The 72,089-nt window shown below is 43.0% G+C and overlaps 2 protein-coding genes across 5 annotated transcripts in view; both read left to right on the plus strand.

Annotated features, from left to right (window-relative positions):
* The first annotated feature begins 4,923 nt into the window (after positions 1-4,923).
* On the plus strand, positions 4,924-43,409 carry RLF (RLF zinc finger). Of its 4 annotated transcripts, XM_075603744.1 has the most exons (9): positions 4,993-5,123; positions 16,524-16,624; positions 24,220-24,374; positions 27,542-27,623; positions 28,961-29,096; positions 29,796-29,998; positions 32,581-32,717; positions 34,473-34,614; positions 36,430-43,409. In XM_075603744.1, exons 3-9 carry the CDS (start codon positions 24,247-24,249, stop codon positions 40,804-40,806), a joined length of 5,205 nt encoding a protein of 1,734 aa, XP_075459859.1. In that variant the 5' UTR covers positions 4,993-5,123; positions 16,524-16,624; positions 24,220-24,246; the 3' UTR covers positions 40,807-43,409. The 4 variants fall into 4 exon arrangements, with proteins under 4 accessions (XP_075459857.1, XP_075459859.1, XP_075459858.1 ...); XM_075603742.1 differs by lacking the exon at positions 16,524-16,624 and having other exon boundaries at positions 4,924-5,123; XM_075603743.1 differs by lacking the exons at positions 4,993-5,123; positions 16,524-16,624; positions 24,220-24,374 and adding an exon at positions 25,937-26,011.
* A 7,286-nt stretch (positions 43,410-50,695) lies between these two features.
* Positions 50,696-72,089, plus strand: part of MTFR1L (mitochondrial fission regulator 1 like) — a 25,387-nt gene continuing 3,993 nt past the window's right edge. The window contains exons 1-6 of the mRNA XM_075603746.1: positions 50,696-50,927; positions 62,454-62,558; positions 63,435-63,544; positions 64,999-65,207; positions 68,532-68,841; positions 71,186-72,089. The exon at positions 71,186-72,089 is cut by the window's right edge and continues 3,993 nt beyond it. Of these exons, the coding sequence (XP_075459861.1) occupies positions 50,787-50,927; positions 62,454-62,558; positions 63,435-63,544; positions 64,999-65,207; positions 68,532-68,841; positions 71,186-71,300 (990 nt within the window). The 5' untranslated portion in view covers positions 50,696-50,786 and the 3' untranslated portion in view covers positions 71,301-72,089. The remainder of the gene's footprint in view (positions 50,928-62,453; positions 62,559-63,434; positions 63,545-64,998; positions 65,208-68,531; positions 68,842-71,185) is intronic.

Below are 72,089 nucleotides of genomic sequence, written 5' to 3' on the forward strand. Positions count from 1 at the left end.
GGCTGGGTTTAGGTTGTGTTCAATGGGAAATAATTGTATAAGAACCAGGCTCAGCCTATGGCTATTGTCTTTCGTGTCTTTTGTGATTTTCAAGATTGCTGTATGAACTGCTAGTAACGATTTCTGACTATTTCATCATTCCCATCGTAAGTGAGTGTCCATATTTTGTCTGTTATTTGTATAATCTCGTGTGTTCACCTTTTTCAAGGAATAAATTACTTTTTATCATATCTAAGTCTCGTTCAGTTCAACCCAGTTATATTTGGTGTGTATTATTAATAGCCTGTTACAAAGCTACCGTCACAATGGGTTCCTAAAATGAGCTTGCTGGGGTTCTGTGTGTCATATTGTCATACAGCCAGAAGTCGTAGCCTTCTCTTTTGTATAAGGTCCTGCAGGCGCCAACCAGCTCCTTATCCTTGATGGTACTCAGGATCTCACACACACTTCCACTCCTCAGGGGGAGGGGAGACAGACTACTGACTTCTGGGAGAGTGCCAGTATATACCCAGGGGATGGGCTTGTAACCCTGCCCCATAAAAGGGCAGGTCTGATACTGACAGGCATCACATTAACTGCATGTGACCCAACCAGCATCCTCCCAGGATGACACTCTCTGGTTGTTACAAGGCCCGCCCATGGATACTGTAACATGCATCTAGGCTGCAATATCAAACTAGGCCTTCACGAGAGAGTTAACCCCTCACATTGCCTGTACCTAGGGTTGCCAGGTGGCTTGTCGAAAAATACTGGACACAATGGTAAAAGATGCGACCCCCCAAAATACATATAACAAATACCCCCACGCCCCCCCGAATACATATAACAAATACCCCCACACCCCCCGAATACATATAAAAAATACCCCCACACCCCCCGAATACATATAACAAATACCCCCACGCCACGATTACATATAACAAATACCCCCACACCCCCCAAATACATATAAAATACCCCCACGCCCCCAAATACATAACAAATACCCCCATGCCCCCCTAATACATATAAAAAATACCCCCACGCCCCCCGAATACATATAAAAAATACCCCCACGCCCCCGAATACATATAAAAAATACCCCCACGCCCCCCTAATATATATAAAAAATACCCCCACGCCCCCGTATACATATAAAAATATCTCCACACCCCCTAATACATATAAAAAATAACCCCACCACCCCAATACATATATAAAATATCCCCACCTCCCCAATACATATACAAAATACACCCACCTCCCCAATACATATAAAATTCAGACTTACCTTGGGGATGGTGTCAGGTCGGGCCCGGTGGCTGCAGGGGGGCGGTGGCTGCGGAGGGGGGGGCAGTGGATGCGGAGGGAGGCAGTAGATGAAGAGGGAGGGCAGTGGATGCAGAGGGAGGGCAGTGGATGCGGAGGGGGCAGTGGATGCGGAGGGGGGCGGTGGATGCGGAGGGGGGCGGTGGATGCGGAGGGGAGCAGTGGATGCGGAGGGGGAGCAGTGGATGCGGAGGGGGAGCAGTGGATGCGGAGGGGGGCAGTGGATGTGGAGGGGGCAGTGGATGCGGAGGGGGCGGTGGATGCGGAGGGGGCGGTGGATGCGGAGGGGGGCGGTGGATGCGGAGGGGGGCGGTGGATGCGGAGGAGGGCAGTGAATGCGGAGGGGGCGGTGGATGCGGAGGGGGGGTGGTGGATGCGGAGGGGGGGCGGTGGATGCGGAAGGGGGGGCAGTGGATGCGGAGGGGGGCGGTGGATGCGGAGGGGGGCGGTGGATGCGGAGGGGGCCGGTGGATGCGGAGGGGGCAGTGGATGCGGAGGGGGGGGGCAGTGGATGCGGAGGGGGGGCAGTGGATGCGGAGCAGTGGATGCGGAGGGGGGCAGTGGATGCGGAGGGGGGCAGTGGATGCGGAGGGGGCAGTGGATGCGGAGGGGGCAGTGGATGCGGAGGGGGCAGTGGATGCGGAGGGGGCAGTGGATGCGGAGGGGGCCGGTGGATGCGGAGGGGGCAGTGGATGCGGAGGGGGGGGCAGTGGATGCGGAGGGGGAGCAGTGGATGCGGAAGGGGAGCAGTGGATGCGGAGGGGGCAGTGGATGTGGAGGGGGGCAGTGGATGCGGAGGGGGCAGTGGATGCGGAGGGGGGCAGTGGATGCGGAGGGGGGCAGTGGATGCGGAGGGGGCCGGTGGATGCGGAGGGGGCAGTGGATGCGGAGGGGGGGGCAGTGGATGCGGAGGGGGAGCAGTGGATGCGGAAGGGGAGCAGTGGATGCGGAGGGGGCAGTGGATGTGGAGGGGGGCAGTGGATGCGGAGGGGGCAGTGGATGCGGAGGGGGAGCAGTGGATGCGGAGGGGGCAGTGGATGCGGAGGGGGGCAGTGGATGCGGAGGGGGGCAGTGGATGCGGAGGGGGCAGTGGATGTGGAGGGGGGCAGTGGATGCGGAGGGGGCAGTGGATGCGGAGGGGGGCAGTGGATGCGGAGGGGGAGCAGTGGATGCGGAGGGGGGCAGTGGATGCGGAGGGGGGCAGTGGATGCGGAGGGGGGCAGTGGATGCGGAGGGGGGCGGTGGCTGTGGAGGCGTGGTTGTAGATGCAGAGGGAGGGCAGTGGATGGGGGGGTGGGCGGTGGCGGCGGACGGTCAGAGCAGTTGCCGCCATGCCCAGCTCTCCCCCAGCTGCAGGCTTCTCTCCCTGTCTGTCCCACGCCGAGGTGTCTGTGCTCACGCGCGCCGGGCAGGGCCGTCTTAACGTATGGGCACGCTGGGCAGTTGCCCGGGAGCACCACAGCATAGGGGGGCCCCACGCACCCGGTACATGCCCAATGCTCTCCCCCCGCCCGGCACCCCGGCTCGCTCTTAGGGTTGCCATGTGTCCGGTATTTGGTTCCCCTGTCCGGTAAAATATGAGAGATAATACTGGACATGGGATAGAGCAGGGCTGCTGCTGCTAGGGGGCTGGGCAGCTTCCGATTGGTTGCTGCTGTGTAATTCAGCCAATCGGGAGGTGGCAGGAGCCTGGGGGGTGGGGCCAAAGACCAGAGGAAAAGCATGCAGCAGAGAGGTGAGGCTGTGTGTGTGTGTGTCTGTCTGTCTATATGTGTCCTGTCTGTATATGTGTGTGTGTGTCTCAGTGTGTCTGTCTTTCTGTCTGTGTCCTGTGTCCTGTGTCCTGCCTGTATATATGTGTACCTCAGTGTGTGTGTGTTTGAGTGAGTGTGTGAGTGAGTGAATGTCTGTGTGTGTGTGTATATCTCAGTGTGTTTGTGGGTATATGTCTCAGTGTGTGTGTGTGTATATATGTCTGTGTGTGTATCTGTGTGTAAGTGTATGAGTGTGTCTGTTTTTCTGTCTGTGTCCTGCCTTTGACAGAGTACATACAGTACTGGCAACATTGTTTAATTGCTCACTCACCCTTACTTTTCTTTTACTATACTAACAGTCTTCCCATTTTCAAGATCTATTAAAAATAACCACCCTTGTAAATTCTCAGAAAGGCTCCATAACTCAGCTCTCATCACAGCAGCATTGCAATCTCTGCAGCACCTCTTACTTACAGATCATCCCCAAGAAGGCAGAGCAGGTTACTTATTCATTGGCATGATTCAATATGCAATTTAAAGCTGGATTTTGAAGTCTAAATTTGAAAGCTACTGTACTGATAATGACAGGGAGGGGAATGGGGGAGAGGGGTGTGAGAGGATGAAGGGATGGGGGGTAACAGAGGATGAAGGGGGGGGATGAGAGAGGATGAAGGGAGGGGGTGAGAGGACAAAGGGGGTGAGAGGGTGAGAGGACAAGGGGGAAGAGAGAGCGAGAGAGAGGATGAGGAGGGGGTGCAACACTTGGAATTTGTGGGAGGAGCAGTAAGATCAGTATTGCGCGTCATGTACAGTATGGCTGCAGGTCAGTTATTTATAAATGATCTGACCATTACGTCATTTGTTCTAAATTTCACTCCACGCATGCACCAATTTGCACTATTTCATATTCTATTTCCTAAAACAATCCTCGGAAGGGCGCTCCCTCCCAAGACTCCTCCCCAGATTTTTTACGAAATAGAATATAAATTGGTGCAAATTGGTGAATACTTGGAGTGAAATTTAGAACAAATGACTTAACAGTCAGGTCATTTATAAATGACATTCTTCCCCACCAACGATTCTCGAGTGCGTCGCACCTTTCACCATTGTGTCCAGTATTTTTGACAAGCCACCTGGCAACCCTACTCACTCTCACCCCCTGCCCGGCACCCCGGCTCCGCTCGCTCTCATCCCCTGCCCGGCACCCCGGCTCCGCTCGCTCTCCCCCCTGCCCGGCACCCCGGCTCCGCTCGCTCTCATCCCCTGCCCGGCACCCCGGCTCCGCTCGCTCTCACCCCCTGCCCGGCACCCCGGCTCCGCTCGCTCTCCCCCCTGCCCGGCACCCCGGCTCCGCTCGCTCTCCCCCCTGCCCGGCACCCCGGCTCCGCTCGCTCTCCCCCCTGCCCCTCGCTCTCCCCCCTGCCCGGCACCCCGGCTCCGCTCGCTCTCCCCTCTGCCCGGCACCCCGGCTCCGCTCGCTCTCCCCCCTGCCCCCCGGCTCCGCTCGCTCTCCCCCCTGCCCGGCACCCCGGCTCCGCTCGCTCTCCCCCCTGCCCGGCACCCCGGCTCCGCTCGCTCTCCCCCCTGCCCCTCGCTCTCCCCCCTGCCCGGCACCCCGGCTCCGCTCGCTCTCCCCCCTGCCCGGCACCCCGGCTCCGCTCGCTCTCCCCCCTGCCCTGCACCCCGGCTCCGCTCCCTCTCTGCCCGCCCGGCACCTTAGGCGTGCTGAGGTTTCCCGCGCTTTTTCCCTTCCTCTGGCAGCTCGCAGGTTAAGCCCGCTCCCTCTTCCCCTTGCCCCTCCCCCTTACCCCTCCCCTCTCTCTGATTACGCCACGCGCCGCGCGCGCCGCCTCACGTGACGAGCTGGCCTACGCGCGGCAACGGCTTGAGAAGATGGCGGACGGGAAGGGAGACTCCCGACTCCGGCTGCCCAACGGCGGTAGCAGCGACATGCCGCCGCCCTTCCGCCTGGGCGACACCCTGCGCGGGCTGGAGGGCAAGCTGAGGGAGGACGAGGTGTCGGTTTCAAGCTCCGCCAGCTACTGCGGCAGCTTCTGTGAGGTAAAATGCCCGTTGCGTGTGAGGCGCGGAGACACCGCGGACCGATCCCCCCTCCCCCCCCGCTTTGTGTTGATAAACAGCGCAGCCCCCCCCACCCCCCCGGACTCCGCACCGCGGGGCTTCGTGCTGGGTTATTTCTTTCATTGACTGTTTTTTAATGTTATTGTTGTACAGTATAATGCGCTTTATGTCGGTCCCTGACAGTGATTCTGTGGAGGAGGAGGAGGGTAGGCGGGTCAGTGGGTCAGTGTGAGGAGGCCTCCCTCTCGCGCCCAACCGTCAGTTTCTGCACATAACGGCATTCTGTGGATCTTGAGCACTGAAGTTGATAACGCCGCTGAGCGGGTTGGGGGGGAGGGATAGCGACGGCCATAGCACAATGCACCGCGGCGTTGCACTCCTGCCCCCCCATCTCTGATTCGGAAGGGGTTAACTACGTCGTATATCGCCTAGTAAACAGGGGGGAGGGGAAGGTGAGGTGCTTGGTCTCGGGTGGTGGACTGCTTGGTCTCCGGTTGCTTCTTGTTTTTGCTTCAGTTTCAGCTGTTTGTTTTTAATGTTGAGGTTTGCCTACTGTGATGGGGCCTACACCAGGGATTCTCTTGTCTCTGGGCCTCTCAGATCAATGGGCATTGAAGCGGTTTCTCTGTGGTATGGAAAGAGGCCTCCCTGCCATGCACAAGCTGCGTCACTGCACACTGAATAAGAGCCATTTTTTTTCTTTTGACCCAGAAAATGCGTTGCTAACTCGCATAAGAAACCCGGGCCTTTATTTGTCATGCAGAGAAGCTTCTCATCGTGGTTAATGCTTCCTTGAATACATACTGAGTAAAGGGCCTTGTGGCTGGGCTTATCGGTGGAAACACATCTAGTAGATTACATTTTTTCCCCTCTTTCTGCATAATCGTGTGCAATGTTTTGCACTAGTATTGCCCTAGTTGTGTTGCAAGTGTTTATATGGCTAACATGATGAATCTGTGCTTTAGGTTTAGCAAAGAAGCATGTTATTACAGGTAACCATATTCATGTTTTTTGTTTTCAAAAAATATGGCGCACCGTTGGTTAAAGTGTCATTAACACAAATCTGTTCAAAATACATTCAGAGAGATTTTGTATTAATGTAACCTGTCAGACTAAGTTGGTCGCTTTGGACCTTTTTTAATTCCTGCAGAACTGTTTAAAACCTGTATTATGACTCTGGAACGCCTAAAATATTGTGACTGCTTAACCCAAGTCCACATATTCTACATTATGTTTGTTAAACTACTTTTGCTGTGGTGGGGCTTATAGGTCTTAAACAGTATACATTACAGTAGGTTAAATACAAAGTGGAAGATAATCCCCCCCCCCCCCCCCAAAAAAAATACAAAATTACGAATGTAATGAACATGTCACAAGAGTACAAAAGTTTCGTAAAGTCGATAAATCTAAAACACATGTGAATTCACAAATGAGGTTTTATAAATAAAATATTAGAATTGAGCCAAATCGAGAAGGGACAGGGTTTATATCACAAAGCAATTTCAAAAGTGCGAACTTGAATATACATGTTATGGAGTAACCTTCAAATTGAATATACATTGGCAATAAGGTCTGTTATATTAAAAAGAAATAAAAAGCGCTGTTGTAAAACTTCTGTCATTTTATTAGAAAAGCTGAAAATGATGGGTTTTCTTTTAATACATGTTCCAAGAAACACTTGCTGTCTGTGCTACACAGAAAATGGGATAACTTCAAAACTACTGTTTTAATTGATGTTTATTGCTTTTCCCTTTATGCTATCATACATCTGGGACAGAAATGTTGTATTGTTTCATCTGTGTTGCTTTTTAAACATTTTGCGCTTATTGTATAATAATTTCCTGTACTGTTTTGTAAAACTGCTGAGTACAGTGTCGGTGCTATATAAATAAAGATATTCATGCATACATGAGAAGTTTTGAATCACTATCTAGAAAGTGTTCTAAGTTACTTAATGGTTGTGTAAAGTATTTTAGAAAAAAATGACTAATGCAATGTATTTTACTGGTTTTATTATAATTCATTAATACTTGATGTAAATGAGAAACATTGAGACCATAGAAATGTATATAATTTTATTTATTTATTTTTATAAAATGTTTTACCAGGAAGTAATACATTGAGTTACCTCTCGTTTTCAGAGTGGGCAGAGTTATGATGACAAATACATGGTTACAAATACATGGTTGCATTAAGTGAGCAAGGTTATACATTCTATACAAGACATTCCATGCACAGTAAGAGATAATGTTATAGGCATTTGTAACAGTTACAGACCAGATTAAAATGTGAGACCGCTTTAGTTTGAAAGAATTTAGACTGGTGGCGGTTGTGAGAATCTCTGGTAGATTGTTCCCGTTATGAGGAGTGCTCCGTAGTGTTTTACCGGTTCCTATATTTTCCTAAAACCGGGTAACTGGTACCTGGTTACCCAGAAGGCACTTGCCTGCAGAGTGATAAGGAACGCAGCGACATCTAGGAGCAGCAGACGTCCTAATGGCGGTGGCATCAGCCGAAGTCCTTGTGCAGCAGGAACAGAGCAAAGGCTGCCTGTGGGAGCCAGGGAACCATGTGACTGGAGCTCCGGTCACATGTTTCCCCGGCTCCCACAGGCATCGGCTGTTGGCTGTTTGCTCTGTGCCGGCTGAACAAGGACTTCGGCTGCTGCCACCGCCACAAGGACGTCTGCTGCTGCTCCCAGATGGGAGGGGGGGGGGGGGTCGCCGGCTGCAGGTAAGTGTTGAACTATTTTCAGCTGCCCTGAAATTGCCCCGCGCCGGTTCCGACCTGGTGCGGGTAATTTCCGGGTTAGTGCTCAGCCAATATTTATAGTCCTTCATTTATATGATTGATGCTGGCATCATCATTGGTAAACAGAACAAAGAAAGCACATTTACTTGTAGATACTTTAATTGATACGCATCGGTAAAAAAATAAAGATTCATGGTTGTAAAAACCCTCCGACACTTGTTTATCATGCTTTCAAATATCTTATTGACACGAGTTGACATTTTGGTTGTAAGAAGGGAGTGCCCCTTAAAGATGATGCATGGGAATATAAACTTCACATTCTTGTTTGTAATACAGATAAAATATAATGAGCAAAAACATTTACTTTTAGCAATATGAAGTGACTGGTGAGAAATTGTGTGACCTTAGAATGTAATTCTTAGAATACTCCTATCTTGTCCTTCGTTGTTTCAACTCAAGATTGTGCACCCAATCCTTTTCTCAGGGCTGAGCTCCCAATTAGCCTATAAAAAAAGTGTGTAGTCTGTCTGTTTTTGTTGCACATTTTCGCAGTTGGCTTTACATTTTAAACAAAATGATGCATATTGTAGACCTGTGGTTTCCAACTTTTTTGATTAAGGAACCCTAAGTGAAATTCTGAGGACCCCCAACCAACCCTCTCTAATAGCAACTCTGATCAGATGCATTGTAAATTCTTCTGTATTTGATATCATTTTCAAGTGACCAAAAAATTGCAGGTAACACTTTAAGGAGGCCTGGGAACCCTGGTTGAAAAACAATGTTGTAGACCGTGTTTCCTATCTTTGTCATTTCAGTTCCAATGTGTGTTGCAAAATGGAAATTAATAATTCTCTGCGATATAAAGCCAAGTCTAATACCTTTCCATAGGGTTTCCACAAACATTGGTAGAAGTACGTTTTAAGTTGTCTGATTTTATGCACAAACGCAATATATAGCGTAAAATGAGTGGCAATGTTCTAGTATGGATTTAAAGACCATTATTGAAGAACACAAAATATTTTGGAGTTGGTGAATCCAATTCAAATTCCTGATTGTACATTGAGAGCTTGTATAGGTCAGTCTCCATGTGCCTCAGGTACCAAAATTAGATTATATACTGCAAAATAGACAAGTAGGAGGAGGATCCTGATAGTGTAGTATTTAATGACTGGATAGAAAAAATATAAAGTTATACTTTCGCAAACGCAATGAATTTAGGCATATACTGTAGAGCAAGATCAGGTGTAGCCGGGCATATACATGAACATCCTTCAGTGGTGTCTGCATCTGTGTCATGTCGTGGAGACATAATTTCATCAGTGAGGTCTTCATGAAATGCATAGGGACAATAAAGTGTTAATCACTTATCTGGAGAGAGACAACATTTGAGACACTCAACTGCAAGCGATGAAGGAAGACAAGGGTGCAGAGAAGTGGAAGTGCAGATGACACTGAAATAGGTTCATGTATATTCCCTGCGGCATGGAGAGATGAACTCTGATCTTGCTCTATACGCCTGAATTCACTCTGTAACGTGTATTTTATTTTTTTATTTTTTAAATTCTTATTAAATATTGGACTTGGGATACTCTTGTTTACGCTGAATTTGTCTGTCAGTGAGGCGGACACTTTAAGGAAGCGATTTATATGAACAGAAAAAATGCTCACGCTTATGTGATCAATATATGTACAAGTCTAAATAGTAACTAATATAATTAAATCAGATGTTGCCTAAACACATGCGGTCTCCCAAACCGCAACTAAACAGAACTGAGCAACAAAGTGTTAACGGCGCAAAGTGAATGAGTACAATACAGTGAATAAAGTGCAATAACCCAGTGAATAAATGGATAAAACACTAGTATCATCTGTAAACTGCAGCTCCGTGGAGCAGGATCCTCAGAAGTGGATGCTCCTGGAAAGACCTCATAAAGAAGAAAGCACTAATGCATGCGATATGGTGCATTAACATTTTACAGGTAGTCCTCGCTATCCAACGTTTCACTTTACAACGAATGGCATATCCAACGCAACCCTATTTGCTGTTTTTCGATGCCGGAATGCGTTATCCAACGCTCACCGCCACTGATTAACATGGGACTCACTTTACAACGGTTTCACTATCCAGCGCTACTTCCAGAACGGATTCCATTGAATAATTCGAGGACTCCCTGTACTCTGAGCAGACAAACACAGAGGGGAAAAAGGACAACTCACAATTTCCCTACTGGTAAAGAGCAGAGTGACTTTGGGTGCACTCCAACCCTACACCAGACTTGGCCACTCCTCGTTGTGTGCACACTCACGTGCACGGCTTTCCTGACCTGCGTCTCGCTTGCAGCGTTCTTGGATAGCCTAGCATCAACTGGTAGAGTAGTAGGATTCTACGGTGGCCACAGATGTCCAAAAAGCCCAACGCGTTTCGCCCATGTCTGCTTCTGTGGTTCTATCGTGCTTCTCTTCACAGCTTATATGTATACCCTACAATCGGGTGCGCAAACTTTTCCCCATGCGCACCCCTTGCCTGCTCCCTGGCGCCTTGCGCCGCCTCTTCCCCTTAATAGACCCCATTGTCAAATGACATGCAGGGTCATGTGATGTCACGTTGCCATGGCGATATCACGTGACACCGCGGCGTAATTTGACGCCAGATTACCAGCACGGTGTGTCGCGGGAAGGTGAATATTATAGAGGCCTCGCACGCCCCCCGGACTCTTAATTTAAATGCCTCGGGGGAGAGCACAGGATCTCTAGAACTGCCATTCCTCCCCGTCCCCAGAAAGCCTAGCGCCCCCTGGGGGGCGCACTCGCCAGTTTGGGCACCACTGCACCTACATCACTGTTTAAATCGGCTCAGCTGCTAGTTCTGTTAGTTAATTGTTATTCTAGGGCTTGCAGCTCCATACTCCTACATTAGGCTTTCAAAAAGCTAACAGTAAGCAATCCAGCATTGGATGGTGTAAATATCCTAATGCTGTCACAATGTTTTATACATTGTCAATAAAAACATTTTAAAAGTTCTAATTGAGTTGCTTATTGCACCTATTCAATATTTAAAAAAGGATTTTATTAATACTAACACAGTAAAAACTATTATATACGAGTCCCTACATAAGCCATCACTCGTACAAACAATTATAGAAGCTAAAAAACAAGCAAACAGTTTGCTCATAAGAAATAGTCTCAAATCTAAAAGATGACTGGATAATTCAATAATATTTGTACCATATTAATATAGCTGAAATCTAATAGGACAAGGGGACCATTTAAATATGCATGTATTAGAACCATTAGTTTAGATTCCATTTAAAACTATAAATAACAGGTGTATAAAATTCTATAAATTTAGACTGCTTATATATAATAAAAATTAAAAAATTAGAATAGGGACAATTTAAGGCTGTGGCACAATGATGCCAGACTTCTATATAGGAATTTCAAAAAAAATTGTATATTCAGTAGGAAAAAGTATCAGAAGTCGCATTAAGATCATTGGAATATCATGTGAGAAAGGCATATATGACTGGGGTTTTTTATGTGCCTTCCTCTGGATCAATAAGCAAGTATATAGGATAAAGTATCTGTTGTCTAAATTTAGCATAGATTGTACTTGATGGACGTACGTCTTTTTTCAACCTCAACCCAATGTAACTATGCATTAATGTCGAAGTCCACATTCAGTACCAGAGGTCTCAAAGTTTTCAGCTTATGAATCCAAAGGCTCTCTTTTTGGGAAATAGATTGTATTCTATTCCCCCTCCGCCAGTTCCTTGGAATGTGATCTATTCCAATAAACTTTAGACCCCTGATTTGTGACGGATCTTAAAATGTAATGAAACTTTGACTCTGAACCCTTTTTTTATGTTTCTCATGTTCCAAAATCCTAACTTTCAATTTGCTTGTTGCGCTGCCCACATATTGGAGGCCGCACGGACATTCGAAAAGGTACACTATAAAATCAGTGTTGCAGTTTATTAAACTTAAAATCGTAAACAGCCCCCCCCCCTGCCGTTTGAGGTGACATTTTTACTTTTGTTGATGCCAGCCATACATTCTACACATGTATATAATCCTTTAAGATTACTCTCAAACAATATTCCCCTTTTCACTTGGTCACTTGAGTTATTGGTTACTTGTTAACTTCTTAAGGCACTTGGAGCCAATTTATCCTTCAAGTTTGGGGCTTTGGTAAAAACAATTTGTGGTTTATCAGGTAAAAATCCTCTAAGCACTGTGTCTTGTTTTAAAATCGACCAGTGTTTCCCAATCTTCCTAATGTAGGGCGATTCGTTGTTATACTGTGATAAAAGGGATAAAGTTTTTCATAACCTCCACTTTAACAACTTCTTTAAAATATCTTTTCTTTCCATTCTAGTTACCTCCTTCATTAGTGTCCAATATTCTAGGATGGTATTCTTTTTCTAGAAATCTTTCTCAACATGGTTGATTGCTCCTGATAGGTCTGGTCAGAGGTACAATTCCTCCTGATCCTCCTTATCTGGCCTTTGGGAATTTTATCCAACCATTTATTATAATGGCAACTTTTTCTGTGAATATGTACGTGTTGCAGTTAACAGACTTGAAATGTTTTTCAGTTTATTCTTCCTTCATGTATAAAAAGGTTCAGATCTAAGAATTGAATCTCTTGTCCACTCATGCTATGAGTGAATTTGAGATTCATCTGAGTTTGATTTAGCTGGTTGATAATGTACATTCTGAAGCTGCAGTCTCTTCACCTCGCCGGACAAAGATGTCGTCGATATATATCTGTACCAGAGGAACAAGCCTGTCGCCAACCCACACACGTTTCGTCTTCCATAATCCCATGAGTAGGTTCGCGACACAGACCTGTAAGATATTAGTTATCATTAAACCAAAAATAATTATTGGTGAGAATGTACTCAAAGCTTTTAATGAAATTAGCTTGTTCAGTTGCCATTTCTTTCTCTTTTAGAAATTCCTCTACAGTCTATACAAGCATTAACCATATGCAGGCTCTAGAGTGCTGTGACGTCGCAAGTCACAAAGTAGTAGCCATTCTCCCAATCCATTTGGTCCAATAAATTGATCACTTGGGTAGTATCATGTAGATAGGAGGGTAGTTTGACTACATACTTTGAGTTAGAAAACTATATATTCAGATAAATTCGGGAATTTATTCCATTTCCGAGAACTTATTGGTCTCCTTGGCGGATTTAGTAGACATTTGATGTAGAGGAGGTAATGATTCCACAACTTTATTTAAGAAAAAATCCGATCGGAAGGTAAAGATTTGGGCATATTAAAGTTTGAGTTGAATCATCTTTTCAATAGATTTCCAAAGTTACCGTTTTTTTTTAAAATTATTTTTATTTCTAAAATATACAAATGTCTACTAAATCCGCCAGGGAGACCGATAAGTTCTGCGAAATAGAATCAATTTCTGAAATTATCGGAATATATAAATTTCTATCCTCAAAAGTATGTAGTCAAATTACCCTCCTATCTACTTGATACTAACCAATGATCAATTTATTGGACCAAATGGAGTGGGAGAATGACTGCTGTTACGTTGCAAGTCACAAAGCAGTACTCAATAGAAGCATTAACCATATGCAGGGTCTAGAGGCTGTAGAGGAATTAGTTAAAGAAATGGCAACTGAACAAGCTAATTTCATTTTTAAGACATTCTCACCAATAATTATTTTTGATTTAATGATAGCTACTATCTAGAGGTCTGTGGGACGGCCATGGGGATCAAGTTTGCGTCGAGATACGTGAACCTATTCATGGGATTATGGGAGGAGAGACGTGTGGCTTGGTGCAGCCTTGGTCCTCTGGTACAGATATATCGACGACGTCATCTTTGTCTGGAGAGGTGAAGTCAGCAGCTTTAGAATTTATCAATCAATTCTTAGATCTGAACCTTTTTATACATGAAGGAATAATAAACTGTAAAACACATTTCAAGTCTGTTAACTGCAACATGTACATTCACAGAAAAAGTTGCCATTATAATAAATGGTTGGATAACATTCCAAAGGCCAGATAAGGAGGAATTGTACCTCTGATCAGACCTATCAGGAGTAATTAACCATTTTGAGAGATTTCTAGAAAAAGAATACAATCCTAGAATATTGGACAATGTAATGAAGGTAACTAGAATGGAAAGAAGATCTTTTAAAGACAAAAGAAGTTGTTAAAGGGGAGGATATGAAAAACGTAATCCCTTTTATCACTCAGTATAAACACGAATCGCTCAACATTAAGAAGATTGGGACATACTGGCCTATTTTAAAACAAGACCCAGTCCTTAGATGATCTTTACCTGATAAACCGCAAATTGTTTTTACCAAAGCCCCAAACTTGAAGGATAAATTGTCTCCAAGTGCCTTAAGAAGTAAACAAGTAACCAATAACTCAAGTGACCAAGTGAAAAGGGAACATGGTTTAAGAGTAATCCTAAAGGATTCTATACATGTGTGGCTTGCAAATTTGGCATCATCAAAAGTAAAAATTTCACTTCAAACGGCAGGGGAGGTTTTTATGATTTTAAGTTTAATAAACTGCAACACTGATTTTATAGTGTACCTTTTTAGAATGTCCGTGCGGCCTTCAGTATGTGGGCAGCGCAACAAGCAAATTGAAAGTTAGGATTTTGGAACGTGAGAAACATTAAGAAAAGGGTTCAGAGTCACAAAGTTTAATTACATTTTAAGATCTGTCACAAATCAAGGTCTCTAAAGTTTATTGGAAAAGATCACATTCCAAGGAACTGGTGGAGGGGGAATAGAATACAATCTATTTCCCAAAAAGAGAGCCTTTGGATTCATTAGCTGAAAACTTTGAGACCTCTGGTACTGAATGTGGACTTCGACATTAATGCATAGTTACATTGGGTTGAGGTTGAAAAAAGACGTACGTCCATCAAGTACAATCTATGCTAAATTTAGACAACAGATACTTTATCCTATATACTTGCTTATTGATCCAGAGGAAGGCACATAAAAAACCCCAGTCATATCATCCAATGATATCTCATAAGGGGAAAAATAAATTCCTTCCTGACTCCAAATATTGGCAATCAGATTACTCCCTGGATCAACATCCTTCCCTTGTTTACTTATTTGGTATATCCCTGTATACCTTTCCTTTCTAAAAAGATGTCCAACTTATTTTTTCAACAAATCTATTGTATCTGCCATCACAGTCTCCATGGGTAATGAATTCCACATTGTAACTGCCCTTACTGTAAAGAACCCTTTCCTTTGTTGCTGGTGAAATCTCCTTTCCTCCAACCTTAAGGGACGGCCCGAGTCCTTTGTACTGCCCGTGGGATGAATAGTTCTTGTATTGTCCCCGAATATATTTGTATATAGTTATCATATCCCCGCTAAGGCCCCGCTGCCTCAGACCACGCGCCCGCACTGCAGACAGACGGCGCGTGGAGAGGCACTTGACCGCTATCTGCGGTCTGTAGGGAGCTGGAGCGTGGCCAAAACGGGTCGGGTGGGTGCGGCAATGATGTCGGTGGCGGGGCCATCAGGGGGTTGCCTCCCCGCTCCCCGAAGCCTTCCTGAAGAGTCTGTGGGAGGGAGCAGGGGGGCTCCCTTGGTGCTGCAGCTGCTTTCCCCGCTTCCCGAAGCCCTCCTCTCCGAAGCCCTCCTCTCCGAAGCGCTCCCCATCTCCTCTCCTCATTGGCTCACAGCCACACCACGTGACGCGTCGCCGCTTGGGATTACAATTCTCTTGCATCCCCTGGCGGCTGACGCGTCACAGCGTGTAGTGAGCCGTGCAGGGAGGCGGGACTTGGACCTGCTCGGGAGGACACCATCACATGGTGAGTAGCGCGCGCCGCCGGACGCAGCGGGACCAAAGCCTTAGACGCCTCTTTTCTAATGCAAATAAATCTAATTTAGCTAACCTCTCCTCAGAAGTTAGATTTTCCATCACCTTTATTAATATTAATTTGGTGGCTCTTCTCTGCACTCTCTCTAGTTCCATAATGTATTTTCTTAGGATTGGTGCCCAAAATTGGACTCCATATTCAAGGTGTGGTCTTACTAATGCTTTGTAAAGGGGCATAATTATGTTTACTTCCCTTCTATCCATTGCCCGTTTGATGCAAGATAAGCTCGTGTTTGCCTTTGCAGCTACTGCATGACATTGGACACTATTGCTAAGCATGCTGTCTACAAGCACTCCTAAATCCTTCTCCATCAAGGATTCCCCCAATTTATCCCCATTTAATTTGTAAGTCGCCTGTTTATTCTTGCATCCCAAATGCATAACTTTACATTTATCTGTATTAAACCTCATTTGCCATTTACATGCCCACGTTACAGTCTCTCCAGAAGGACTTGAAGAGAAATTACATCCTGCTCTGATTCTATTACCTTACACAATTTAGTATCATCAGCAAAGATGGAGACTTTGCTCTTGATCCCAACCTCAAGGTAATTAATAAACAAGTTAAAAAGCAGGGGTCCCAGTACCGATCCCTGGGGTACTCCACTCACGACTTAAGCCCAACCTGAAAAAGTTCAATTTATGACAACCCTCTGTTGTCTGTCCTTTAACCAGTTTTCAATCCAGGTGCACATATTATTACTGAGTCCAATTTTCTTTATTTTGTACACCAACCTCTAGTGTGAAACCGTATCAAAAGCCTTTGCAAAATCTAAGTAGACCACATCAACAGCATTACCCTGGTCTAAATTCCTACTTACCTCCTCAAAGAAACAAATAAGGTTAGTTTGGCGTGATCTATCCTTCATAAATCCATGCTGACTATTACTAATAATTTATGTTTTCCATTAGGTATTCCTGAATATTATCTCGTATTAAACCTTCAAGTAGTTTCCCCACTGCCTTTCTCACATGATATTTCAATGGTCTTAATGCGACCTCTGATACTTTTTCATACTGAATATACACTTTTTTTGGAATTCGTAGATAGAAGTCTGGCATCATTGTGCCATATTGCCTTAAATTGTCCCTATTCTTAGTCTTTTTAATTTGTTGTTATATATAAGCAGTCTAAATTTAATTAGAGAATTTTATACACATCTTATTTATAGCTTTAAGTGGAATCTAAACTAATGGTTCTAATACATGCATATTTAAATGGTCCCCTTGTCCTATTAGATTTCGTCTATATTAATATGGTTCAAATATTATCATTGAATTATCCAGTCATCTTTTAGATTTGAGACTATATTTCTTATAATGAGCAAACTGTTTTCGCTTGTTTAGCTTCTATAATTGTTTGTATGAGTGATGGTTTATGTAGGGACTCGTGTTTATATAATAGTTTTTACTGTTAGTATTGATAAAAAAACTTTTTAAAATATTGAATAGGTGCAATAAGTAACTAAATTATAACTTTTAATGTTTTTATTGACAATATATAAAACTGTGACTGCATTAGGATATTTACACCAGCGGTGCGCAGGCGGGCGGCTGAACAAGCTCCGTGCTGGCTGCTCTCTGCTCTGATTGTTGTGGGGTCGGGGCCTTGCTGGCTCTCCTGCTCGTTGCGGGGCCTTCCCTGCACACAGCCCCATCTCCTGTCTGTTTCCCCGCCTCAGTTTGCAGCAGCACACAGGGGACAAGGGGACTGGAGCATGCTTAGTACTACCCCCTCCCCCCCAGGTGAAAGTGTGTCTCTTATGATTGAGTGTGTCTGTGTTGATTGTGATTGAGTATTGTGTGTGGGTGTTGTGATTTGTGTTGTCTGTTGGTTGTGATTGAGTCTGTGGGACTGTGTGTTGTCTGTGTTGGTTGTGATTGTGTGGGTGTTGTGATTGAATGCAGCGGTGCGCAACCGGGGGGGGTGTGTGCAGGCGGCATGTGCGCGGGTCGGCAGACGCTGTGCGCGGGTGGGCAGCCGAAAAGGATAGTGCAGGTGGCGGCCATGTGAGGGTGTGTTAGCGCGCACGGGGGCTTCGGAGGTACGGGGGAGGAGCACGCCCCTCCTTATGGTGCCTGCCCTGCAATAGCGCTGTTTTCCTGCTCTCCTTTGCTGCGATCCTCTGCAAGTGTAAGGGTAGGCTGCCACTATATAAATCAAAAATGCAAAAAAAGGGGGAGGTGGAGCGCAGAGAAAAAGAGAAATGCCAAGGTAAGATAAGGTCAATTTATTAAAACAACACTGCACAGTATTACTTACAATTAGATAAAACCGCATGCACGTAGAGGCTCCCCCAAAAGTCTGTACACAGCGTTGGTCAAAATCCCCCTGCCCCGACCGCGATCCACTGCTGCAGATTCTCACAAAGTCCCTGACCCGGAACCGGAAGTGCAACAACACAAGAGTGGTAGGCGGGCTCTCATCAGCTAGGTCAAAAGCTATGGCAATAGCTGCAAACACTAGCGAGATGACGGGGGAAATAACAACGGCTACTGTGAGGGGAGAATCAAACGTGCTAAAACTGCACTCCTACCCAGGAGTGCAACTCAAGAGTAATGAGCATAACCCTCACTGCGTTTCGCGCATTACAGCGCTTCGTCAGAAGGTATTAGGGTATTACAGGAGGTGGTCTTATATAGGTCATCACCACCAAGATTGCCCAACACAATGAACATGTGTAAAACATGCTGCAAATTACTTCCTAATGGTAAATGTGACTATTGATATACAAACATACATATATAGACACAAAACATACACATATTACCTAAAAATAAAATAAATATATATTAATAACTGATGCTATATCTAATACATGTCTACATACACTTACAAAAATGATTCAAATATATAGCTGCCCAAATAAAGCTCCTAATGTTAAGAATACTCATATTATATATTATTAAAAGTATATATATATATATATATATATATATATATATATATATATATATATTTTTTTTTTTTTATCTTCCCTTACAAAGTGATCAAATTCATAGGGAGTCCAATGAATTTGATCACTTTGTAAGGGAAGATATATATATATATATATATATATATACATACATATATATACTTTTAATAATATATAATATGAGTATTCTTAACATTAGGAGCTTTATTTGGGCGGCTATATATTTCAATAATTTTTGTAAGTGTATGTAGACATGTATTAGATATAGCATCAGTTATTAATATATATTCCGGTTCCGGGTCAGGGACTTTGTGAGAATCTGCAGCAGTGGATCGCGGTCGGGGCAGGGGGATTTTGACCAACGCTGTGTACAGACTTTTGGGGGAGCCTCTACGTGCATGCGGTTTTATCTAATTGTAAGTAATACTGTGCAGTGTTTTAATAAATTGACCTTATCTTACCTTGGCATTTCTCTTTTTCTCTGCGCTCCACCTCCCCCTTTTTTTTGCATTTTGGATTGACTGTGGCCGGCTGAAGAGAGAAGAGAAGAGGCCTTTTCTGAAGATTTCCCGTGAAGATTACGGACGAGCGCCGTCTCCATATCTAGGAACTGCACTATATAAATCATACTATGAATGTACAGAAAAAAAAGTGAAAACACAACATTGAAAATGGAAAAAAATAAATTAATAAAATACGTAATACTGTAGGTAGGAGTGTGGATGACACTGGGGACAGCAAGCCAAAGAGCAGGGAGAATAAAAAGACAAATGGGAGAAGGGAAAAAAGGAGGGGGAGGGAAAAAGGGAGGGAGGGAAGGGAGGTAGCAAAGAGGTGGATGAATGCCCCCCCAAAAGGATTGCCTTTGTGCACGTACGCTCTCCCAAGCTTGGCGCTTGGGGAGACAAACAAAATTGACTCGGCAGCAGTCAATGCACACAGCCACACACACCCACAGCCACACACACCCACAGCCACAGCCACCCACAGCCACACAAACACACTGAAATGGCCCCGATCCTTGCCCCCTCATCCCCTGCTCATGCTTGCAAAATTATGCAGGACACCCTGTGCTCATGCTTGGAGAGTTGGTGATGTCACCGCTCTCAGCGGCAGCGTGGACGCAGCCTAAGGCTGCGTCCATAGAAGGACAAGCAGCGCTGAGCCGTGCGGACGCTCCGCGCTGAGCCCCGGCATCCTCTATGAGGATGTCTTTAGAGGGGGCTCACGCGAGCGCCCGCAGACGTGCTGAGGAACTGGATTTTTCAGCTGTCGGCTGAAAACATCCAATCAGTGCGAAGCCGCGTCAACGTCAAGGCGCCATGACGTTGATGTCAGTGTGTCGCGGGCTATTGGCCCAGCGACGTCACTGCCCCGCCTCCCGATCGCGCCCGCTGGCTCGCCTGCATGTGCATGAAATCGCACAGGCTTCAGCGCTGTTCAGCACTGCTCCCCCCTCTATGGACGCAGCCTAATTTTGCCAGCGCGAGCTGTTGAAATATGTAAGTATTTAGACACATTTGTATTTACATTGTATACCGTTTAATAAAGGTTTTTTTTTTTTTTTCCCATGTGATTTTGATTACATCAGGCAGGGGGGGCACGAGAAATGTCATGAATTTAAAGGGGGGCTCGGCATAAAAAGTTTGCTTACCCCTGATTTACACCATCCAATGCTGGATTGCTTATTGCTAGCTTTTTAAAAGCCTAAGGCTAAGGCCCCGCTCCCAGAGTCAGCGCACCCGCACTGCTGACAGGCGGTGCGCTGAGATACACAGACCGCGATATGCGGTCTGTAGGGAGCGGGAGGTGGGCGGGAGTGGGAGGTTTGACAGGGAGGGGGGGCGTGGCTTGAGCGGAGGGACCCGCTACTCTCCCCCCCCCCCCCCCTCCCTCCACGGGCTGCAGGAGGGACCCGCTACTCTCCCCCCCCCCTCCCTCCACGGGCTGCAGGAGGGAGATGCTACTCACCCCCCCCCCTCCCTCCACGGGCTGCAGGAGGGACCCGCTACTCTCCCCCCCTCCCTCCACGGGCTGCAGGAGGGACCCGCTACTCTCCCCCCCTCCCTCCACGGGCTGCAGGAGGGAGCTGCTACTCACCCCCCCTCCCTCCACGGGCTGCAGGAGGGACCCGCTACTCTCCCCCCCCCTCCCTCCACGGACTCGGGCTGGAGCTGCTACACACACACACACACACACACACACACACACGCAGGCACTCATACATATACACATACGCACACACACACACAGGCACTCACGCACTCATACACACACACAGACAGAGGCAGGCACTCAGGCACACACATACACATTCACATACAGACACAGACAGGCACGCACGCACTCAGACACACACACAGACAGGCACTCACCTGCTTTCCTTCCACACTCCTCCCCGCTCCCCGAAGCCTCTCCTCCTCCCGAAGCCTCCCCTCCCCATTGGCTCACGGCCACACCACGTGACGCGTCAACGCTAGGAAACACCATTCTCTTGTGTCTCCTAGCGGCTGACGCGCCACAGCGTGTAGTCAGCTGTGCCGCCAGGGGGGACCGGGACCGGCTCGCGAGGATTCCCCTGCTGGTGGGGAACTCGCGACATGGCCGCCCGCGCCAACGAGCGCAGCGGGACCGAGGCCTAATGTAGGAGTATGGAGCTGCAAGCACTAGAATAACATTAACTGACAGAACTAGCAGCTGAGCTGATTTAAACTGTGATGTAGGGTATAAATATAAGCTGTGAAGAGAAGCACAAAAGAACCCCAGAAGAAGCTGACACGGGCGAAACGCGTTGGGCTTTTTGGACTTCTGTGGCCACCATAGTATCCTAGTACTCTAACAGTTGATGCTAGGTGACCCGAGAACGCTGCTAGTGAGAGATGCAAGCAAGGGAAGACGTGCACGTGAGGTGTGTGCACAACGAGGAGCGGCTGAGTCTGGAGTTCGGTTGGAGTGCGCTCGAAGTCACTCTGCTCTTTAACAGTGGGGAAATTGTGAGTTGACCTTTTCCCTCTCTGTCTGCTCAGAGTACAGGGAGTCCTTGATTATTCAACGGAATCCGTTCTGGAAGTAGCGCTGGATAGTGACACCGTTGTAAAGTGAGTCCCATGTTAATCAGTGACGGTGAGCGTTGGATAACGCATTCCGGCATCGAAAAACAGCCCATAGGGTTGCGTTGGATATGCCATTTGTTATAAAGTGAAACGTTGTACAGCGAGGACTACCTGTAAAATGTTAATGCACCATATCGCATGCATTTGTGCTTCTTTATATGAGGTCTTTCCAGGAGCATCCACTTCTGAGGATCCTGTTCCACGAAGCTGCAGTTTACAGGTGATACTAGTTTTTAATCCATATAGTCACTGGGTTATTGCACTTTATTCACTGCATTGTACTCTTATTCACTTTCAGTTTGCGCCGTTAACACTTTGTAGTCCTGCTGCTTCCTTAAAGTGAACTGAGCAACAATCTGAAGACTTTCTTGTGTGTAGTGTAAGCTGGAATTTGCTATACCTGGCCCAAGTTTCTTTTTTTTTTAAATATATTTTTGTTTGCACAGCTTGAACTGCAGCTTTAAGCGCACAATGTGTGCATCAATACAATCTGCACACTGACAGGTGATTAGCTAAATTGTCGATCAATCAGTTCTCCTGTAATCGATAGCTGAAGATTCAGCTCTGGGTTCTTTATATCGCTGTTAGGGCTGCAGAAGAATGCCCAAGATGCAAAGTTCTGTGTGGAAGATCATGTGACCATGTAGGCACTAGATACAATTGGTGCACTGCTAGAGAGAGGGCAGGGCTCAAGAGCCAGAATCTGTCTCAGAAGAGGAAGGGGGTATGACTTTGTAAATGGTTGCTATACAAACATGCTTGTTACATTAGAATACATCAATGTCTAATTTTTTTTATTTTAAACTAGCTGATATACCCGGCGTTGCCCGGAGGCAGGGAGGGGGGGTGTGAAAGGCATGGGGGGGAGCGTGAAAGGCATGGGGGGGAGCGTGAAAGGCAGGGGGGGGGGCGTGAAAGGCAGGGGGGGGGCGTGAAAGGCAGGGGGGGGGGCGTGAAAGGCAGGGCGGGGGGGCGTGAAAGGGAGGGGGGGGCGTGAAAGGGAGGGGGGGCGTGAAAGGCAGGGGGGGCGTGAAAGGCAGGGGGGGCGTGAAAGGCGGGTGGGGGCGTGAAAGGCAGGGGGGGCGTGAAGGGCAGGGGGGGTGCGGGGGCGTTAAAGGCAGGGGGCGGGGGCGTGAAAGGCAGGGGGGCGTGAAAGGCAGGGGGTGGGGCAACACACACACAGTGTCCCCCACACAGTGTCCCATACACACAGACATACACACACACACACACACACACACGTCACGTAGAGCGACACATACGCGACACCTACCTCTACTTCCAGGCGGCGCCGTGAGGGAGGAAGGGGGTCCTTCCGGCCGCTGCCATCTTAGGCGCCGCGAGGCAGCTGCAGCCTGCCTGGCCACTGCCTGTTCCCCCGCCGGGGAGGGAGATTAGTGGAGCGCCGGGAGGGAGAGATTAGTGGAGCGCCGGGAGGGAGAGGTGAGTGGAGCGCCGGGAGGAAGAGGTGAGTGGAGCGCCGGGAGGGAGAGGTGAGTGGAGCGCCGGGAGGGAGAGGTGATCGGAGCGCCGGGAGGGAGAGATGAGCGCCGGGAGGTGTGTGTGTGTGTGTCTCGCCGAGGGGGAAGAGAGTGGCAGTTGGGTGACGTCAGACCCACCAATCTGATTGGCCAGAGGCTGAGGACCAATCAAATTCACCGCAGATAGCACTAACTATTCCATTTTATATACTGTATATAGATGCTACAAGTATTTTTTTTATAATACACAACGGATTTATTTATTAAAAAAACACATGTAGGATATTGCTTGAACTGCAGCTTTAAGACTTGCTTTGTAACAAAATTACATTGTTGCTCTATGGATTCATTGTGTTGGCAAATTTATATGTAAAGCACTGTGTACATTATCAGCACTGAAAAAACAAATAGTCAAGGTAGTAAAGAATGAGGACTATAACATGAAGGTGATTTTAAGAATGTCATGGTAATTTAATGCTAGCGCAAAATCTTTAAATCTTGTTCATTTCATTAAATAACGGTGTGAATAATGTTCTGATGTCATCTGAACTGTCTGTGGAAATTTCCCACACAAAAACTCTTGCTATGTTACTGCTAGCCCCTTCCGCTCAAAGCTGTGTTCTCACTGTCCCATGTGTCTGTACTGCTGTGTCCTAACACAATTCTTTCTTTCTGCCCCCTACTTCTAAAACTCTTGCACCCCTCCCACACCCCCTATCAGTAAAGATCCCCTCCTCACCATTTTCAGGACCCGCCTGCCTGTGTACTTCCATGGAAACGTAAAAAAAAAAAATCTACATTGTCTCCCAGTACACCAATTAAATTGAAAGCTCTTTGGGAACTACTTATCCCCAATGTTAACTTTAATGTATCATTCACTGTGAATAACCACCGCTAACTGATATTTTTCTTTCTTACATTTTAGATATTACTGCAGCACACTGAAGACCATATGGCATCAGAAAATATTGTCATTTGTACAGAGATATATGGAACTGCTCTCAAAAGCTTTGCAAATGCACGGCCATACCTCACAGCAGAATGCGAAGATGTTTTATTGTTACTTGGGAGGCTTGTTTTGTAAGTTAGATATTCAGCTTGTTTTGTATGTGAGATGTGTTTTAAATGTGAAAATAACGGAGTCACTTTTAAGCATGAACATCAATAACTACACTTATTTGACTTGGTCCACAGAATCAAAATAGGACATTTTTCATGTATTAATTTTATTTTCTTAAATTCAGTCCTTTGTCTTGGTTCCCGAGATTTGTCATGTTACCATCATTACTTAGGCCGCACGTATAGTGACCGGCGACGGGACGGGTGACATCACCCATTGCTGCTAGCAAAAGTTATATTTCGCTTTGCGGCGGCGCGGGCGTTCTGGTATTTGATTTGTTCAGGGGCTGTCACATGAGTCGACAGCCCTTGAAAAATCAAATATTTCCAGCTTCCAAAGTTGGCGACACGACGTCGCATTGTCGCCGTCGCACTTACTATAAGCGGCGGCGGCGGCATTGTATGTATTTTTGGGCGACATCCCTGTCGCGGGCACTATACGCACGGTCATAGGCTGCGCTTATAGTGCCGGCGACGCAACGTCGCCCGATGACAAATGTATTGCCGCCATCGTGTGCGCTTATAGTAAGCGCGACAGCGACGTGAAGTTTGGAAGCAGGTCAAATTTTATTTTGCCACGTGACAGCCTCTGAACCAATCAATGACCTGGTCGGCCGTGACGTCGCGGCAAAGCTAGTTACAACTTTCGCTAGCGGCGATGAGTGACGTCACGCATCGCCGTCGCGCGCACTATAAGCACCACCTTACTGACTTTTTTACAGACACTTTAAATGGCTGTCAGATAGGAAGCTGCATCCAATAATATTGCAGCTTTCAATTGCTGTCTGCCATTTAGTTTCCCTGTGAGGGAAACTTAAACCCGTAAGTAACTCTGGGGCTGAAAATAGCACAGTTCAGCTCCAAGTTGCATTTATGACTTTTTGTGACTCAAAAGTTTTTATTATCTACAGAGCCTTCCTTGCTGTCCTCACTGTTTTGTTGCACTGGATGTATTTAGGTTCTCATATGCAACGTTGTGATTTTTTTATTCTGTCCCATGGTTTCTGTTTTTCAGATGGTATGTTTTTGCTTTCAATTATTGGCCAATCCTAAAGATGACCAATTTCTCAACCCCATGGTGTCAAGTCTAGTGTATCATGCAAAATAGCATTCTTCCTTCAAGCCTTTGTGCTTTTAAAACAAATAAATGATTGAAACGCCATCTGCCTTTTTATGGAAGTAACCGTGGCCTGAGTGAATAGGGATAGTTATACCTGCCATCTGACCCCGCCCCCCTTTGTTCCTTACAAATGGTTCTTTACTTCCAATAGCAATAATCAGGTTTGGGATGTGATTTTATTAGTAGGCTCTTTTGGTATAATAAACTAAAGCAGATTATAAATGAATACCCTTTCTCCATGTAACCATAGATTACTTGTTCATATAATTTTTAAACTGACCTATTTTGCTTGTTTGCAATGGGAATTAAAATAAATGCTAAAGCCCTCAGAAAATATTATTTTAATATTGTTTTTCTCCTTTTTCCTGTTTAGCGATTTTGCTAATTTTCTTTTGATATACTTTTGTAATCTAAATCCCAGGCTCATCTTTCACCTGTGTGGTTATGTTTACTTCTACTATACCACTGTTACCCTAAGGTACAGTTATTTACAATACATTTTGCTAATACATTTTGATATTTTCCTTCTGTATATTTTTCTGACATTTTATATAGAGCTTCTTTGCCTGTAAATAGTTCCTATGTAGCTTTGCCTTTCTGAAATTGAGCATTTTGAACCCAAATAACACTCTTCATTGAACAAATTGGAGTACGGCCGCATTGTGATCACTATTTCTAAAATGTCCTTGACTTAAAGTGTTTGAAACTGCTACATAATTGATTAGATCCAGTATTGCACCCTCTCTACCACAACGTTTTAGGTCATACATATTTTCGCATGTCAACTGCAAATTGTGCTGCTCCATTCAATGTCGTGTGGTAGGTAAGAAAAAAAAGAAAAGAAAATTGAATAAAACCTAGACTGCTGTGGCTGCCCTTTCCTGTATGTTAATTCAAAGGGTTAGCTAACATGTTATTATGTATTTAACTTTGTGCAGCAAAAGGATTGATCTCAAAATTGTCAGTTGTGATCTCTGGGAGTCGTTTAAGAATCTGAAAATAGTTCATTAAGTCTTTGTTGCACAGCAAAACAACAAATCAACCAAACAGGACTGGGGTATCTTCATTTTTCCAGAAAACATTGAGACATGACTAAAAATGTTTATTCATTCGCTCGCCCCTGCAATAAATATATTACAGTTGAGCCAATTGAGTCGATACACTTGTTTTTTTATATACTCATGCAAATGGGGAAACTAGGTCAGTGAATATGACTGTATTGCGATGACTGGTTCCCCTTCCTCCCTTCCCCCATATGCATGTGAGGGTGCATGGTCAATCAAGATGTCTACTTTTAATCTAGACTGACCTAGTTTCTTCCATAAATATGGGGGTTCTGGGTCGGGGAGGTGCTTTTGCCTTTGCAGACTGATTTGGTTTCCCATAAGGCCGTGCCTATAGTGATGGCGACACGACGGGTGACGTCGCCGAAAGTTATATTTCGCCGGGCGGCAGGGTTGCGTGTTTATGGCCATTTGATTGGTTCAAGGGCCGTCACGTGAGACAGCCCTTGAAAAATCAAATGTTGCCGGCTACCAGTTTTCGCGACGTCGCATTGTCGCCGTAGCGCTTACTATAAGCGCACGCGGCGGTAAGGCATTTGCTTTCGGGGACGTCGCCGGCACTATAAGCGCGGCCTAAGAATGTTTTCTGAGAGGTCGGAACTCTCACTGACCGTGTGCCCTGAATTCATATAGGATGGGAAAAAAGATCAAATAGCTTATGGCATTTCTATCTCAAATTGACTTGCTCCTTTCTGATATTAAACAAAATGAGGGTGATAGTTTCCTGAAGTGTTTTAAATTATTTGTAAAGCAATAGGTTGCTTTGTGCAGTAAAGGTGAATAGCCCATGTTAAAATTACTAGTATGTATATGTTCTGTGGTTATTAAATTATTTCTCTTTTGAAACTGAACAAATTCTTATCGGATTAATACGGTTTCAGACACGCTGCTTTAAAAATAAATAAAAGTTTAATAATACATTCTTTCATGTGCTTTTCTTGTAGGAGTTGTTTTGAAGTGCTACTTTCAATGGCCGAAGACGATCTTACTTGTGACCTCGGGTTACGATTGAACAAGTCTATTATGGTGAGTCCATAACATTAAAGTTATAAACTGACCTGAGCCATATACATATTTGCATTTTAAACCATTTTCTAAAATAAAAAAACTGACCACCATATGCCAAAAATAATACAAATCGTGGGTTCCGCGGTTATTGGTATATTATAAATTTGAGATTTGTTTTCAACTTGAACCCTGAAAAAAAGCACTTGTGATATCTGCTTTATTGGCTCCATCCTGGAAGTTTTTTTTTTAAGTATGTGGCTTTTCTCTGATCTCCGTTCCTCTGTAGGGGGAGTCAATTATGAGGTACTTGCTGTCTGCATACCAATGTTTGAAATGTTCTGTTAGAACGTCTAGGCTGTGTTCAACAAAATGAACCATCAGTGATATGTTTAATTTATTTTAAAACTTATTCTGGATTGTGGCAGTCCTGAAGTCTGAACAGTTTCCATTCTCTGGTTACTCCTTGGTTCCTGTCTAACAAAACAATCGCTTATTTTAATTTAACTGTAAAGTATTGCGATGCCTTAAGTGGAGGCATGTTTTTACTCAAAATAAATGATACTTCCCTTTGTAGAATGTCACTGAAATGTAGTAGGACGTGAGCATAACTCTTCCGCATATCCTCCTTGTTTATCTAGCAAATTGACCAGCTCTGATCTCATCAGAGAGGAGACAACCACATTAAATGAAATGCAGATAACATTATACACTAGAATTGAGAGGTCAGGCATTCGCCAGATTAAAAGGTGGTGGTATGAGGATAGTGGCCGCCACAAACTAGACCAGGGGCGGCCAACTCCAGTCTTCAAGGGCCACCAACAGATCAGGTTTTAAGGATATTCCTGCTTCAGCATAGGTGGCTCCATCAACGACTAAGCCACTGATTGAACCACCTGTGCTGATGCAGGGATACCCTGAAAACCTGATCTGTTGGTGGCCCTTGAAGACTGGAGTTAAACACCGCTGTACTAGACCATCAAACAGGATGTTTTAAATTGATTAAAGGAAGACATTGATTAGTATCAAATTTCAATCTAATGTTGGGATTTTAGTCTGCGGATTTGACTTGTCTCACCGTTTTACCTTATTTGTAGTTTGACTCTTTTGAAACAAAACGTGGGGTTTCTGTCAGGTGAAACCATTATTGTATTAGTTTTGTTTTGAATCGACAGTCATTTCTTTTTCAGGATGAAATATTGAACAACATTAAATGTAAGTTTCAACAAAATTAAACAGATGCACAGCTTAAATAGGAATCCCCTCCTAGGACCAAACAAACTGATTCCATTTTGATCATCTGATTTTAAGTAAAGACTAAGTTTTATCAAAGTAATATTTGTTTATTGTTTATACAGGATTCCCATGACATATTGCTGGAATTTGGGAATAATAATTTGCAATTGCTGGTTGATGTCATACAGAATGGCGGAGCATGGAAAAATCCAGTAGTTGTTAAAATATTGTCTCAGCAACCTGTAGAGCCACAAGAAGGTAAGGATTTTGTAAATGTACGTATATTTCCACTACCTCATTGATTCCAACAGCATCAACATTTCTAGTGCATTGTCAAAGGTTCCATTATGCAAACATAAAGGTGGCCAGGATGCCAAGTAATTAAAAATATTCTTTTGCCGAGCATGAAATGATTTTCGTTCAATAGCCAAATTTAGTTTTGTCTCCTATGCTCTTAATATTGTACATGTTTCTCATAGTTTACACTATTCAGTTAATCAATTTACTTTTTGAAGTAGATAAAAATAATAATGAGATGGTTAAGTTATTTTTGTATTGGTATCTTCCCAAACATTTTGGTATCGCCCAATACACATCACTTTGCCCTTCTAAGAATTGCAGGAGTAGTGCGCAGGTGGAGCTGGAACGAAAACCACACCCCATCCCCAAACATAGCTGAAGTTAGCCTGAAAGAGACTAAATGGATAGCTATTTTGCTCCCTGCTCTTAGACAATGAATTAATTACACGGTAGCAGAGTCCTACTAAAAATAATTTTCCTCCAATATTAGAAGCCACAATTCTTTTCAATAGTATTAATGTTTGCAGCTGTAACTATCATTTTGTTGCAGCATCTTAAAGTCCTAATGTGAGCCTATAAACCTATATGCCAATGTCTGTTTTGTACAACAGTGAATAACAAGTCAATTTTGTTTTTTTTCCCCCTCCCCAATACTAGTTTGGAGATGGATTTCACAAGAGGGGTCATGCTTTCTACAGATGCGGATAAAGCATTTGATGAAGTCAAACTGCATACAGCAAGCTATGCTCCTGTCAAAGCTCTGCGCTGAATCCATAGACGTTTCAACTGATTTCTTTTTTCGTCAGTCATTCATCACGTGTTTGTGTACTATGTTACCTAATGAAGACGCTTTTAAGGAGGTATGTATTGTAGCTGTTGGAAGCCCATAATTTGTTCAAATAGTAGAAAGAATCTGAATGAATACACGATTTTAAACAAAGGCTTAGGTCTCACACTTAAGATACAGTGAAAACCGCTTGACAACTGAAGCTCCCCTATTATATATTCTCTTGTGCATGGCACGTGTCTACTCCACAGGGCCGTACAGTGTGCCGCTTAGGGCCAGAGAACAAAACCTAAGATACATGCCTCGTAATACAGAAAACATATATAGTGTAGGACATTTTTGTGAAACGTTGGGGCAGCTGCATTCTTTCCGTACAGTTTTAGCCAGCTTTATTGCTTGCTTTACTGAGATTGTGCAGAATATGTTATATTCTGCAAGAACACTGCCACTGACTAGGAACAGTGATGCTGGCTCTGTCTCTATGTTTAAGTCCCTAACAGGATCTATATTGTACATGCCATGGCATTTATTGGCCATTTTGTAGTTGGGGCCTACATTTACGAACCTGTAAACATCTATGACCTTGTGTAATGGGCTTTAATAATTTCTCTGAATGTTTCTACTTTTTTTGCAATACCCATGTTTATGTGCAACCTCACCTTGAATGCCAAATCAGGCCCTGTGAACCATTTTCTATTTACAATTGGACAGTCTTGGCAAGCAGTCTTGGCTAGCTTTTGCTAATCACTTTTCCTTTTTGAAGGTGCTTACAGGTGTGGTTTTACAGAGGGGGAGATTACTGTATAAAAACATGGGCTTGCCTCCTTGTACTACAGTTTAACGGTGTTCCATATAAAGGAAAGAATACATTAATTAATAACAATGCTTTTTTGACTGTGCTAATTCATCCCCTGAATTAATCTCCCATTTAAAACCCATAAACATGATGGCATCTGCTGGTACAGTAGTTTATGCCCGTTTCTGAGCGCTGGATTTATTGAATCCATTCTAGCTACTATTTTTTCCAGCGATATATAAAGTCAGGGCCCAATATATCATGTCATCCCTGTGAGTCCCCCTATTCTGCTGGGAGTTGTGTGGTTGCTCCGCAGCAGTCTATCTGGGGCATGTCTTTTCCGTGGCTTGGCAGTGGTTGGCAGATAAACGCTACCAATCGTGACTACGGGCATTTGAGGTGCACCACAAAATTAATTGTGGCCCTGCTACACTCTACTCCAGGCTCTGTGACCACACCTCTCCAATAACTTAGCAGATGTTTAGAAACTTGCCCAGTGGTTGGATTCCAAGATAAGTCCCATTAGCTTAGTTAGGTGCCCAACTATTTGGCAAGTCCTGTTGATTTCAGTAAACTGGGGTTACCTGCAGGCCTTCTGACCTGTACAATTTGTCACTTACCATAGTGTGAACCGTATTTCTCAATGATCTGTGAGCACTTACAATTAGATTGTAATCTCTTTGGGGCAGAGACTCCTTTTCCTAAATGTTTTTTTTGTCTGAAGCACTTCTCTCCATTGTGTTATTTGTATTTGTTATTTGATTGTCATGTGTATTACCGCTGGGAAGCGACATACACGCACACACGCAGAGGCAGGATTCAAGATTTGTAATTTAGTGATCAGGTTTTGGGAGAAGTGCTGTAGGTTTTCCTGTCACATCTATAACAAACGAATGTAAGTGTTCAACTGGCAGCTTTGACACTTGCTGGTCTGAATATGAAATAACATCGAGCTGTGCAGTGTGTACACCTCAAGACTGATCGGGAAGCTCCAAAATAAGTTATTGTATATTCGCCTGTTTTCTACTATGATGAGGTATCTATGGTATGTTGACAGCTAATAGGAATATAATGATCATCTTTCCTTATGTAGACCAGATCGATATCGTCTTTCCAAATTTCTACATGAACCATTTATGGGTCATTTGCGAGTTCCTTCAGTAGTTGTATGTTTTTATGGTCCATTTTCTGTGTGTATATCTATCATAGTGTGAATCCATTGGGAGGATTACATTACTAATGTGTAGTGTACAGCAAATAAAAATACCACTTGTGAGCACATTCACGTCTCCGTCAGGTCCACAAACCTGCCTTTCCCCATTATTTCTTGGCATACAATGCTTCATCTGCAACCTGTGATTCTGGGTATTGACATGCAAATGAGCAGTGTCACTTTTTTGCTGCTTACCCATTTTAATATGGAATAAGGTTATGCCTCCCGTATGATACAGCTTTTCAGCACAGCGTGGGTTTAAAGAAGTACATAGCCATTAAACCTATTCACAGACGGCTGTTTCGATCTTTTGAGTCATCCGTATGAGGATTGTTAAAGTTGTGTGCAGACAGACTGCAGTAACGTGCTACACTCGTTCATCCAATGTGCATACAAATATAAGGCACATCTTAACCTTCCACCTGTTAGCTGGGATATACATTTGTAAGTTTGTTTTAAACTTTGAACCTAACAAATGTATTTTTCAGTTCATCGTATTTGGTCAATTTTAAATTTTCATTTTGGTAACATTGAGCGTGCAGAATACAAGGCACAGACGACGTGCGGTTTTGGGTGGAGATTGTGGCAGTCTTTGAAATTATGAATCTACTTATGGTTTAATTTTTTTTTTTTTTTTTTTTTTAAGATTTCAAAGATGGATGGAAAGGAGATTTTAGATACTATATGTAACCTGGAATCTGAGGGACACGATAACACTGCATTTATTCTCTGCACTACATATCTTACTCAGCAGCTGCAAAATGAAATTACATCTTGTTCTTGGTAAGTGCGTTTTAGGGTTATTACGTTGACACCATTGCTTTTACATCCCAGTTAATGTAGACTTTTAAATGAATGTTTCATGTAATGTCATGGTTTAAAATATTGTGAAAGGATCAAATATCAATAAAATAATCAAACCAAATGATCCCAAGTAATGGTTTCCATCTGTGCTGCCATGTTCAGTATTAATCTCTGCTGTCACGCTCACCTCCTTTGTCATTTATAACACTGCCTATGACGGGTAGAGTTTGGCAACCGCAGGAAGGGGTGTTAAAGAATAATTCTAATGTATATTGGGATTCTGTTATTCTATCTTGTTTTATGGTGTTTGGTTTTCTGTTCTCATTTTAAAGAATCAGTGTTGAGATTTGAATTTGGTATTTATCGGTGCACTTTGTGTGTTCCTTAGTCCTTGTTGCTTTTGTCTCCTACTTGTGGCTGGGTGGCTGCAAGAGGTGGGACTTAAACTGCAAATAAAGAATCCTTTCCTGTTATCCATATTAACCACAAGTGCAAGATGAGTCAGTGGTTTTGGTTGGTTAAAACCTAAAACTGAAATCCCTAAATATAAAGCTTTTATTTTATCCTCATTTATTTATTTTTTCCCCGTGATGTCATCAGTGTTGGATGCATCTGTTGCCAAGTAATTTAGTTGCACTAGGCCAGGTGTGGCCACCAACAGGTCAGGTTTGCAGAGTATCCCTGCGTCCGCACAGGTGGCTCAGACTGAGCCACCTGTGCTGAAGCAGGGATACCCTGCAAACCTGACCTGGTGGTGGCCCTTGAGGACTGGAGTTGGCCATCCCTGACCTAGATCTTCATCTACGAAGAGGTGAAATTACATAGTCTGTGATACCTGTACCGTAAATGACATCACCAAAGTAGCAGCATGACTACTTTTTCTTTTAAAAGTCGCAATCACCCCAATCTAATCTCAACCCTCCCCCTGCCCCCCATTTTTTTCCCCTTTCTTTTACAGGATTGGAACGAGGGGGGCTATCCGGAGTGGAACCGCTTACTATCTGGTGCTCCTGGGTAACTCCAGTTCCCCAGACTTACTGGTGAAGTTACGGACATGACTTCTTGTTTTTAATGGGGATTTAAATGGTTGTCCAATATGAAGCCGCAACCAGTGCATTTGTGGCTTCCTATTGGACTGAAATCTGGCAGCCATTTTGTTTCCCTGGGCTGGGAGCAAGAGTGAAACCCAGTAACTTCACTGGTAAGTTTGTTTGGGACGGAGTCGTACAGCTCCGGTGGGCCTGCTCATTTCTATTCTACAAAAACAACTAAGCAAACAAGTAAATAAAAAAAGAGATAAAGGACTGTTACTTTAAAGTTACGATCTTTTGATATGATTAAAAATATATATTTGAAAAATAAAAAAATGAGGAACCAAAAGAGTACTTGAAAGGTCTACGTTGTAGCCTGCCTTTTGAACAAAAAAAAAAACAGAACCAGTTATTTGGTGGTAATGTCATTTAGGCCCAAAAACTTTTATCACCTGCTCGGTCGCTTTTTAAAAGGGCTGCACAAAATAAAAAACTAAACAGCCTTTGCTGGACCAATAGCTTACTTCTACTATGCAAGTTATCTTCTGCTAGTTTATTGGGCATAAAGGTTTTACCTTTTTTAGGTTTTAAGTCTTCCAATGTCTTGAAATGGTTACGATGTTCATTTAATATATGTATTCTGTTTCTGATTAATTCTGAATGTGGTTTGTAACCGAATGGATTTGCTTTTTATTCATTGTAGGGAGCTGACTCTGTTTTGGAGCAAGTTGCAACGGAGAATCGATCCATCCTTAAATACCTTCCTTGAAAGATGCAGGCAGTTTGGTGAAATTGCGAAAACACGTCAACACCTTTTCTTCCTAATTAAGGTTGTGCATACAGAGGTAAGCAATGCAATTCCACAAGCCGTATATAATATACTTGTGATACATGTGTTGCACACATTTCCCTTTTGTGATGTATACATATTAATTTGTTGGCTCTTTATGAAACAGGGCAATTACATTAAAGCCAAATCTGTGGGGTCTTTTTTTCCCCCCAGTCTTCAAAGCAAGCATTCATTCCCCCCAAAGGAAATGAGTTTGTCATATTTATGTAAGACCGCAAATTAATTAATAAGTCTTTCTAATAGCAGCTTAAATGTATGTATTTTTCACATATTAGAGCTAAATAATGTTCCTATAACAGAATCAATGGAAAAACATATTACTTTTTTTTATGTTGACTTTTTTTTTTAAATAAAAGAAACTTTTTTTTTTTTTTTTACCAGCTTGCATAAAATGACATAATTTTCCTTTTTGGTGTTTGATTAAAAAAACAAAAAAAAACAGCACTGCTACGTTTGTGTAATACTTGACCCAGCACTGCGAAACGAAGATGCAATCAATCACTTATTGAAGAGGCTATACATGACTTCCCCCCCCCCTTTTTATTTTGTATATATATATATGTGTATAAAATATGTGCTCATTTGCATGTCATTTCCCAGAATCCCATGCTGCAGTGGAAGTGCTGTGTGCTGGGTGATAATGGTGAAAGGTGGGGTTGCAGACCTGCCTGAGACATGCAGATGAGCATACAGTTATATTTACATTTGCATATTTGCTTTGCTGTGGAGGGTTTTTGTCACTTTTTTTACTCCCCATAACTTAACTCAGTACATATATATACATATATATACATATATATACACATACATACATTTGAAGCTGGGGGGTCTCGATAGCTGAACCCCATTAAATTCAGCTCTAGGGACACCCTGTTTCCAGAGATACTTGCCTCAAGTAGGTGCAGGTAGCCGCTCCTGCTGGCATCCAGGGCTCACATGGCGGATTTTTAATGCGCCCGTGGGCCAATAGGAAGCTGTGCCGTCACCCAATGCGGCTTCCTATTGGCCCATGTGCCGCAGGGTCGTTAAACTGCAGAGATATCGGCACCCCCTTCGGAGGCAGGTATCTCTGGAACCAAGAGGTTCTAGGAGCTGAAATTCAGCTCCGGAGACGATCTGCTTCAAACCTGTATAAAAAAAATGAAAGAAAAAAACTTCTTGGATTGCTCCTTTTTTAAGTTCTGTCAAATTTTCCAGAAAGTGTTTGCTGGCCTTTTAAATACAAGTGCCTTGAAGTGGTTTGTGTAATTTGGCTTATTTTCAATTGTTGATTACCTATTTTGTTAGATTAAGGCAGCGACATTATATTCATAGTTTGTTCTTTGCAATTTATGAAGATGCATAACTAATCCCACAATTAAAATACTAATTGCAAAAGTAGAGCATTAATTATTAAAGATGTTCTTAATAGAACTTTGTCACTAGATATCTCATTGCTTCAGTTTGTTTCTTTCAGTCAGTGAGATTTTTGGAGTTTGGTAAAAAGCAATTTTTGCCTGGTGAAGAATATAATTTGGCATTTTTGTAAATCAAGAGCACATCAAACACTTAATGTTATTTTATGGCTGGTGTAGCATCCATTGAAGCCAAAAAGCACATTCTTACAATTTCATCAGTATATAAGCATATGTGGATCTTTGCATGCATGTGCAAATGTGTGCAGCTATAAATGGCAGACTTGGGCTTGCAATATATTTGCCCCGTCTAACTCCTTTAAGTAATTTTTAGAAATGTAACAAAGTAGAAATCTGTTTTGCTTTAAATTTGTTTCAGAAATGGCATTTACAAAATATATATATATTTCTTTCAGGCAGAGGAGGCTGGCTTTCCTGTTTCAATCATGTTATGCATAAGAGCTCTTCAAATCCAGTCAAATGAAACGGATACAACAAAGACTTCAGTTTGCAAAACAATAGCTTGTCTATTACCACAAGACCTGGAGGTGAGACGAGGCTGCCAGCTGACAGAATTTTTGTTTGAACCAACTTTTGATGGATTGAATATATTGGAAGAGCTTTTTCTGCAACCGGATCAAAAAAGTGATGAAGAATCTACTGTAATTTCAAACTCTCTTCGCTGTGAACTCCTGCTAGCTTTGAAAGGTCACTGGATGTTTGATCCAGAGTTCTGGGACTGGAAAACGTTAAAGCGACACTGTCTTAAACTTCTTGGGAAAGAACCTTCAGATGCAGAGGAAGAGAACGATGTTGAACCGTTGCCTAATGAGCCTGATATTTTAGATGCATCTTTGGGCATCTACGAGGACCATAACGAGCACCCAGAAGCAACTCCGGAATATATAAACAATGAGTTTGAGAGTGCAAAAGTCAGGAAACCTGTTGGATCTTCTGAAAGGTATAAAAGGTGGCTTCAGTATAAATTTTATTGTGTCATCTGCAAAAGAGAGGTAATTGAGGCCAGAATACTTCACCATGCAAAAATGCACCTGGAAGATGGCATTTATACGTGTCCCGTGTGTACCAAAAAATGCAAGAAGAAAGAACTTTTTGTCACTCATGTAATGGAGCATATGAAAATGCCCACACGACATCGACCTAAAAAGAAACCTAGGGAATTCAAATCAGAAAGGATTTCTGTAGGGAATTTTTCTGCACGGCAGCATAAGTTTGTTTTGCAAGAGGAGGATGACGACGAAAGTGACTCGAATGGGTATATCACCTTCGGAAAGCTCCAAGAGCTAAACCTGCAAGACAGAGATGTTTATCCGTGCCCGGGCACCAGCTGCTCCAGGGTTTTCAAACAGTTTAAATATTTAAGTATACATCTGAAAGCTGAACACAATAACAATGATGAAAATTCAAAGCACTATCTGGACATGAAGAACATGAGAGAGAAGTGTGCGTTTTGTCGTCGACATTTCATTACTACCTTTCATTTAAAGCAGCACATGAGAATTCATTTTGGGGATCTGCCTTATATGTGTGTGTCCATAGATTGCAATGAACAGTTTTACTCTGTTAATGAGCTACTTAGTCACAAACAATTACACAACGACCTTCAGTATAAGTGTGAGTTGGATGGCTGCAACTTGGTTTTTAGTGATTTGGGTCTTCTTTATCACCACGAAGCTCAACATTTTAGAGATGCGTCATACGTATGCAGTTTTCCCGGTTGCAAAAAGTTCTATTATTGCAAATCTGATCTTCAGGCTCACCTTGGCACACATGGGTCGGATTTCGAAAGAGGCCACGATTATGGAGCAGGTGTATTTGCAGAACAAATTAAAAAAGAGACAGAAAGCCAGCAGTCTCCATTTAATGATCAAGTACACTCTCTTGCCAATAGGGATTTAATTTGTGGTAACAGTCCCACGCTTCTACAGAGAAATGTAGCGCCTAACGAGCAAACACCATCTGTAACTGGAGGGATGGATTGCAAGAATTCAAATGTAAGCATTCCAGGTTATAATGAAAGGGAACAGTCACACGATTCACAAACCTGTTGCTCAAGTCATGAGATGAGCTTAGAAAGCAAAGAACACGTGTTTGACTGTGCTTGCAAAAATGCTAATGACGCACAAATCGGCCTGGAGAAACTTCATACACCTCAGTTTCAACAGAATAAGATTAAGATTGAAGCAGTGGATGTTCTCAACACTTTCACTGTCGGTAATGACGCAGAGAATATAAACACAGATATTGGATCTGAGAATGAAACGTCAGCCTGTGTTACACGTCCAATCAGAATAAGTGACATTAAGGAGGAGTGTCATGAAACTCCAGTTTCTGCTGGCTTTAATGTGTCTACTTCTGAGGATAACTTATGTGAACTTCTTACCGGCTTGAAGCATTTGAACTTGAAAAACTCAAAATCATGCATTGCAAACGCCTCACCTAGGGTCCGTAAAGCCACGGCCAGCTCCTCAAAGAAGTGTACTGTTCCGAAAAAAGTTTTAAGTCAGTATCTTATTCGATTAGCATTGAAACCGTATTTTTGTGAACTTCCAGGTTGCAAACGCGCATTTGTTACAAAAGACGCCCTCTTATTGCATTATATAAAAAAGCATCACTATTCAAAAGAAAAGGCCCTTAAGTTAAACATGTTTCAGACTAAATTTGCCCCATTCGAGTGCCATATTTGCCTAAGAGCATTTACAAGGAGGACGCACCTTCGTATTCATTACAAGAAAAAGCACCACATAGGCAAAGAAAAAGTAACCTGCAAAGCACCCGGTAGAAAACTTGGGAACAAGAAACGTACAAGTCGTATTATAAATGAGCGACATACCAACTGCTTGAAAAATTTCCAGACAAATGAAACTGCTAATAGACAAACACATGAGAGGCGTTCACCTGTCCAGGAAGGCTTTCATTCGGAAACGTATGTGGATTCATTATCTGATGAAACAGATGCTGGTACAGGAGTCCACACGCCTGAAAGCCATATGGATGACTTGGAATCCAGAGAGGGGAGAGGGACCAGGCGTACGGTTGCTAAAGGGAAATTGTGTTATATATTAAATAAATATCACAAACCATTTCACTGTGTCCATAAAACGTGCAACTCTTCATTTACAAGTCAAACCGGCCTAATCCGCCATTACCGTCTTGTACATCATTACAACCGGGAACAGTTATGCTTGGAGAAGGACAAGGCGAAAACTAAAAGAGAATATGGAAAATGTAGAAGAATATTCACCTGCAAGTATAAGGAATGTAGGAAGAGTTTCATTTGTTCTAAAGCCCTTTCCAAACATTACATTGACTTTCATAATCTTGAGAATGAAGACCGAGAACTTGATATTTTCTATACTGTAAACCACTTGAAACCTCAAATGGAAGATCCCAAATATAGTGACGAAACACAAAGTAGTGATTCTGAATATTGCTGTGACGTAGACACCTGCAGTGCAGTTTTCACAGATCACACAAGCTACACACAACATATTTTGTCCGTGCACCGTAAATACAATCTTTGTGAGAGTCGAACGAAACGTAAAAGAGAGACAGATGAGCTAGAAGATGTGCGAGAAAGCTACATTAATAAACCAAGGCGCAACACTCGTTTGCTACATAATAGGAAAAAAATCAACGCAAAGAAAAAGCTTTTGAATAAAGAGTTGATTGAATTTAAAACCCGAGAAGAAGCATTGCAAATGTGTGCTCAGAATGTTCAGATCACACAATTTCCTTGCATGGTTCATGGCTGCTCATCTGTAGTAAAGCTAGAAAGTAGTATTGTGCGGCATTATAAGCTAACACACCTGCTGAACCCCAGCTACATAAGCAATCGCAGTCCTACATTAATACACTGTGTTAAAAATTTTCCACAAATTAAAAAAGTATCCAATTCAGAGGAAGAACTTGGTCCAAAAAAGCGTGATTGTACTCAAGAAAAAAAGATACCCAAACTCCATCTGCACAGAGAGATACGGAGCACTTTGGATAGAAGGGATGACGAACGGGAGAGCCCAAAGAGCAATTCAACAGGAAATCTCTCTGAAAGAGACGCCTTAAATAGCAGCACTGCAAATAATAAAAGCGTACGCATTGGTTTTGGGGAATCTGTTATCCGGCCTCCTGTATTTAAAAATGTGGACGATGTTCCTAAAAGCAGCGAAAAGGAAAATGTAGCATCTGTCACCAGTTTTCAGCCACCTTGCAAACTCGAAAGCGACCAGGGTAATCTGCAGCCACATCCAAGGCATTCCAATGCTCTGTGTTCCACAAAAGAGAACAATCAAAAACGGACAATACCGAAGCCGTTGGATTTAAAGACATTTAAGCCAATGGGATTTGAATCTTCCTTTTTAAAGTTTATAGAGGAAAGTAGGGAAACTGATGACGAGTTTGAAGTAGAGCCACCAAAGCAATGCAAAACACACAATTCCTTCCAAATGGAAGGGCTACCATTTAAAGACACTGATCAAAAGCTGTCAAGTGACCATGAAGCATGTTTACCCCAACACAAAACTTTACATGACGACAACCTTGGAGGATTCCAACCCTTACTTTGCAGTAGTGTGCAATCTGCAGTGCCCATGCCGACGCTACAGAATTTAAGAACAATATTGGACAAGGCACTTACTGACTGTGGAGACCTCGCTTTAAAACAACTTCATTATCAACGGCCTGTTGTTGTGCTCGAAAGATCCAAGTTTGCTGCACCTCTGATAGACTTGTTTTCAAGTAAAAAGACTGATGAACTTTGTGTGGCAATTTCCTGAGAACTGTTCAATGAATGTGCCAGTATTAATTTGAAGAACTCTTTGAAAGACGCAGAAGGATTATCTGTAAAAAAAAGACTTGTACCATGTAGAAATTTTGTGCAATTATGTGTATCATTTCATGAATGTATTTTATCTGTGTTCACAATTGTCCACTTTGGTTTATCTTCCCAGTTGAAAAAGACATGCTGAATTTTAGTTGGTGCTAAGACATCAATATATTGGGGCTTCCTTTGGAAATAAATGTGCATGATTGTCCTGGGGTCAGGTGGTAAAGTTTTCTTACTTGAAATGAATGTGCACTCATTGGTGCTCTGTGTAATATAGTGTACACTACAGCCTCTTATATTTTTTTGAGTTATGTTTCAATAAATTACAAACTTTCACCTGTTTTTGATGGTGCATTCCAACTTTTTAAAATAGATTTTATTGTAACATATGGCTTTAAATATTTTTTCGGAACTGTGCATAATTTCAAATATTGCAGACACTTTGTGTCTTGAGAACCACATTTCAACTAACTCATTAAGGTGCTATTAACGTAGCCCACATTTTATGCACTGAGTGTAGGTTTAGTATGTCATTTGGTTTTAATAATCCTATTTTTATATCCTGTATTAAGTATAAAACAGTTTGATTTAGTCAAGTGAAATACTTGTTATGTACTGCAGCCTGAGTTTAATAAATTTATTTTCAACAAACTGGGCTTTAAAATATGAAAAGCTCAATATGCATGTTAAAAAAAAAAAAATACCAGTTCTATTTTGTTTGGGTTTTTAATTCAGAAACTAGTAAAAATGTGGGAAATCCTTAATGTTTCAATCAATAATAAATGTGATATTTACTGTTAAAGCAGCAATCTTCACCAGAAGAGTTTAACTTTAATAAAAGCTCCCTTTTTTTTTCCTCCCCACACTAACTGTGGTTTTCCAAATTGCTAGCTTTTGTGGTTACGATGGTAACCTTTAGACTGTGCTGGACCCTTGGGAGAGCTCCAGTTTGACCTTCTGGACACTTAATATTTGAAACGCTTATCTCCTGAACAGAGAATCACATTTTTCAAGATAAAAACCGCATTACAATAGGTAGGGCAAGAAGAGATGTCTATAAACGAAAGATGAAAAATGGCGAGCATATTGCTGCTTTAACAAAAACCTATTTGGGATATGTATATATTTTGTATAATCTTAGTAGCAGGTGGCTCTCGTAACACAGTCACCTGGCCCGGGTGATTATGCAAAGATGGAATGTAAACCAGTAGGTTGGGTGGGCACTCAAAGGAACTTGATGAGAAAAGTGATTAAATTATAGACCGCATCATTTCAGTCCTCCTTTGGGACCTTTCTCAACGGCAGAGGGGAAAAAAGACCCACCCCCCAGCCCTCCATGAGCAGTGATCTCTTATCTGGGTGCTCTAAATTGGGTGCAGATGCAATATATTAGTATAGGCCAGGAGTGACCAACTCCAGTCCTCAAGGGCCACCAACAGGTCAGGTATTCGGGATATTCCTGCTTCAGCACAGGTGGCTCAATCAGAATGTCTGAGCCACCTGTCATGAAGCCGGGATATATTGAAAACCTGCCCTGTGGGTGGCCCTTGAAGTTTGGAGTTGGCCACCCCTAGTATAGGCACTCACAGCACTTTGAAAATAAAGAAATCGTTCATTCAAAGGCTCGATGTTTAGTTTTGTACGCGAGTCTTAAGAATCAGTTCTTGTAAGAGCCGAAACATGAATCCTTTGAATAAACGGTTCCTTTATTGTCAAAGTCCTGTGAAGGCCTCTTCTAATATACATGTACACCTACGGACAAAAATAACATGTACATCGAGCTTCAGGGGACTCCATTGTACAGAAAGCCCTGTGAAGGCCTATTCTAATATACATGTACACCTACGGACAAAAATAACATGTACATCGAGCTTCAGGGGACTCCATTGTACAGAAAGCCCTGTGAAGGCCTATTCTAATATACATGTACACCTACGGACAAAAATAACATGTACATCGAGCTTCAGGGGACTCCATAGTACAGAAAGTGTATTAAAAAAAAAGAAATAAATAAACGGTTTTATGTTGATTACTCATTTTAGAGCGGAGAACTGTAGAAGGAAAAAATGTTTGAGATTTACTTGGTATACCTTTTTTATTAGGATAAACGCTCAAAGTATCTGGATATTAACCAATTGGGCCTTTTTTTTTATTCTTTGCAACAGGATAGTGTGGTAACAATATAAATTTGCCCAAGCATGAACTGTTTGAAGCTATTAGGATCTGTTACAGGTAACAGGATGGCAGCAGGAAGTCAAAAGTATTTCTCTGCCCACTTCTAGAGCTTGAGCCAGTCGTGATTTGGGGAATAATTGAATATTTAACAAGCACACATGCATGCACTTATCTGTCAATGTTTGATTGGTTATGCCAAATCCATGGACTTGCTGTGGCAGAGGAACCATGTCTTAACATGCCAAATAATGCGCTGTAAGTTAGTGAAACCCCTTCAAATGTGACTGAGTAACCCCAGCCTACTTATCCTATGTATGTACAATTACTATTGCTGTGGTGGTGCTCAGAAATCTTTAAATAAATGTGGACTGCATTCTATTATTATATATAGTTATTACTTGTATTAAAGTTTTTTTTTTTTTTTTTTTTCGTTTAATTAAAAATATGGCCAGATAAAATAATTGGGTCTTTTTAAGAGTAAAATATCCACAATTGCCACCTTTCCCCCAGGTAACCTCCCCAAGCACTCCACGGTTCCACACAACGACGATTGAATTTGAGCACTTTGGTGCCAATTAGTGGAAAACGTTTTGATGGCACCAGCGCAATTAAGCAAACAAACATTTATTATTATTTACAGGGGGTGAGTAACAAATGTATGTTTGCTTTACGTGGTTGAGGTACTGCCTTCAAATTAGTTTTTCCTCTGTATTTTGTATTGGGATTTTGGTATATCCCATGTAGCTCTAGCACCTACTTAAATATAATATATATTTTAATGTGATTACATACACCATTGCCCCTTTTGAGCACAACCCCTTCCTTGTGGTGCCAATAGCATGAGCAATTTGCTTTTGTAATCGGCATGCAAAATACAACAGTGACAATGCAGTAGAAATGTGAGTATATAATGAACACTTAATCTGTATTTCAGCTCTGTAAAACAGCCTGTAGGAAAGTTGACAGAAAAATCAACTACATATACATGTGCAAAGTGGTAGGTTTTGGGCCATCTATATTCAATCAATAACTGTCCAGTGTGCACTATTTTTCATATCTACATGGACACATTCATAGATACATAAACTTAAGCAAAAAATCCAGTGCACATGAGGCGATGTTACAGTAAAAAAAGGAATTTTTAGGTCATAACCAAGAAAATGTCAATGTTTTGGTCCAAGAGGACCATCAGGGATAAGAATGAATGATTTAGTATCCTGATGGAGAACTGAAGCAATATTTGTTCTGTTTATTGTGATTATTAGTTAGAAAGTGACTGTGTTCTGTACAAGGTGAGTGAAAGACAAAATCAAGCAGATGAACATCAATGTATCCTGGATAACAATAGCTCAGGATGTTTCTGCTACTACGCTTACAATCTAAAACTAGTGCTTTCTGAGCAGGGACACAGGTCAAACAGTTAATGCAGCAGACCAAGCAATATCCTACATGGAGGTTTTTTTTCCTGTTCTGTACTGAGAAAATACTTGTAGCATTTAAAAAAAAAAAAAAAAACACTGAGATTAGATTTTTAATGTATTATAATGTAACAAGCATTTTTGTTTCTCTGGCAACCATTTACAAAGTCACATCCCCTTCTAAAACAGGCCCAGGCACACCCCTTTTGGAGCCCTGCCCTCTTTGTAGAAGTGCACCAATTGTATCTAGTGACTGATCACATGATCTTCCCCACAGAACTCTGCATATTTAGTCCTCTGCTGTTGCACTGATGGCTATTTAGTGAACCCTGAGCTGAATCTTCGCCGATCGGCAACTTAGCTAATTACTTGCCATTATGTGGATTGTATTGATGCACATATTAAAGGGGAGGTACGGGAAACCTGCAGCTTGGACTGGTGTTAACAGATGGCCTGGTTTGTGAAGGTCTGTGATGAAGCATTAATGATATCTGGTATAAGTACCAAAACTCTGTTTTCATTTACCCCTTGGGTGCCTTATGTCATAACATCTACAGGACTGGTATTTCACGGGCCCTATGACGTAGCTACTATACGTCATGCTATTTACACTTTTTTGGGAGATAGCTGTATGTGATCTGGCTGAGGAATGGATAATGAGGACCCCCCTCTTCCTTTCCATCAGCAATGTGTGATCACATGATCGCAAAGTCCTGGAAGGGTTAGATTAGTGGGTTTTCAACATGTTCCCTGCAAGTTTCAGGTTATTTGAAAATGGTACGAAAGACAGGGGAATTTACAATGCATTTGATCGCAGATGCTAATTTGGAACCACAGGGTCACATGCAGGATATGAATGAGGCCAGATAGCTGAACTCGTCCCCTTTTGAAAGCACACGAAGTCCTTTTTAATATTTTCTTAACTTTATTGGGGAAGTCACAGAAATAAAAGCTGCTTGTAGATGGTATTGTGTGGTGAGAGTGCTTCTCTAGGTGAAGGTGCTTTGGTATGGGGGGAAGGTCAAAACGGATCGCCTTGCAAGAGAGTGGAGGGAAGAAAGGTGTACTCACTCGGGCTGCAAGTAGAGAAAGGAAGTGTGGTATTCCTGTGAGACAGGAACAGTCTCAGTACCAAACTAACTGAGCAAAGACTGGAGTTGGGTTGACCCAACCTCAGCTAGGAGGATTGGGAGGTTGTCAGGGCAACCAACTACTGGCTGTGTGGAGAGGGTAATGTGTCAATGTAGCAGTTTCTACCTGCACTGTGTTAGAGCAGGGAAAACAAGCAACTAAAATTAAGGAGAACTGGCAGTCAGAGAGCTGCCAGGGAGAACAGAAAAATAAACGATCCTGTTCCAGGACACTCCCTGCCTGGTATCTGGAGATAGCACTATATTTCTAAATTATGTGGAACATATGTAAATACAGAACAATGCGATACCAGCCGGTACCACTGGCTCCAAGATCCCCTTTTGCAAGGGATGCCAAGTGGGTGCATGGTTCAGACTAGCTGAGTGCTCCACAATGTTCTTTGTCAAAGTCTTTGAAACAGTTTCTTTTTGGACGTGTGAGAGAACAGTCTCTGCCACTTTAGTTTTGTCTACAGTGCGCAACCTTTCGCAGATGCGCCAGCTGGCTACTTTGCCATCAAGCATTTGGCGGAGAGGAATGACTGCGTCTTAGATGTGCCATTGCTCGCAGGGGGATTGCACGATTATGTTTCTTCTTTTGGACGATCTTTTTGTCAATCACCTTCAGGAGGTTGTTTTCTTCCTTTAGCGAAGTTGACTTATCCTTTGTCGTTTGGAATACTGAGCATCCTAGGCCATTATCACATTCCCCTGATGTAAATATGTTTTTGTTGTTCTCAGGGGTATGACCTGGTCTCTTCTCCTTGCTAGGCCTTCCTGTCACTTGGATATAACCAATACATGGTTTGGAGAGGGATGTGTGTCCACATTCTGTTATGACTGTTCTGCAGGCGTCAATATAGTCTGGTTTGTGCCCTTTGCCAATGCATACGTTGCCTACTGTCACCCATCCCAGTCAAGTCTTTGGGAAAATGGGGCGTTGTGGGTTCCGTTCTGCTGTTCGCTGACTTTGTGCACCCTCAGGATGTCCCCACCGAGCAGCAGCAAGATCTTGGCGCTTTGCTCTATCGCCGGGATGCAGTCAGCTATTCCTCTGAGGTGTGGGTGATGGTGTGCCACGTCTGGTGTGGGAATCTCATTCCTGTTTGCTGCCGTGTGCTTACACTGTGTAGGGAGAGCCATTTTTCCTCTGTTGTCCACTGAACATATGGTGTAGCCATTTTGTTCCCTGTGGTCTGTTAGTCCTGCGCAGGTTCTGAGTGTGTAGGGTGAGGCGTTGTCTTGTGTTGAACAAGCTGAAGAATTCTGATTTCGCTAATGATCTGTTGCTTTGATCGATGATTGCGTACATCATAGCCCTCTCAGGTTGCCCCTGGGGGTGTACTGTGATAAGGCATATTTTGGAGCAGGACCTTTTGTCACATCCTTCTCCGCAAACCTCGGTACACTGGGAAGGTGACAGATTTTTGGCTCTTCTCCTTCCTCCCCGCCATGCTTTGCCATGGAGGAAGGGTTGTTGAGTTGGGTAAGTGTCAGCGCCTCTGGATGTGGAGATGTTACGTGCTTGTCACTGTTGCACACTACACATTTAATGGCTTCTTTACAGTCTTTGGCTAAATGGGTTGTGGAAGCGCAGCACTTGAAGCAAACTCTGAGTAAGTTCTTGCATGCCTCTATGGACATGATCCTGAACCCGTTACACTTAAGTGAGCATGGCTTCTTATGTATGGGTCATTCCTTGTTTGGATCCCCAGTTTCCCTGCATGGAGCGGCAGAATGATTGGATCGTCTAGATGTTTCAGGGGACACGTCTGTCCTGTGGACCGAGATAGGTGTTCTGGCGCTGCCGTATCTTGTCACCGGTCCTTCATTCTTTAGGTTGCTCGCACTGGGTGCAGTTGGTGTACATAGGATGAAGCTGAGATCATTTCTTCTTGCTGCTTCGTGAATGAAGCTCAAGAAGAATGAGAAGGGGGGTAGGCGACTTGCTTCTCCCTTTTGTATTTTGAGCCTTGCGAAGTCCATTTTTTTTGGGAGGTTGTAGGGTAGCTTCTCCAAGGTGGGTCTCACTCTGCGAGCGGAGTCTAAGATGTTGAGACCTGTTAGGGATTGGTCTGTCCTCAGACTCTAGCTCCTGCAGCAGATCCCCGAGTTATCGCAACTTCGAGTAGTCTTTGGCTGTGATTCTGGGAAAGTTGTCGACTCTCGAAGAGTGCGTCTACAACTGCTTCGGGTCTACCATAGCACTCTAGCCTTTCCTATACGAATTAAAGACCTACTTGGGGGTGGTTCACATTTGCTGCCCTGAGCCGCATGCTCTTTGCGTGCGTGCATGCTCTTTGCGTGCGTGCATGCTCTTTGCGTGCGTGCATGCTCTTTGCGTGCGCGCATGCTCTTTGCGTGCGCGCATGCTCTTTGCGTGCGCGCATGCTCTTTGCGTGCGCGCATGCTCTTTGCGTGCGCGCATGCTCTTTGCGTGCGCGCATGCTCTTTGCGTGCGCGCATGCTCTTTGCGTGCGCGCATGCTCTTTGCGTGCGCGCATGCTCTTTGCGTGCGCTCATGCTCTTTGCGTGCGTGCTCTTTGCGTGCGTGCTCTCTGCGTGCGTGCTCTCGGCGTGCGTGCTCTCGGCGTGCGTGCTCTCGGCGTGCGTGCTCTCGGCGTGCGTGCTCTCGGCGTGCGTGCTCTCGGCGTGCGTGCTCTCGGCGTGCATGCTCTCGGCGTGCATGCTCTACGGATTCTTTCCCCAGCCATTTGGTTAGTAGGCTGAGTTCTTCCCTTGCAGAGAAGCCCAGGCTCTTGATTGCGTCTTTGAATGTGAACTTCCATATTCAGTAGTTCTCAGGATGGTCGTCAAAGTTGGTAAGTCTTGGCTGTACCATGTCACGCCGGATCATGTACTTGCCCATGTCTGTCAGGCCTGATGCATCGGTGTGTTGGTCGCGTTCTGATATGGTTGCTGGGAGGGGCCGTGCGGTTGCCTCTTCCTTGGAGTGGACGTGTGATGACTGCTGGTTAGGATGAGGAGCTGTGTTTCTCTGTGTGGGCATACCTGGATTGCGAGCCTGTTGTAGTGCGGGCGTATGTGTATGCGCTTGTGGATCACTGGTGCGGCTGTGGCTAACCCTTGGTTACGTGTACCCTTAGATAAACGGCGGCTTCTACACGTGGACCTTGCAAGTCTTCGGCATCTGTGATATCCTCATTGTGTTCAGATGGTGTGTTGGATCTTCTGAAGCTATCCGGGTGTACGTTTGCTCCCCACCATCCTGTTGCGCGGCTGCTTCTAGGATTTCGGCTTGGGCTGCGTCGTCCTCTTCTGTGCTTAAGGCTTCTAAGTCTGTGTTCCCTTCGGCCTTCCTACGAGTAGGTGCTGCGGCTGTCTGTTTCTCCTCCGCGCGCGCTCTGCCCTTATGGCTGCATCTTTACGACCATATTCGGCCCTAGCACGTGCGGCCTCTGCGGTGGCTCGCGCCTTGCTAGTGTTTGCGCTGAACACAATAGATTGCGCTGATTTAGCTATCCTTGATGAATGCCTGGATGTGCTGTGATGTGGTCCCCAGTGCCAGGTCCTTTCTCCTACTCTTAGCTTCTGCAATAGCGGTCCGTGTGTGGCTGTCGCGTGTCAGGTCAATATTACGCTAAGTTTCTTTCTTGCAGGCTTTCCCTGGTATTAGGAACAGTCTCGGGACCAAACTAACTGTGAGCAAAGACAGGGGAGTTGGGTTGACACAACCTCAGTTATGAGCATTGGGAGGTTGCTGGAGCAACCAAATACTGGCTGTGTGGAGAGGGGAATGTGTCAATGTAGCAGTTTCCACCTGCACTGGGAGTTACCGAGCTGGGAAACCATGCAACTAAAATTAAGGTGAACTAGCAGTCAGAGAGCTGCAAGGGGGAACAGAAAAATTCCCTGCAAGTTTCAGGTTATTTGAAAATGGTACCAAAGACAGGAATTTACAGTGCATCTAGTTGTAGATGCGCTATTAGAGGGGATTGGTGTTCCTTACAATGCATCTGATCTCTGATGCGCTATTAGAAAGTATTGGGGTTCTGTAAAATTTTACTATATCATAAGGTTACTTTATGGATATCTATCTTTTATATAGTGCCATTAATGTACATAGTGCTTAACAGCAGTAATACACACAGCAATAATATAAATAACACAATTGGAAGAAGTACTTCAAACATAAGGGATAGGGAGTGACGCAGTGAGTAAAAGACACTGAGTTTGAAGCAGGGGAGCTTGGTTCAATTCCCAGTGTCTGTTCCTTGTGACCTTGCGCAAGTCACTTTATCTCCCTGTGCCTCAGGCACCAAAATCATAGATTGCAAGCTTGACGGAGCAGGGACCTGTGCCTGCAAAATGTCTCTGTAAAGCGCCATGTAAAACTAGCAGCGCTACACAAGAACATGCTATTATAAGTGACATTTAGGAAAAGGATGGTAGGAAGAATGTACAGAGACAGTAGGGAGGTGTTGTGGTAAGTGCATTGGTAAGGGGCCAAGGTTTATGTATGGGGTGTAAAGTATCAGCCACAGAGCTCCTCGTATGCTTTATTAACAAAAAGAAAACTTAGAAGAAACACTGGGTTAGATCATTGCAGATTACATTTTTAGGGCCGCTCCATACTTCCAAATAAGAAACCTGGCGGCCTTAGGCTTGATCAACAGCAGCCCTGCCCCTAGTGAATAACTCATGTACACATTGATAATTTGTATGCAGTTAAGGTATTGCTGCAGAGCAAATAATACTAGTCCTGTTATTACTATATTATTTGGCCCACACGAAACAATATAGCTGCAATGCTTATACATGGGCTCTTTAGTATTGTAGTAAATTATAACACCCCTTTATCGCCGATCACCCTGGCATAGCTGTACTATGTAGGAGCTTAACCTAGAGCTTACCTGTTACAGCTTTATTTATATTATTAACCCATCACTGCAACTATGAATGCGAATAATGAACATCCATGCATATGCCGCTCTCTCTCACTGGGAGCAGCTGTACATGGTTAGGGAAGCCATCGCCAAACCTTGTCACTGCGCACGCGCACAATCGCTTGGGCCTCAGTTGATGGCGCAGGGTCAAGAGAGGGCCGTGCACGCGCTGCTCAGCCCCACCCACCACGTTCCGCGCGCAGGGGGGGCGGGGCGAACGAGGCGCGCGCCGCTTGTTTGCGTGGTAGGGAAGGTCGCTCGCGCCAGAGGTTTCCTCGGTCGCCGTTACAAGGGGTTTGGATGCTGGCCGAGCCGCCGTGCCCGGTGGCCGCCTTCATCGCCCGTATGGCTTCGTCAGAAAGCGGAGCTGCGTCAGCGGAGAGGCGCCCGCCGCCGGGGAATGAGAGAGCCGGGACCGAGGCAGGAGCCACGCAGAGCGGGGTAATAACGGAGTGCCCCGGGGGGAGGGGGTTACAAAGCCGGGGGTAAAGGCTCGGGCCTACAACAAAGACAGGGTGACGTGCCCTGAGGGTTGTGTCACTAGAGTATAATGTAATAATGATAGTGTTATTCGCAGGCACAATTTGTTTCTGCCCCAAAGAGCTTACGTTCTAATTTTGGTACCTGAGACGCATGGTGATAAAGTGTTTTATATTTTTTTAATTAAATATAAATCTGTAAGACTAAGGCCCCAGTGTGTGCGCCGGGGTGCCTGGCGGCGCTCGTTCCCTACAGCTGCGCGACTTGGTGGACTTGCGGCCGTGACGTTACGCGGCTGCTTCGCCCTCATTGGCCGAACCGCCGCCGTGATGTGGCCAGCGCTCCGTCGCCACCAGAAAAGACAAAATCCTTTCCTTGACAAAATGTGGTCGTGCATCACACATTGTGCAGGCAGTTAGTAGGGACGGCCCCAGTGAGGGCCGTACCTGGTGTGCGCCGCTGCCGCCGTCACATCTGTGCCACTGGGGACTTAGGCTGAGTCCCCGCTGGCGCTGAGCGCGCTCATGCTTGGAGAACGCTCCATGCATGAGCGCCGGGTGTCCTGCATGTCCTGGGGGAGGGGGGGGCATTGCAGGTACTTAAGTGCGCGGTAAAGTTTCATTTTTTTGTTTACCTGAGCGCACACAGCGTGAGCGGGGACTTGCATATATCTATAAATGTAAGTAAGCGCCGCGCGCTCAGCACTAGCGGGGACGCAGCCTCGGGCTGCGACCAGGGTGATGCTGTGTGCCCTGGTGCTCATTTTGCTTGGGGGATTTGTGGCTAGCCAAATGTGTGTTTGGTGGGGGTGCAGCCATGACGTCACTGAGCTGGTTCACTCTCATTGGCCGAATTGTTCACGTGATGCGCCAGTGAGTGGCATAAACAAATTTACATGTCTCTGCAAGCAGCCTAGCGCCGTCCGCTCACGTGCACGCTCATGCTGGACAAACACAATGTAGCATTGTTTTTGATTGAACTGAGCGCCCGCTCGGCATCACCCTGGACGCAGCCTAAGGCCTCGTCCAGGGTGACGCTGAGCAGGCTCGCGCTGGCCACGATGAAACACATTGTTGCAATGTGTGTTGTGAGCGCCTCTGCATACACGGCGCTTAGTCGCTTGCAGAGACAAGCAAATTTGATTATGCCGCTTGCTGTCACGTCACGTGAGCGGTTCGCCCAATGAGGGCGAACCAGCTCTGTGACGTCATGGTCGCGCCCCCTTCACGCTGGCCCAGCCGAGCACGTGACTTCAGCGCGCCCCTGGCTGCAGCCTATGACTCCGGAAGCGACCGACTGAGGAAAAACTTTCACTCGAGTTCTCGTGTGATCGCAGCTTCAGTGCTGGGAGGATCGGACCTAATGTAACTTGCCCAAGGTCATAATTTAGAACAGACACTGGCATTTGTATCAGGGTTCATGCCCCCACCCCCCCTTGAAGGTTATATTCTTATCACTAGACCTGGCCGCCTTGGTTGGCGCGGATAAGAAATATGTTGCTGTCCAAGTTTTAAAGGGTTCCATACATCATCTGATTTGGGCATTTAAGGGAAAATCTGACGGGGATTTGTCTTGATTTTGATACATGACACTAAGAATATGATTTGTAATGCATGTTATAGGAATCCCTCATCTCTGTAGCAGTGGGGTTTTTGTTGTCCGAGATACCAGTTATTTATATACAATCCAGCTAATCTCTTAGTGTATTTATTTTATAGTGGTGACCGTGCACACTAAGCTGCACATAGAATTTTGCAAGCACAATCAGTCCCTGTTCCAAAGAGCTTACAATCTAATTGTATGCCCCAGGCACAGGGAGTTAGTGTCTTGCCCAGGGTCACAGTAACAGCGGACACTGGGATTCGGGTTTCACACTCTTTCTAAGCAATGTTCACTCAATTGTAGCACCAAAGTGATATTGTGCGGCGCTCTCACACATAATACTGTACAAGTTAATAAGAGTGGATCAGTGAAAGAATATATATGGGTGAGTTGCTCAAAACCTCTGGTGAGGGCTTGTTTCCGATAGTCCTCTTCAATCACCATTCCTCCAAAGTCCAGAGGCAACAGGGTCACCCAAAAAAAGAGAAAAGATAATATAGTGTACACAGTTGTAGTGGGTGATGTATAGCTAGAATCTTGGCTCCTATGTCGGCCCACTTACAGAAAGATGAAAATAATATAGCCTTCTCCAAACAGTGGCTTGTCTGCTTCCTTCGTATGGAGATGTGTGGCTATTCCCTTGGTAAAAAAAGAGAGAAGAAACATAGTGCAATCCAATAAAAACACTTTACTGATTATAACATAAGCTTCAGCTTACTCTCACTCTTTGTACAAACATTTCAGACATGAAATGAGGAGGATACTGTGCTTTGGTCACAGATGCCGGGTTCCTGAGCACCGCACTCTCGTCTGGTCCCAGTACTTAGGTGTTCTAGATGGTATACATGTATCCCTTCTGAAGCCGCTTTCACTGGCTCCCTCGGCGTCTGTCGTAACCGCCAGTCTCCGCTCGCGTCGCGTCAATGTGTAATCAGAACTCCTGAGGAAGCAGCTTTGTGCTGTGAAACGCGTTGAGACTGAGGAGAGAGGACAGAGGCTGAGATTTGGATCACAGAGGGCTGAAGTCGTTCCGGAAGTGACGTCCGAGACGCGGGTGACGACAGACACCGAGAGAGCCTGTGAGAGGTAATGGCAGCAGGACATAAGTTTATTTTTTTCCGGCTCCAGGAAGCCCCTGCTCCTTGAGATACTTACCTCTGAAGTGGGTGCCGGTAACTTGTGGTGTAGAACTGCTGCATCTCACAGCTTTGTGACCCTCAAATGATTTATTGTAGCGCCACCACGTTGGTCAGTATGCTGATCATTTCTGAATAGCAGCCCAACATTTGGTTGTCATTTTTTTGAAGTTGTAACCACACTTTGTCATCAAAGCAACTGCCAGTAGTAATATCAAGTAATCCATTTCACCTAAAATGTTACCCCCTAAGACTCTTATTGGTTTCGTCAACCAACTCTGAAATTTGGTTTACTAACAGGTCTTGGCATAGCCCCTTCACATTATTGCTGTGCAATATGTTAAAGGCCCCCTGGAGTTGAAGGATTACCTTCTAGTAAATCAAACTCCAGAGAGTCCTGTTAGGTGCGTGTGTGTGCGCGTGTGTGTGTGTGTGTGTGTGTGTTCCTTTTCTCAATTTATTCAGACAATAGAACACATCTTTTACAGTATAATTTCACTCTGTTACATCATTCAGGCATATAGACGTTAGTTAATAAATGATTCTGAATTCTATAAATCCAAATACAATCTTTATACATTTTCCTCAAGCAGTCTTTACATAGCAATCACTTGTTTTTCTTAGTGTCAGTCCAAAATGTTCTTAGTTAATCATCAACATTAGAACACTGTTTCTTCATTTAGCAATATTTACTTTGATTTAGAAGACCCTTTGTTCTTTCACCAAGTAACTAGTTAATTCTATATTCCTAATCTTTTAAGACCTATCTCTATTGTATTGTCTTTTACTACTGACTAACTATTTAATTAACCTTTGATTCCACACCCTGATCATATACTATTCAACTCGGCAGACATTAAACATACCAAGTTTCATACAAAATGGAAATTAATCAAACGATAGATTCGCAAGTCACATAAAACATTTCTACGTCTGCCTATCTTCAGACAGACTTATCTTATCTTTGCAGAGGCAGCTAATCATTTTCCAATATAATTGCTAACTTAATTCTAAATTACTTATTGTAACTAGTTACATGCTGAATATATATGTATATTGACCCGATAAAATCTTTATTATTTAGGCGTGAATTCGCCCTATCTTCAATATATCTTTATATCCAGTCAACACTTTCAGAGCTTGATGGCAGATGAAAATGATTTGTCCATTTACTCTACGTAACACCATACATCCGACTTGTTCCCTGGCTTTTGTTTCCTGCAATAATTTCACTGAACGTCCTTCACCGAGAGGTGGTTCATCCAGTCCTGTTGTGGCAAATATTCACATTTCCATACTGCTTCAGTGTAGTCACTAACCTTCGATACATGTATGTATTTGCATGAGATTACTTGATCTCCCTGTGATCCCATGTTGCCTACCATTAACTTGAATGGAAGACAATGTAGGATTGCAGTACCGTAACCCTGCATGTGCTTCCGGAGCAAAATGTTTGTCTAATACCATTTCGTATGAAAGGTGCTGAGTGCAAGAGCCACATTAAAATCCTAAACGAGGAGCTGCCAGTTGAAGAGCCTGGTTATACACTTGTGTGTCTGCTTCTTGCTTATGTCCTGAATTGGACATGTTCCCAAATCTGTCAGTATGTTCTGTAGTTATTTTGCACAGAATAATTCCTATAATTAGAAGTAACATTGTTTAAACCGATTCTGAAGAATACAGTTTTCTTCAGTAAGCGGTATCAGACGTTTATTTTGCTTTAAAAGATTTGCCAGACTTGCTGGGAACTGACAGCAATTTTCATCAAATATCCTAGATCAATAGCACTGCATGTAGAATAATCTAATAAATACATTTAAAAAAAAAGCGGAATACCAGTGCTATACATGAGCTAAATTGCAATGAGACTGTATAAGCAACTGCCAAATTAAAAAAAAAAAAAGATTTATTTTAAATCAAATTTGAGTAGGTATCTTTAGTACTTGGACCTTATGACTTGTGGTGTAGATGAGTCACTTGGATACAGTGTAGATAATCAAAACAAACATTGCTCAGAATGTGTTTGGGGAATAAACCCTCTATCCCCAAAGAAAAGTAGCTTCCACATTATACCTTAAAAATGTGTCTGAAACAGTAACACTAGTAGGGGTGGACAAAAAACGGCTCTGTGCCAGTGTCTGTATAATGTCCCCATGTCAGAAGTCGGAATAGAGAGCAGGGGACAGTCCTGAAGTATATAATATTTCCAAGTGTCTGTCACGCTCTCCTTTAATTATTCTGATACCCAGTCATGTTGTAGATCGATGGAAAGCTTCTAGGAAAATTATCACCTTGTACATTTTCACTTTGACTGTTACATTTTGCCCAACCATTTTAGCCTCTCTTCTCCCATCACCGTGCTTGGTTTATGCCATTGCCACAATTACAGTCATGTTTATTTTTTAGGAACGGTGCAATCTCACATGGCCAGTCATAAACCAACCCTTTGTAAAAGGTTGAACGGCCTAATTGGGTTCCTTAAACAATCAAACTGCTAAAAGCAAAGATTTGTCTTTTGTTCTGGATATATATATTACAGTTACATTTCTTAGGGGGCTGAGAAATGTACATCAGGAGGGCTGGCATGAGGTCTTTATGGTCTACAGCAGGAGTAGCCAACTCCAGTCCTCAAGGGCCACCAATAGGCCACGTTTTCAGGATAGTCCTGCTTCAGCACAGATGGCTGTCAACTGAGCCACTGATTGAGCCACCTGTGCTGAAGTTGGGATATCCTTAAAACTCGGCTTGCTCGTAGCCCTTGAGGACTGGAGTTGCCCCTTCTCATGCCCCCAGCTCCCCCCCCCCCCCCCCCACACACACACACACCCCAGTATACAGCGTACATTAGGTCATTAATGCTCGTTTTCTAGGAGTAGATAGAATTCCCCATCGCAATAGAAATAAGAGCTATCCCCCAATCGTGTGCTTGCATTCTCGAAAGACTGGTGGCATGTTGGGAGCCATTGGTCTTCCTGCAGCAGAATAATTAACTGGGCTTTCAAATCTACATCAGTTAATGAGGGACAAAGCTCCAATACCCTTTTACCATTTTTGAATGTTGGTGAATCTTGGCCTAAGTTCCCTGGGGTAATAATAAATTATTGGCAGCAGTATTATCTCATCAGGAACTTCTCTCATTCTGCTTGTTTTATCACCTTTTCAGGATTTTTCTGACGTGTTGCTTTTACATAATTTCAAAAGACTCCCTATTTTGCCGTTCGAATCCTTTCCTTATTATAATGCTATTTCTGAAATTGTCCTGTGCTGAACTTTTTCTGTTGTCTAGCAAACCTTTCCCGATCTGCATTCCATCACCTGTAGAACACAGTTTTAGGTTACAAATCCTTTTTAGGGCTTTTAAAACGGTATGTTGGCTTCTTTAAACCGATCTAATCAACTGAAATGTCACACATAAGCCCCTATCTAATATGCTGTCGAGCTGCTTTCCGTGCCAAAGGAAAGTTAAGCTACTTTCAAATAAACGGGGACTAAAATTTCTCCAGAATGGGGAAGACAGTTTTACGGTATATAGAGTATAAGGGCCATAGTTTTATGAAAGACCAAGTGAGGCTTTCCATATTTTATTGCTTGGTCACTGTCCCTCGATATGTCCTTTTAGGCCAAGGCCCCGCTGCATCCGACAGCGCGCCCGCACTGCTATCTGCGGTCCGTAGGGAGCATTTTTTTTAAGACGCATGGGGGCACGGCAATTGAGCCCGGGGAGAGGGGTGGAGGAGGTTGTGGGTGTGAGAGAGGAGGTGGAGATACACTGGGGCTGTGCGATACACACATACATCTCACACACACTTCTCTTGCATCCCATGCTGGCTGACGCGTTGCATTGCGTAGTGAGCCTGGCAATGAGGACGGACTGGGGCCGACTTGGGAGGAAGTCATGAGCAGGTGAGTGACCGGCACGGGACCGCAGCCTTAGGCTGAGTCCATGGTGACTACAGCCGTGCGGAGGAGCGCTGAGGCTTAGGGAAAGCGGGTGCTTTCCCTGGCCTTAGTTCGCGCGCCGTCGGGGGGCGGGCCAGTGACGTCACTGAGCTGGTTCGCCCTCATTGGGCGAACCGCTCACGTGACCGGCCCTGCGCTCCCGTGAGCGCCAAAACTGAAATTGGACTGTCGGCTACGCTTCCGCACGCCTGCGGAAGCGTGCGCGAGCCCCTGCTAAAGCCGCTCTCATTGCGGCTGCAGGGGCTCACTGCCGAGTGTCAGCACGGGTAAGCGCCTAAGCGCTGACCATGCCCGCGGCCTTACTCTGTCAGAAGCAAGCCGAAGGGAGGGATATAGTTCAGACAGGTACTGCTTAACAAAGGAATGTCATATAAAGAGCTCCTCTGAATGCCCCATAAGCAACAACTGTTATTTATTAGTGTCCTTCACACACAGTTATCTGTCTTACACCTTTCCCCTTTTCCGTTTCCAAGTGTAATATTTTCCATGGTGAACCAGTTCGGTCATGCCAACCTGGTTACCTGAGGCTAACCAAAGCCACAATATAAATTCTTATCTGACAAATTACTGGCTCAGCGCCCTTAAGTAAATAAACAAACGTGCGCTTCCACCCCGTGTAAATAGTCTTTAAATTATTGTTAGTATAGTTGTGCTAACCTTTGCATTAAGCAGAGAATGGTTTACTCAATCATGCTAGTTGCCTAATATTACAAAGCTTAAGATTCCTAAACAATTTCTATATTAAACTGTAGTCCTATGCATTTGCATATGACCACTTGGTCACTTGTCTTAAGCAGTTAGTGAATTATTGATGATTTACCTTGCTGAAATAGCATTACCCATTCTCATTTAAATTACAGTATCTTCTGTTCATCCTATATTTTTATAGCTTTAAATGTGTTCCTTTAAAAATTTTTATAACTGTTGGCTTTACATGTGTGAAGCGCTTAGTCCCTTTTGGAGAAATGAGATTTTATATATATATATATAGATATATATATATCTATATATATATATCTATATGTGACAGAATTATAGACAGCGCCCCTTACCAAATACACCAAAACTGCTGCAACGCTGATACATGTGGTAGGTGTTTGCACCAGGTGGATAAATTTAGTTCAAACAGATAAATATCAATATAAAAAATGGCAGGGGCCGTATATATGCCCAATTAAAATTATTATAAAAAAATATATAAAAAATATTAAAAAGAAAAAGTGTGCATAAAAATCAAAAAGAAAAAGAGAAAAATATGAACAAAAATTGAATCAAATTCTATCAAAAAGAAAGGACAAAAGAATGACTGTGCAATTAACATAAATAACTATAAATATGCAAGGTCCAACCTAACCTAAATTGTGAATTAAATTAAAGTCATAACAAATAGTGGACCAAAAAATCAATAATATTCAAGAATGAAAAAATGATTGATAAAGCAATTATAAATAATCACAAAAAATACTTAAGTCCTCAAATTGTCCATGATAAATGAATCACAAAAGTACAGGCTGCTTCTTCTTGGGCTCACCGAACTCCCACAGCACCTATTTAGAAAAAAGAGAAAAGAAGCGCCCGATCCTTGTGTAAAATCAGATATGAATTTTAATACATCACGGACAAGACAAATGCATACAGTACTTACAATTTGTCTGATAAAATCAGGCATATTATGGGACCAGCCCATGCACCAACTCCACGATCACCTCTGTGTAAACTGAAGTCCTTTAGAATGCTGGATCTTGTGTCTGTATCAGCCGTTGTCCCAGAGAGTAAGGGAATCTGTACTTTCCTTTGCGACTGCTTAGTTGTAGCGTGCGGCCGCCATTCACCTCTCTCGTGGAGCACTGGGACCCGGAAGGGACTTCACACACGTCTCTGCGTCTTCACGTTGGTTGCTGGGAGCTGCTCGACCACCGTAGGTTCACTGCCACATCAGTTGGTGCATGGGCTGGTCCCATAATATGCCTGATTTTATCAGACAAATTGTAAGTGTGCATTTGTCTTGTCCGTGATATATTAAAATTCATATCTGATTTTACACAAGGATCGGGCGCTTCTTTTCTCTTTTTTCTATATATCTATATATATCTATCTATACACAGTGGTTGACAAATAACCAAAAAATCTACTCGCCACACAAAAAAATCTACTCGCCACCTAGTACCAAACGTGTGCTGCTTGGGCCAATATTTACTCGCCCGGGGGTTAAATCCACTCGCCCGGGGCGAGCAAATGTATAGGTTTGTCGAACACTGTGTGTGTGTGTGTGTGTGTGTGTGTGTGTGTGTGTGTGTGTGTGTGTGTGTGTATATATATATATATATATATATATATATATATATATATATATATATATATATTCAATAATCAAAAAATAAATAGATGATACCGTTCTGTGGCTAACGAAATGCTTTTATTTGTGCGAGCTTTCGAGATACACTGATCTCTTCCGGCGATGTTACAATGAATGAAGCAAAAGGTATACATAAAAACAGTGTCTCTTGGAATGTTATCTGTGCTTGTCCTTCCCCCGGTGTGGATGTGTTATATGGCTAGAGGTGTCAAAAGGTAACTGAAAGCAAGGTATCCTGGATATAGCTGGGTGTGTTCCTGACAAGTGGTTTTAGAATGCCCTCCACCCACAATGCAATTGGCCCCCTCCCAACAGGAACACTACTAGCAACCATGTACCTCATCATGAGTGTACCTCATCATGTGCATGAAATGCCCAGGCGGCTGCTACTACATGGGTGAGACAGGGCAGGGGCTAAACAAGAGAATGAACCTGCATCGCCACAGCATCACACGCGGTACAAGAGACAGTCCTGTTGGCGAACATTTCTCTGACTCTGGCCATAAGATGAACGATCTGAGGGTGGCCATACTCAAAGGTAATCTTAAAACCCCGAAAGAGAGACGGTTGCATGAATACAAATTTATGCAACTGTTCGGGACACTTAGCAGTGGCCTAAACAGAGATCGAAATTTTATGAGTCATTACTGACACTAGTGAACTCTCGTCCCATGAGCGCTAAAGGCCATGTCTGTACATACTGTGCTATATGTATGCACACACAGCTGTCTCTCACACATACTAATACTCCTTGTTTTTCCATCCCTATACACCAATAGGGACCACTTCGTATCCACACACACTTTTAGTTGTGCTACAAACTCTCACATTTCCACACCCACCCACACCATTTATATCCAGTCCCACTCCACACACACCTTGTGTAAAGCACTGTATATACTGTGGGCTCTCCATTAATTTTTATTCACACTGACACACATACACACTCTTTCTTCACTTGCTTTCAGTTACCTTTTGACACCTCTAGCCATATAACACATCCACACCGGGGGAAGGAGCAGCACAGATAACATTCCAAGAGACACTGTTTTTAAGTATACCTTTTGCTTCATTCATTGTAACATCGCTGGAAGAAGAGATCAGTGTATCTCGAAAGCTCGCACAAATAAAAGCATTTCGTTAGCCACAGAACGGTATCATGTATTTATTTTTTGATTATTGAAGCTCAGCTAACACGGTACTGATACCTCTACATATATATATTCACAAAGACAAGTGTGATTATCAAACTGTCAGGGCTAGTGTTTTATGTCCGGGAAAGGCTATTAAGGTGAGAGGTGATAGTCGTCACAAAGTGCCAAATACTAGCAGAAGCTGTTAGGTCTACAAAAGCACGCTCCAAGTCCAGTGTTTAGTAAATAATATGACATTTAAGTATTGTGAAAAGCACAAGGTGGAGTGGTGTATGCTTATATGTAAAATTAAGAGATGCTATTTGTGAAGGGTTTAGACACGGCAGCAATGCGATTTCAAATGTGTAATGGGCGCAAAAATAATAGCGAACTGAATGATAAGAATTTGATATTAAAGCAGCAAAACATGTAGCACTGCGTAGGTGCTGCCTGTATCTGTCTTCAGTTTAAAGCCATTGGCCCGCAGGATACATTTAAGCTGCCATTATGTTAGGCACACCTTGGCTGCAGAGATATCGGCACCCCTACGGAGGTAAGTATCTCTGGAAGCAGATGGTCCCCGGAACTGAAATGAACACAATTCAGCTCCAGAGACCCCCTGCTTCAATCCTGTAATTAAACCAATCATGTCGTGCTACGTTTTGCCAAACAGTACAACCAAGGAAGCCGATGTTGTTAATGCAAATGGAAGGCAGCCACACTTTGCAGGAATTTAGGGATGGGGGGGATTTCCCCTACCCTGACACTGATTGATTGAAATAGGGAAGTTGGCAGGAGGAGCTAAAGCATCCACGGGTCACGATATCCAAAATAAAGTGGGATTAAGGAGCCCACCAGAAAGGACCTATTCATGACATTGTAGTGTATAAATTTACGCAAATACCAAAGTTATTGAACGTTTGGGGAATAGCGACTGAAATGTGATCGCATTCAAATAGAGAAATTAAACACCATTATTTGGGGCAAACAACACACTCACATTTTGGAAAGGCAGACATTATACAATGGCAAAGGATATGGGCGAGACCAACTTGGGAATTGAGGAGCACCCTTAGAAAGCGAACAAGGGTCACCAGGGTGCCTGCAGCGTTTGTGATCAGTGAACATCAGGACACCCCGACAGTTAAGAGTCGTTGATGTGATGTTTCAAAGACCAGCTGCTGTGCAATACATTTCTTACTCTCCTGTGTTGTTTTTCCCATTTGTGAACTCAAAGCAAACGCTTTCAGTATCCTGTCATTGTTTCAGTAGTGTTCAGCTATAAGTGTTTTTATTTCAGACTGTTCCAGTTTGGGAGAACAAGCCATGTGGTTCCTCGCGCAGTCTTGTAAGGATAATTGGATCACATCTCCCTTTAAAGCCTTGTGCCAGAGCTTGCTTTGAGGTAATTACGTTTTCGGAGGATTGCTGCTAATGTTATCCTTTGACACCTTTTTATTATTAAACCCTTCAATCATTCTTACTTTGTCATGAACAAAACATATTTTCATGCCAAAACGAAACATGTGCAATTAAGACAGCTTCTTCCATAGTGTCTTCCCATTAAGGATAAGTAAACTTTAGATTTACTTGTCAAGTTGCTGCATAATTATGTAAATAAATGTTTATTAAACTTGAGGCTGCAGACAGGAAGTGGATCTTAGGGCAGCATCTGAAGTAGGCCATTCAGGTCTATTTTAACCCATTGATTGGCAAAAATGATAGTGGTAAGAAGTGCCATATACCCATCACATGGCCATTAATCCTCTCCCAACTCCCCTGCAGAAATATTGCATGCTGCTGACACGAGGGGGGGGGGGGGGGGGGGGGGGGCAGTTTTTGTGCTGTTTTTGTAACGGCAAAGGGAGCAGAAAATAAGTTAAGACATTACAAATACAGTAATGTGAGCTAGACATTTTGTCCAAAAGCATTTTATTGAGGTTGTACACATGCAAAGGCTGTCTTGCCCTTATCACTGCATGGTTACATGAAGACATTAAAAAAAAACATTCCAGTAGGGCAGCACTATTCACTGTTGATTTAAAAAATAATTAATAAAAACAGATATTACTGTATTTAAATTGGCGACTCTTCCAGACCTGAACCATGCTATTTTTATTATTATTATTTTTATTATTAAGCTCTGAAGACTTTGTGGTTACTTGGTTAGTTTACAATGTGATATATAATTAAACGTTTGGCCAATTTGTAGCTGTAGAGCTCTTGTGCATTCGTAATGTGTGAATTTGTATAATCCTGATTTAACGTATTTTTTTTCCAGGCTCTTCCAAGTGCTTCTAATTTCTATTTAACTGATGCACCAATGGTACCCACACTGGCTGATATTAAATGGATCGCTGCAGATGAAGATGAAACCTATGCAAGAGTCAGGTATTCATTCATTTGTTGTCTGTTGTAACATCCAGTTTTATAGTTGTAATCATAATACGGTTGCTTAAGAATAATCTATTAAATATAATAGTATGTCATTTTATAATATAAGTCAATTACAAATATGTAAAAATTACAATTTGGAATGGTTTGCATTTTTCCCTCGAGGACAAATGTAACGTGACCTGAAACATTTAAGTGCATTTTACTTATTTGCTTTCGAGCACTGTTTGAATGGTATTGAATGCCTCCCATTCCTAAAACATGGGGCGAGAAAAAATGTAGATATTTTGACCTATAAATAGGATTTTGTCGCTGTGCTTAAATTCAGGGGCAGTTCCACTCAGCGGGCACATAAACGTAACACACCAATGTATGCAGCTTCCTTTAAAAGATTGGAATAAACTTAGAGAATCGCACTTCTCTCTGCACTGTAAGGATTTCAGTGTTTTGTGTGAGCGCAGTTGTTTCTGTCTTATCCATCTCTTCTTGTTCTCCAGTTTGGTTTATGACCGTGTCTCTCACACCTCTCAACTCATCCATGACATGTTTTAGGGATATCCAACTAACCCTGCATCCATGTACGGTATAAGTACAATCGTTCATGCTTGGTGTCCACAGGGGAAAGTTCAAAAGCACTGGTCTGTGATAACACGCATGCATTAAATGCAGAAGCTAACCCAAATATCACCCATGTAGTGCAGCATATTGTACCTGAAAATGAACAGTCCTTTTAAAGCAGCAAACCATATAGTCTCTAACTCCATAACTACTCGCACCCTTTCAGTCAGTGTTGCAAACACCTAGGTACTCAGGGGGCCGAAATTATGTCTACTAGGTAACTATATAACTCTTGGGAAAGTTGGTGTGGGCAACTGGTTTTCCTGTATTTTTCCCCAGTGGGCTCCTAAGAATTGGAATCTTGTCCTCCAAGTCTGCTGCCTGCTAGCAAACAGGCCCAACCGCACTATTAGTTTGTACCCGTAGTATCTATATTCACAGTTACTAGCCCTTAACGTCCATCTTTCAAGCTTTCCATCCGAATACGTATAGAAAAACCCACATGGGGGTAATGCTTTTGGTTGTCACTGTGGTCTTTTTCCAGTAATCTGTGGTGGTTAATACATCAAATCTGCTTGGCTAACCTAGAACAGGTCTCTGTGCTGAGGTTGCCATGAGCTTTATATACTATGTTGTTTTAGCAGGTTAACAGGCATCCATTATTAGAATACAGTGCCATAGGTTCATTTTTACATTGAATGCAGCATTGTTTCTTGGGTGTTGGATTAATGGTAGTACACACACTGTCTGGTTGTGATAAGGCTTGGAATAATGGACTGCTGTGGCTGGTACTGTACTCTGCTATTCTGCAGCGTATAGCTGTCTCACATGGCAGAATCCCTTTACATATGTATAAAATGTGTTTTATTTCCTTACGGAATATTCTGCATTAGGAGCGACACAAGACCGCTGAAGCATAAGTGGAGACCGAGCCCTCTTCTGGTTATGCAGAGAAATTCATCAGTCCCCAATCTGAAAATGAAAGAAGAAAAAATGTATTGCTTAAAGAAGACGGGCTTGTCTTTAAACCGATCTGCGGACTTACAGGATGAGCTGAGTCTTCTGCGCAGTCAGATCGCTCGAATCGTTGCTACAGACACCGGTATGAATGCTACTGTAAGACAGCTGAGATCAGAATAAAATCGGTTTAAAGCCCCATAATACAATCGCTCTCCTTTTTTATGCTGCACAGTCAGTTTGCTGCTGTTTTTAGCAATCCTGCCCTGCTTTACATTCTGGAGATGATCAGTTTGCTGGAAATTTGCTAGAGGTATATTTAAGAACATCCACAAAGGTCTAAGTACTTGATCCCACATTTGCACCTGTGAGCTACCCGTGTCAATCAGCACTAATAATCAAAATTGGGTCCAAAAAGGATATTATTTTTATCTCCATGACTGCGGCGAAATGACTGTTTCCTCCCTTTCAAAGAAAGCGATGGAAACTGTTTACAGAAAGTATCAGTACGATCCTAGCAATGGGCGATACGCAGAAGACAAACATTAGGCAGGAATAGAACTCACTGCATTTAATCATGAAGGACTTGGTTGTTATCTTGGCGCATGTTGTATTCTTCTTTTGTTTGATTTTCTTTCCATCCATATAAATGTATTTCACACCTTCCCAATTCAGCAACCTTTGACACCCAGTTAATTTGTGCTAATCCTCTCACCCTTCCACTTGAAGACCCCCTGCAGAGTTTTTCTACTCCTACTTTATCACCTTCCGGTCCATGTTTAATTCTAACTCTGCTGCCACAGCACATTTGAAGAAACCTTTGCGGTTTGGAAAGCTCCGTACACTGTATGTTCATGTAGGAAGATGTCTAATGTTGGTCCCCTAAAAGGTGTCACTATCTACACTATCTACTATCACCATCTACAGAATTATCCATCAATATAAATAGAAGAATCTCACTTGGTACAAGTATGTATCTCTTTATCTATATAGCGCCATCCAGATACAAAGCGCTTCCGAGCAGTAAAACGCGCGACATAATATTATAACACGCAGTCGGAATAAGAATCCCTGACCCTAAGAGCTTACAATCTGTGGGACGTAGGGAGAATTTACAGAGACAGTAAGAGGTGTTCTAGTAAGTGCGTCTGCAAGGGGTCACGGTCGGTGCATATGAGATGTATAGTATCGGCCATCGGGGCTACCCAAATTCTTCGTTAAAGAGGTGTGTTTTGAGAAAGGTGCTAAAGGTGTAGAGAGAGGGTGCCAGTCGGACAAATGGTGTGTGCTCTTTATCTTTTGGAGACGTTGCACATCAGATAAATTAAATATATATTTCTCCCTAATTTTTTATGTTTAAATCTAGTTTGAAGTTTTTATTTTATACAATTTAAAGATACTTTATTTTTCTACTTATACTATTGGGCATTTAAGTGTGCAGCACTAAAAGATCTACTTTCGCCTCTATTTGTACATGTTTATACTTCTTAGATCTTGGTTGGCACTGCCTTAAACTAAAATCTACATCATTTTAGTTGAGCAGGGCTATCCATCCCTATATACAAAAGGGACAGAAGACATCCTTGAGCAGAACGCAAGAGCCGGGCAGGTGTATAGCGAGAAATTAGGGGTGAGCTGTAAGTAGGGGCAGAAGGTGTATATAGCCTTAAAAGTGAGGAGAATTTTGTAAGTGATGAGGCCTTTAATAGGAAGCCAGGAGAGGGATTTCAGCAGGAGAGATGCTGAGACAGATTTAGGAGAGCGTAAAGTGATTCTAGCAGCAGCATTTAGGATAGATTGTAGGGGAGACAGGTGAGAGGCAGGAAGGCCGGACTGTAGAAGGTTACAATAGTCGAGATGAGAGAGAATGAGGCCCTGTGGTCGTTTTTGCAGTAGAGGAACATCGGAAGGGGCGTATCTTTGCAATGTTACAGTGGTAAAAATAACAGGTTTTAGCTATATTGTGAATGTAAGGGAGGAGTTAAATGTGGCCCCTAGGCAGCGTGCTTGAGATACATGAAGCTCATTAGTTATTTTGGTGAGGGCTGTTTCAGTGGAGTGAGCAGTGCGGAATCCAGATTGTAGAGGATCTAGGAGCAAGTAGGATGTAAGAAATGGAGGAAGCGAGAGAATATGAAGCGTCCAAGGAGTTTATAGAGGCAAGAGAGAGAGTGATTAGAGAGAGAGGTCGGGAAAGGTAGTGGAGTAGAAGTAGTTGAAAATATGTGGGGTTTACAGTAGGTGCAAGAGGTTTTGAGCAGATGGGAGGGAATGGGGTCAACGGTGGCAAGTGGTAGAGGGAGAAGAGATCAGCAGCGGGACGTCCTCTTCTGTGACGTAGGAAGGCAGGAGGAGAGTTAGGAATAGGTATAGCATTTGAGGAGGATACAGAGGGGATGTCCTGATTAATGGAATCCAACTTTGTCTTGAAATAGTCAGCAAAGGCCTGAGGTGACATGGAGAAAGAACAGCAGGTAACAAACGGTGGTCTGAGAAGGGAGTCAGACAGAGAAGAGGCGGCATGAGTTATACTTGTGAGTTGTTGATTAGTGACGAAAAGTAGGTTTGTTTAGCCTGGGAGAGGGTAGAGTTGAACTAGGATAAATGTGTAGTGAAGGAATACAGCGACAGCATACACGCATATCCACATACATACGCACGCAAGAATTACATGCACTTTTTTTCTTTGCTTTTGGTTACAGTGGGGTCATACTTGGGTGAAAATGTAATGGTGCTACAGGGTGCATAAGCCTTCATTTTATTTTTTATAAAAACCTATATTCGCTTTTTTTTTTATTTAGAAACCTAAAAGTACATTTCCCTCGTAGGAATAAAGTGTATTAGTACCAGTGACACATTTAGGAGGCTACATCTGGGTGATTGCCACCTTTTTGTGCTAAAATCTGACAGCCATGGGTACTTTTACATTGCTTTATGAAGTTAGTTTTTAAACTAACTAAAATTAGCTGCGACTTGGGAGGGGTTCAATTTCCTCTGGCCCTTTGTCTAATGTTTGTCTAGTGTGATCAACAGGAGTTTTCACAGGCAAGAGTCTTTATTTCCCTTCCCCTCTTATCTCCGATAAGGACAAGGTGCGGTATGGGTAAAGGAAATGCTTGATTGACATACACATTTAGAGCATGCAATTTGTAATTATTAAAGAAATAAAAGCAGGTTAGTCTTTGATTTTAGCACTGTTAGAATCATTTAAAGAAGACCATTAGACTGTTAAATTCTTTATAAAGGGTTTTTAACTTAAAAAAAAAATATTTAAAAATACTTCTTGGTGCCAGATTTTGGTAAGAAAGACACCAATCACCCAGCTGTAACCCCTTAATGGTACATTTGGCTTTTTAGTGCACATTGTTCCTAGGTAGGATTGTCCCTTTTAACATATTAAAATATGCATGCAAATCCTACTACTACTACCACAAATGTTAAAACAAATGCTTGTACGTTTGTCTTTCAGGTTCTACATCTTTGACATCTGATTCTGTCCCTGGAAACGTAGATATGGATGCCTCCCTACCTGACTTTGGGCCATCCTTCCAGTCGAACACATCATTTGTAATTAGTGACATTACAGAAGAGGACGAGTTAGATGTTTCCGAGTACTCATCCGCTTCCCTGGTTGATTCTTCCATCAGTCACCAGCGGCAAATCGAGGCGAACATGTCTGATGATGACGATGACTCTCTCTGTCTTTCTAAGTCCAATAGTTTTGCCGACATGATGGGAATTTTAAAAGATATTCACAGGATGAAGCAGAACAGAGATTGGTATTTAATTCTGTCTATCACTTTGTAACTTTAAAGTCCAGTTTCTAGCTATAGTACTACAGTAGCAGGTAGCGCGATAGACCTGCACACTATAACGTCTATTCCAACGTGGGCCATGTTTTGTTGCTGATTTCTGATGCAATATATATGTGCTCTTTTGGACCCCATTTTTAGTGCAGCTAAAAGTTGCAATGCAGTTCAATCTTTAACAATGCTCCCACTTAGCCAGAACCACATTGATCAGGGCTGAGAGTAAATAAAGTTGTGCGTAAAAAAATAAAGATGGTGAGACTTTTACAGAGCTTTAGAAACCTCACAGGTCTCCTCTATAAAGTATTGCAGGCCACTCTGGTTACAAGGGGGTTAAAGAGCAGCTTAGGTGCGAAGTCGGATCAATTACCAATACCTCTGTATATGTTCTTTAAATAATTATTTCTCATGTTAAAGAGCAGAAAACACGTGTACATTGAGAATTAGTTTGTCCTACTGAATAAAATTAAGTGGATCAACCCTTCTCCAGGACCAAAACCGTTACTAGAATATTGATCATTCTAATTAATCCTCACATGATCCTTAAAGAAGAAACCTATAACGTTTTGAAAGCTCTCTACACTATTTTTATTTCAGGGTAAAAAAAAAAAGTTGGTTCTGTCAAATATATTGCATCTACAATAAATGCATGTTGGGGGTTTTTCACAACCAATAAAACTTTGAACTAATTCTAATCAAATACTATATTCCTAAGAAATATTCATGTAAAAATTGTAAATATTCTATTTAAAAAAAGAAAGAAAAGAAAGCCTGGCATATGCCGACAATACTGCAAGTGTTACAGCTGTAATCTTACCTTGTGTAGTTGTGATCATTTGCTGTCACACGTGCGGGCAACAAAATGCATTGCTGGCAGCAAAGGGTTTCATTAGTCATATACAAAAGCACTGTGGCCTGTATGTACTAAGCAATCTGCGGCTGCTAGAACAGACCTTTTGGCACAGGAAGGCACCATATAGATCATTGGCTTCAGTGCGCTGGGAGAAGTTTTATGGCAGAACTCTGCTTAGTGATTTATTTTTTGGGTGGAATCAAAATGTTATACATTTTGTAATGTTAAATAGCTTTTATGGTGTACAATACCTGAGTGCCTGCGGAGTAGGATTTGGGCTTTGGCTTCTATTAGTTCAGTATCATGTGAAACAACGTTTAGTGCTATTCTAATAAATGGGACTAAAATCTTCTCCAGCGCTGGGAAAAGGCTTCACAGCATATTGAACATAGGCTTTTATGTCCCCAACTTTGGCCTCTATTTAATATGCTATGACGTAGTCTTCCTTGCGTCAGTGAAGTTCTGTGCGCCTCATTTGAAGGGAGCTCCAAGCTTCACCGACACGGAAGATGGCTTTACAGACTTACATAAGGGTCTTTCAGTGACATGTTTAGCTAATACTTGACCAACACGAAGACCTGAGAAGTTGTTTATAAAAGCATCAGCGTAAAATGAATAGCTAAATTCAATCCGCTTTATTTTATCTTGTGTATTTAAGCTATTCGGGGAAATGTTTGAATTTCCCGCAAGTCAAGTTTTTATTCAAAAACCAAAAACCGTTTCAGCGGAAATCAAATTATATGCAAGATCAGAGGAAAGGACACACAGGCATTATACTTGTCTATTTGCAAGCAACATCGATGATGAATAATCATTATTTTAAGTAGTGTTGTCGCTGGCCATTTTATTTGTCTGTTGGAGAAGCGAGATTGATTGGCCACAGACCAATAACTCTGCATTTCCAAACTTTGATCACGTTTGAAGACCTATAACAGTCTTTTGCATAATGGGTTAGAGATGTGCCCCTAGCAAACAATTTCGACAGAAAACATTACATTATACATCAACCACTGAATGTCTTGTTTGGGTTTTCTAACACATTTGATCAAAAGATGAAATTGAAAGAGAAGATATAACAATGGAATAGTCACAAATATTTAATAAAATTGCCCCACCATGTTAACACACCAGGTACTGTACTGTACTGTACAATAGAAATGGGGAATGTTGTACATTTGAATAGATACTATTTATGAAGAAATATTTATACATCATAGATATCATATCATTTATATATGATGTTATACATTTGAAAGTAATTGGAAAAATAGGATGTTTAGAAACTAACAAACCCCTTTCTAACGAGCAGAGCATACTGTGTATATATAATTGGTTTTAAGGCATGTTAAACAAAATAACGTGCAGTGTAAGGGACATAGAATTATTTAGATTTAATTAAATTATATATTGCGATTTCATAATCTGTAAAATCTCTAAAATATGTTTTTGTTTCCTTTCTAGGTCCAACAGAAACCAGTGTTTACTCAAAGAGGAGGACCCTATCAACCGTATATCAGAGGTTTTAAGGCAAAAGTTTGCACTTTGCGATCATGAGGATATTAAAAAGAACATTTAACTGGTCTATCTGAAGAAAAAAGAACAATTAACTGAATTCATTCAATTATATGTTTCATCTAGCAGACTTCAGTGTAGGTCATTTATTTAGTTAAAAAAAATACCTCAACAACAAAAAAAGAAATATATTTTAAAGATATTTTTCTGGGTTGTTGTAATACTTATACTCAAGTTCATTATTCTGATTGTAAAGCAGATGGCAATTCCCCTCTCTTTCTGTTGTAGTACATACGTGTGGGTTTAACTGCTCCTGTTGTCCCAAAGGCTGCCAGTTCAATGGGTGCTTTCTGTATTTCAACATTTGTGTCCTATATATAGGATGCGTTTTTATGCATAGCTGTGTTTATTGTAGGATCGTGTGGAAATAGACTGCAGATTCAGAGCGCCCGTGTGTTTTTGTACATACACATACACAAAACAGTGCTGTCAGTCACCGCTCTGCTCCCCGCCCCATAAATACCCGGCTAAGTACTATGCAATGCATTGTGGGGTGCGATATTGAGAAGCAGAGCGGTAATTGATGGCTCTGCTTCTGAAGGTATTCTGCATCCGTGGGTATTCCTGCACTGGCCACTGGACGAGTGGAGGTAGGTGACATTTCTCCAACCGCGCGTGTGGTGTATATAAATACACACCCATATATGTCTGTGTGTGTATTTATGTATAAACCACTAGAACAGAAAAATAATCCCTATTTGTGGCACAGAATCTCCTACAGTAATGTGAGGTATGAATACGTATTAATAAATACAGCTCAACCCCGTTATAACGCGATCCGTTACAATGCGAA

This window comes from Ascaphus truei, chromosome 6, assembly GCF_040206685.1.
Source record: "Ascaphus truei isolate aAscTru1 chromosome 6, aAscTru1.hap1, whole genome shotgun sequence".
Classification (NCBI taxonomy): Eukaryota; Metazoa; Chordata; class Amphibia; order Anura; family Ascaphidae; genus Ascaphus; species Ascaphus truei.

Bases quoted from the DNA above. Each gene is read 5' to 3' on its own strand.
- RLF (XM_075603742.1), top strand. From the start codon at position 4,956: ATGGCGGACGGGAAGGGAGACTCCCGACTCCGGCTGCCCAACGGCGGT. The intron at 24,375-27,541 runs GTAAGTTAGATA...CTTTTCTTGTAG, and splicing joins TTACTTGGGAGGCTTGTTTT to GAGTTGTTTTGAAGTGCTAC. The intron at 29,999-32,580 runs GTATGTATTGTA...TTTTTTTTTAAG, and splicing joins ATGAAGACGCTTTTAAGGAG to ATTTCAAAGATGGATGGAAA.